At 45.2% G+C, this 63,835-nt stretch overlaps 2 long non-coding RNA genes across 4 annotated transcripts; both read right to left on the bottom strand.

Moving 5' to 3' along the window:
• Nucleotides 1-34,057: 34,057 nt before the first annotated feature.
• On the bottom strand, nt 34,058-46,692 carry LOC123034679. 3 transcript variants are annotated; one of them, XR_006416822.1, is made up of 3 exons: nt 46,518-46,692; nt 45,880-46,017; nt 34,058-34,946 (listed from the first exon to the last, which is right to left on the bottom strand). It is a non-coding gene; the product is annotated as an uncharacterized LOC123034679 (long non-coding RNA). The 3 variants fall into 3 exon arrangements; XR_006416820.1 differs by lacking the exon at nt 45,880-46,017; XR_006416821.1 differs by lacking the exon at nt 45,880-46,017 and having other exon boundaries at nt 46,512-46,692.
• Nucleotides 46,693-47,888: 1,196 nt separating this feature from the next.
• LOC123034664 lies at nt 47,889-50,525 on the bottom strand. Its single transcript, XR_006416819.1, has 2 exons — nt 50,277-50,525; nt 47,889-49,288 (listed from the first exon to the last, which is right to left on the bottom strand). It is a non-coding gene; the product is annotated as an uncharacterized LOC123034664 (long non-coding RNA).
• Between the last annotated feature and the right edge of the window lie 13,310 nt (nt 50,526-63,835).

Here is a 63,835-nt window from a genome sequence, read left to right on the forward strand (position 1 = left end):
CACTGGCACTTTTGCACTTTTTAAAAATATGCACTTTAAATGCAAAGACCACATCTGGTTAGGCATCACATCTGGTTTGACCTTTCTGGGGCCAGCTTCCTCACTGTCTAACTAACTGCCCATGGTGGTCCATCGCACTGCATCGGGCAAAGGAGGTGGGTGGGAGCTGCTCCGTTTCACAGGAAAAGTCAGAGAGGGGGACTGAGGGAAGCAGGAAAGCAAGAGAAGGCTGATCAGCTTTTCTTGGGAAGGATCCTGACAGGGAAATGTTTCCCGTCCCCGACACATTGGGAGCATGAGTCTCCCTCCACAGAACAGAACTGCGACAGTTCCACATTCCAAAATATTTTCTGCTGGGAAAACACAACATATAAACAAGTTGTCACAAAGCTGCACTGAAGAAATCAGATATAGCACACGGGGGACAGTGTGGCGTGATTGTCCCTGTGGGGTGCCAGTAAGTCAGGCATTATAATCCCAGTAAAATCCTGGCAAACTGTAGATTCTCCCAGTGCCCATGAAAGCTGAACAAGACTAGTTGATACCGTCTAAAAAACAAAACAACACAACAAAGGAAAAGTCCTGTAACGGTGAGATGTTTGTCCAGAAAAAATGTTGTGAAACTCATGGGTATACCGCACACTAATCCATGTTGAACATGTTAAAAACTTAGGTTTAAATAGAGGAGATAACCTGATATCTCCTTTGAATGCATCATCATTTGAGTGCTTTTTGGTATTTCTTTCCTTTTCACAGCAGACAGCCAGCAACAGCGAACAATTCCAAGACAAACATGCTTCAGATTGGCAGATGGTAGCTGCAAAGTCTTTCCTTATAAAAGAAAAAATCTATAGGAAGAAACATTGAACAGCCCTTTAGGAAACAGTCTTAGAAAAGACTGCTTCCTAAAGAATCGTACAGAAAAGGCTTCAAAATGCTTCCAGCTATTGGCAATTTCACAAAGGAAAATAAAAGGGATTTCAATATATTACTTAAAGTGCACCATGAATGTAACTGATATGGATAAGACCAAGCAGTCTATGTAAATCGTTTTAAGATATTGCTACAAAGATGGCCACTTTTTGCCTAAACAGTGAAATATTTCTCTGCCTTGCACTAAGAGAAGGCAAGCCTCACATGTTTTGAACTGTATATTATCAAAAAAACGGAGTCACTGAAGATGGCAGCCTCACATGTATGGCATCGTCCTTTAAACACTGCAATACACAGTTCAACTTACTTGCATTTTGAAAGCGTTATGTGACATTTTTACCTTACAGTTCAGGCCAGAGAGAAAGCCAGACCTGGAAGCTTTTATGGGGATTAGAAATGAGCACCGGAGACTCATAGTCATTCTTAGCTTGTCTAGCTGATTATTTGTACTCACCATTCACATTAAACAGACCTAGACTGGAAGCACACTGTCTAAATCCCCATCTTATATTCTTCAGTCTGACATTAGTATAGATGTGAGCTTTGACAACCTTGCATAATTCACGCTGCCAGTTACAGGAGAAAGTCAAGATTTGCAAACTATTACTGTGTCGGAACTGGCTTGACGGGATGCGGAGTTGAGGAAGTTTTAAAAGATGCGCTGAAAAAAACCTGCAATTGCTGTTTGGTCTCTGGGCTTCCTATTACAACTACTGCTGCTTCTGGTGCTTTGCTGTTGAACGGAGCTCTTTTACATTACAACTCGGCTCGTGTTTTCTCTTGGGAAGGAATGGGGCCTACAAATGTTCCATTAGTCTAAAAGAGAAACATCTGCTTGGACTAGAAATCTGTGTAGTGGCTAAATTCAGCCACGGCAGCCGATCAGCCCTCTCTTGTCCAGTGTCCTTACGAAAGCCAAGGTTTTGCTTCCAGAGCTTTCCTGTTTTGAAAGGCAGATAATGTGAATTTATAGGAACATGCTTGCTTTCATACCAAAGTATCATTAAGTGGAGATGGCACGGCACACCGTGCTGAGGCCGGGCTGGCATAGGGCCATCTCTGCCAGCTCCCCTGGAGTGGGCGGCATTCCAGCTCGGTAGCAGAACCCACGTCTCGCTTGCGCAATGCCCTGCACTGCTCCAGCGAAAAGGATCTCGGGTTGCCTGGCTGGAACAGAGCTTGCTGCGCTGCTGCCATTCGGAGAAGGCAGTTCTGGATCCGCTGCCCTTCAGATCTATCGGACAACACCCCCCATCACCCCAACCACTGGGACTGCTGGCTGGGGATAATGGGAGTTGTAGTCCAGCACACCTGGAGGCTATCAGTTGGAAAAGACTGAGCTAGATGGACTGCTAAGGCAGATTCTGGTAGTTGTATGAGTATAGCTAATGAACTGGGGTGAGCTTGATCCAAATATTTGTTCAGCCATAAAACTCACTGAGCTGTAACTTATTCTGCGCCCATGTGTTATCAATGCAGTGAACATGCAGTATTGTGTGCAGTGCAAGATTATGTCTACAGCGTTTGGCCTCATAACACATCCTTAAGGCAGGTCTGCTCCTTGCTTCAATTTTCACAACGGATTAGCGTCTGGCCCAAGAGCCAATCAACAGATGGAGCTCAGCACTCAGAAGGCATTCAAACACCCCCCACTGGAGAGCAACAAGGATCTCAAACGAGGGTCTGTGGGTTCATCTGAATCACTCTACCAGCACACCAAGTTGCACGAGAAGGGACTGTTGGTCCAATGGGCAGAGCGCAGCAGCAACACGGTGACAGACGACTGGATGCCACATTGCAGTCGTCAGCCCAACAGGCATCAGGTGACTTGCAAGCCAACAGGCTCCTCTCATCTGGTCGTCTAGAACTGTTGCCTATGGTGAGCTCATACGTTCGACCACCTTGTTCACTGCAGACTGAACTACTCACAGATTGCGGGAAAATGCTTGCCATGATGGCTTCACTAACAAAAAAACGTTCCTGTTCTTCATGAAGGAGGGAATGTTGTTAAACTCAAAATGGACCTAGAAAATGAGAAACATGGGGCATGAAGGAATTGTTAAAGATTACCTTCTTTCCACTTGTCTCCAGATCATCCAGGGAAGCCCAGCTTTGAATATACTCCCACCTTCTGAAAGCTATCAGACATAGGTTATAGTTATCGCCTTGTAGAACCATCTTCCTGGAGATGCTTGCCAACCTCTCATCTCATGGAGTTTTGGGACAATGACGAAAACCTGGTTCTCTTGGCTGCAGATGTCACTGAGTAGATCCTTACCTTATTTAATATTTCCATCTGAGGATTTCAAAGGATGTAAGAAGCGTTTTGTTACAACCAATAAATTGTATTCACAGGGGTGTCCACATTTCCCTACAGTGACTCTACAAAATGGATTTTTTTGTATCTCAGGGACTATTTGAGTGTCCCAAAACCATCCAAATGCAGAGATCAGAGAAGGCAAATCCCAAATTTCCATTGTGTTGACTAAGCTGGAGATCAGTCCACAGAAACAGAAGGTCCTGTGCTTTAAGGTCACCTGTCTAAAATCAAGTTCAGTAGAATGCTAAGATGGACCCTTTCAAGTCAAAGGTTTATTTTTGGCTGTGCAGCAGGCAAACTGTCAATAGTCACAGAACACAGAGTGCATTGCCAGGTAGTTAAGTGGCATTCTCTGTGTGAGCTGGAAACTATCAGTATCACAAGGTCATTCAGAAATGGTTCCAAGCATTCCATTTCATGGAAATACATGGCCAATGCCCCAGCTACCCAGGAATACACAAGAGTCCTTGATAAATGAAATGAACAATGTATTACAAGTCTACATGTCAACACATCGTGCATGTTTGGTTGGATGTCTTCTGCTTTTAAATTGTTTATACTGTTTCTTGGTAAGGTCTACCAAACTTAAGGTAAGTTCTGTGACATTGGTCCTGCAAGCCAAAAGCCTTCATGTCTGCTCAGAGGTATGTAGAACTGGCCTATTTACTAAGTAGGAGTTGTAAATGGTGCTGGTTATACTGATTTGTACAAATTATAGCCTTGCTTCAAATAGCTCACTGAGCCTGGCTTCTCCCATGCTATTAGCGTCACTGTTAAACCAAAGATATGATTAGTGTGGAACTAGAGGTATTATGATCATACATCTGTCTTAGGGCGTTTTGGCAAAGTTTCAAGGACAACCCCTTTTTCCTGCATGCAATTCATGTTGTGTTTTACTCATGTATGTTTTTCAGTTACACCATTGGTAAAGCTTCCTCACAACAATAGACTGAATGCTGCATACGATATACAGGAGACTATAAATGCAAATATTGCTCAACATCACTTTAAAGGAAAGAAAGATATGGAGAAATAAATAGGAGGAAAGTCAGACAGTCTGCTAATATTAACTTAAGGTTGGATCTGGATTTGGGTGTGTAAAATGGCAGGGGGAAGTGTGTAAAACTCTCCCATTCATCTTATGGCAGCCCCTCTGAACATGTTACACCTCACCTGTAGGGTCAGGTGAGCCTACCAGGTGTGGTAAGCTCTGGTTTGTGGGATTTCAGTGATCTCAAAATAGGGGACAGAGAACCTTTCCATACATGCAAGGTGGACCCTGGATTCAACCCAATATTTTCGAAGCTACATTCAGGTGAAAATGGTTGTTCCAATAAGTTACTAATATAGTCCAATTAACTAAGGAATTGCTGTATTTATTAAGCCTAGACGAAGTTAGAAGACTGACCTTCTGCTCCTGCCACAGAGATGACATGGGGCACACAAAGGTAGTGCAGAGCAGAGGACAAATGTGACTTGTTGCTGGCAGAAGATCAAGGGGGTGCCACTCCCCCCACCTCCAGCTTAATGGAAACTTATTATATAGGCATAATAATATGCCCATATGCAGTATATGCCCATATATATGCCCGTGTGCAAGAAGAACTTCAGAAGAGTCATGCTGGATCAAGCCAAGAGCCCATCCGGCCAGCTTCTGTTCACACGGGGCTAAACAGCTGCCCACAAGAAAACCACAGGGAGGAAACGAGCGCAACAGCACCATCGTGCCCGAGCTCTCCGGCAACTGGTGCGCATTGGTGTGCTCTCTCTGATACTGGAGGTAGCGGCAAGGCATCAGGACTAGCAGGCTTTGAGAATCCTAACCTCCATGGTCAAGGACGGGGGACATGTGGCTGGAGAGTAGCACTTATGAAAGGGATCTCGGAGGACTTGTTGACAGCAGGTTAACATGAGCCAGCAGTGTGATGCAGAGGTTAAGAAGGCGAACGCCACCCTTGGATGTATAGCCAGAAGCGTGGCTTCCAGATCGAGAGAGGTGTTGGGATCACTGCATAAGACTCTGGTGCACCCACTACTGGAGTACCGTGTCCAATTCTGGGCTCCACATTGTAAGAGAGACATAGCTAGGCTAGAATCAGTTCAGCGCAGGGTCACACGGATGGTAGCCAGATTGAGGGGGATGCCATAGGAAGTGAGATTGTGGAAGCTGGTCTATTCAGCATAGAGAAGAGGAGACTCAGAAGGAATGTTATAGCAACATACAGGTATGTGAAGGGGTATCACATGGTAAAAGGTCAGGACATGTTCTCCCCTGAGGTGGAGGGCAGGATGCGATCCAGTGGGGCAAAGCTCAAGGAACCGGGTTTCAGGTTGGATGTCAGGAAATACTTCCTGATGGTTAGGACTCCTAGGATATGGGATGGGCTTCCACGGAAGGTGGTGGAGGCCCCATCAGTGAGGGTGTTCATAGAAGGATTGGACAACCACAGGTTGGGGATTACATGAGCAGAGCCAGCTGGGGGTCAGATTAGACGGCTGGGAGACCCCTAGTAATTCACTATGTTTCAATGTTTCTGTGATTTGTCCAATCCCTTTTTAAAGCCAGCCAAATCAGTGGTCATCACTACGTCATGTGATGGTGAATTCCATCCAACCGAAGCCATGCTAAAGTAGGCAAGGGGATGTAAGAAGATGTGAACATTCAGAAAAGATGTAAGGTTCACTACAAAGTGCTTCGTTTAGATCATATTCTGTGGTAGGACGAATCATTGTTTCCAGAGAGGATTAGTTCAAATCTTATAGAAAGCAGGTCTGCTATTGCCAAGATAATATTATTTTTGTTGATATTACTTATTGGAATATAATATTATTTAGATCTCTCCTTTTGATATTTACTTACATTCTGTCTGGTCTCAAATAAAAGCCAGACCATCTGATTCTGGTGAAGGAGCAAAATGTATAAACCTCATTCTTTTTAAATCGATTTGGTAGCACAAATTCAATTGATGGTGCACTCTGACTTTTCATTTCTCCCCCCCCCCCACCCGCCCCCACTTTGCCTGCTTTAGTACAGTGTCCAGTGGCAAACTGAATCTTCACATTAGGCTTCTAACCCACTTGGCTTTGCTTTGGCAAAAATGGGAAATCCGTATCCATAGATGAAAGAAAGATGAATATCCAGAAAAACTGAGATTCTGCAGGAGGTATTTATTTGTATACAGCACCATCCTATGCATGTTGAATCAGAAGTGAGACCCACTGAATTTTACAGAGCTCTTGTGCTGTAGTAGAAGGGCTGAGTTTCAGACCTCCTTCCCTCATCTAGGGACCTTGGGTCATCACTAGCTTTCGCCCTAACCGACGAGTACCTTACAAGGTTGTTGTGCAAATAAAATGGGAGGAGGGAAAGGAACCATGTAGGTCACCCAGAGCTCTTTGGAGGAAGGCTGGACTAAACATTTAATGCATGAACACACTGTTCAAAGTGACTGCAGGTGGCGCAGTGGTCTAAACCGCTGTGCTGCTGGGCTGGTAGATCAAAAGTTCGCCGGTTCGAATCTGCACAACAGGGTGAGTTCCCATTGCTTCGTCCCAGCTCCTGCCAACCTTGCAGTTCGAAAGCATGCAAATGCAAGTAGATGAAAAGGTACCACTTCGGTGGGCAGGTAACAGCATTCCGTGCACTTCGGTGTTTAGTCATGCCGGCCACATGGCCACGGAGACTGTCTGCGGACAAGCGCTGGCTCCCTCGGCCAGGAAATGGAGATGAGCACCGCCCCCTAGAGTCAGGCATGACTGGACATAACGTCAAGGGGAAACCTTTACCTTTACCTTACGCTGTTCAAATACACTGCTATCCACAGCCCTGCTCATCCGCAAACACTAGGCTGTGGCTTCCTCCATGGAACAAGTCCGTCTTCCTCATCTTCTCCTGCCTCTGTCTTTCCCTATCATTAATTATAAAAGAGATCCCTATCATTATTGTAGATGATTATAATTGCGCATTCTCTCGTTTCTCTTCAGCATCCCATGCCTCTTCTTCTGGTTAGGTGTGGGATTGCCCCAGGTTGCACTGCCTAGGGGAGGGGTCCTTGCAGAGCTGGGCGGGATCCTGGAACTTGAGGTGTGTGGCTGGACGGGGGACTGACAGGCAGAGGTAGCTTCCAGGAATGGGAAGCTGGCTGAGGGTGATGGTGTGTTTGAACCCAGGAGTGCCTCCCTGGCAGTTGACTGTCTCATGGAGGCCTCAGGCCATCTTCTTGTGGACATGATGGTCTCCTTCCCACTTGTTATATGTTAGTTGATTAATCCCTGTAAAATAAACACAAGTCGAGGCCTAGTTAGAGTGGCCAGGTGTCCTACTAGGCCAGGGCTGTCTCCTATTTAGAAACATAGAAACAGAGCAAGTCAGAAGGGGTCTCCCGGGCCATCTAGTCTGACCCCTGGCTCCAGCTGGCTCCACTCATGACATGCCCAGGGCTGTCCACTCTAAATCCCACCTTAAAAATAGAGGCCCCTAAGATGGTGGAGTGAGCAGCAGCATGGAAGTTGCCCAACCACAGTTTGCCCTGAGAAAGCAGACACCTTGTTCCTGTCTTTGCATCTTTCTATATCTGTGTCAGTGGATGCAAATCAGCATATGCAACTGTTATGTAAGTCACTCCTCTCTTTGGACCTCTGGGGATTTGGAAGTGGCTCCACCTTCTAGTTTTTATTGTTGCTCAGGGCACCTTAAGAGACTGCCGGGACAAAGTCCGCCTTGTTTATCCTTCCCTTTGTGTTTAGCTTGGCCTGATGCTGAGGCTTTCTGGGTATGTTGGCCTGCCCCCTCCACCATCTCCAGCTAGCATGGTCATGTGCTCACTAGCTGGGGATGATGGGGGTTCTAGGCCAAACTATCTGGAGGACATCAGCTCAGAGAAGGTTTTGCCAGGTTGAAAACAAGGCTGGGCAACTTTAAATCTCGCTGCTGAAGAATCTGTACAGCCCCACATCTGTAATACTGAAGGGCAGGAGAGGTTGTTTATCACCCTGGTGGCAAATAAAGAGAGGCTGGAGCAAAAGAAGCGGGTAACCGTGGGGCTTTTCACTCCGCAGGCGCTGAAAGGGTGAGAACCTGTGAGGCTGATAAAAGGCAAGTTCACATGTGTGACTTGTGTGACGCAAAGATTTCCCCTGGACGCCATCCACTACCCAGATTGGTTTGTGGGAATATCTTATCAAGCGGGTGTTATCTTGTTGGTATTGCAGATGCCAGAAGTGAAAGGCCAGGCATGTCTGGGCCCTAAAAGCCTATGATCTCACTTCGCTTTCAGAAGACTCAGTATAAATCTCCACGGATTCCCACATCTATCACAGTGTACACATTGCAATGAGCTACTTCAGTTCTCACACTTGGGTTGCCCCTCCTCTTCTCTCCCTTGCTGTGAATAACACTTCTCTAGGAGCCAATCTACACATCGGAGGGTGGGAAGAGAAGCAGGGAAGGACAGAGCAATGCCCCGTGACTCATCCATGAGGAACTGCGTATTTCAGTATTTCCCCCATGCAACTCAAGAAGCAGGCAAGCCAAAAGGAAGGAACCAGCCATGCCCAGCTCTTCAGGCTGAGGTGGTACCCTTCTTCTTCAGACGTTCTTCTTCCATGCACAGGGAGTTTTGCCCCAGCAAAGCATTCAGATATACAGTCCTCCAAATGATGCAGTACTGGCCAACTCCAGAAACATAGTTTGGGAGCAGAGCCCTCATGCATCAGCTACCTTCTGCTACCTCCTTGGGTCTTCTCCTTCCCAGCTGGGTGGAGAGGAGGCAATTATCCAGTCCATACATCATGCCTGAGCAGGAGGGAGCAGGCCCACTGCCTGTGGTACACCCACCACTCCTAGTTTACTCAACCACCCACAAGACGCTCTTTGGAAGTGCTGAGCATGCTGCTGAAGCCCGACCACTGGGTCATGCAGGGATGAATCCACCCAGTGCTCAAGCCAAGGTTTGCAGGTGGCCTCGCCACTGCATTGGTGAGTCCCTAAATGTCACACTCAGCGGCCTACCAGGGAGCCACTCATGGCTGCCACAGCGTGTGACAGAGGCGGTCCACTCACTTTCTCCCGTTTATCCCACACAGCTCATGGGCTGCCCCTGTATGTGCAGAAGAGCTGTTGTGCACCGCTTCCTCCACTCATGTCATTTCTGGGATTTGTGGGGCAACAACATTCGAAAGCCCGCGTTTGACCATTTTGTCAAGCTCCAGGCATCATCTCCCTGGCATGAAACAGCTTTGGGAGGGGTCTGTTTGCAAGGCCACCAATAAGCGTGATTGCTTTGTCCTGCAGCTTATGGCACAGAGTCCTGTTTCTCTGGAATTTTCCATCCTGACTTCCTCTGTAGAAAAGAGAAGTGGAGACCTTTCTGCAGTGTTGCAAAGGCAAACAAGGTGAATCGGTAAACCAGTAAGAACATAAGGCTGGAATCCTAGGCATTGTTAAGTACCTGGGAGTAAGCCCCAACGTAATGAGATTTACTTCTGAGTAGGCATAGTAAGATGGTATGTTTTAAGGTGATCATTTTTATGAGGGAGGAAAAAAAACAGCCACATGACAAATTCCATACCTTTTTCACCCCCACCATGAAGGTGAGGGAATCATTCTTGATTTTGCTGGGGAAGAAACATTGCTCAATGGAGATCTCATTTTGGCAACAGTTTTGGTGGGCAACTCAGCCATTTTGGGAAGAGGTGGAGTGAATGTCTTCCAGCCAGGCTGAACGACCTGCTTGTAGGGAATGAAGATGGGGCCAGTGCCAAGGGTAGACATGACTGGGGAACTGCTGAGGTCCACCACCCACCACCACACATTCCTTATTTGCCTGCCTCTTGCCAGCTTAGCTATTTTATTTATTTATTAAATTTATAGCCCACCATTTCCCTTCCAAGGAAGTCAACACAGCTTACACAATTCTCCTCCTCCTCTCAATCTTATCCTCATAGCAACAACCCTGCAAGGTAGGTTGGGCTGAGACCCTGTGACCAGAGTCACCCATGGCCAAGTGGGGATTAGAACCTGATCGCCTGAGTCCCAGCCCATGTTCTTAACCACTACACCACCCTGGCTCTCCATGTTGACGTGCTCCCTGGCTGTCTGCACATCATGGAGGGAGGGCGCCATTGAAGGAGTCTTGCCCAGGAGCCCCAGGACCTGGAGCCAGCCCTGCTTGGGGGGCAGAAATGCTGGACCAGATGGAGAAAACCTCGGGAAGCCTGCTTCCTATGAAATGTGGGGAGAAACCCGAGGAAAGAAAACATTACTTCACCACAGCCTGGATTGGCCTTCTGGGCCAATGGCATTACTTTAAATTCACTCGATTGATTGAGTAGAACATTCTGTGAAGGAAGTGTATTTTTGCAGAGCTGCAACACATGATAGAGCGATTTCGCCAGCTCATAAATCTCTTGACTTTGGGGAAGGCTTTAGCACAATGATCAGACATGGGTAATTGTTTCAGCTTGCTGAAAAATGCCTGATTGCTATCGCCAGAGGTCTTGTTGACTTAAACAGGGGGGCCTGTTCAGGCTTGGGGGTTCTGTAAGTAGATGTGTCCATGCCTGAGGCAGGTTCCCAAATCTATGGCAGTTGCTGCTCCATTGGGACTTCACGATGGAGAAACCCAGACCAGTCATATTATGATAATGTACGATAGTAACAGAACTGTAAAACAGGAGCACTTCCTTAACTGACTCCTTATCTGCATGAGATAAGCTTTTGATGTTACAGTTTTTCAGGACAGTGCTAGCTAAAACAGGGCTTTTATTGCCGGAGAATTCCCAGGTTTTCTCTCTCCCTTCCAGCAGTGGCTGAATTGCTTAATGATGTAAGTTTGCAGTCCCAAGACCATTACGATACAGTGGAGACATTCTGCCTGGCCAGCTGCCCACACTAAACCTCTGATCAAGCTGCTACCTGAGGAAAAATAAAACCTACAGTCATTGCCGATTTTGTGCGTGTGACACTCCTGCTCATTGCCGGATGATCAGCACTGTTGATTAGGAGTGTCACTGTAAACTGTGAAATGCAGGCATTTACCACAGCAATCCCATGGCCATGCCCCCCAAAATACTCCAAAAATTCATGCAGCCCTGCTGAGGGAGCAGTTTTTAGCTTCATAAGAAACTTATGGGACATAATTCTCCACTGAGAACCAAGCCATTTCAACCTGCTCAACAATTACAGTGAAGCATAACAATTCATTGCAGGATGTTTAATTCTGACAATACTTCCTTTACTCTTAAGTTTAGGGTGATTTGTCTCTTTCTGAGAAGAAGGTATAAAACACATAAAGGTTGTAGTGGAATATTTATTAGTATTTTCTGATGCACACATTCTTTTAGATGACGTACCTGTTTCTTGAAAGATAAACATGGTCAACACGAATGGATGCTATGCATCCTTTTGACAGCTGAAAGATGGATAATAGAATACTGGAAATATGCAGTCTCATCTTCCGTAGTGCAATGGATCGAAGACCTCCCAGTATTTAAGCAGATGACATACTTAAATGGCTCTGCCTTTGTTGAAGTTTCTTTGCAAAGCATAGTTACTTGTGTGCAGTTATGTGGAGAAAGGGAGAGAGAGAGACTGAGAGAGTTTCTCTCTTATTTAGAGAAAAATTCGCAATAACAAATATATGAAAAAACTAAAAAGGGACACAATTCTTTGAAAAGAAAAAAGGTAGGATATAAACCTGACAAATAAGCAAATAATTACATTGTTACTGAGTGAATGCATTCCTTCCATCACCATTAGAAGCTACTGTGAGGTCTGCAGCCCAGCTCAGGGAGAGCAGGGGGCAGGGGGGCAAATGAGGACAGCGTCTCTGGCCGGCTAACGAGCTTTGGCCGGCACTGTCTTCCTCTGAGCCCACCCCATCCCCCGCCCCGTGAGGCTCTGTCACTTCTGGAAGCTCCCACCTGTGCTGGCCACCCGACTGAGCCTGTGGCACTGTCCAAGCCACACTGCAAAGCCAGCCCTGCCGCTCTCAGTGGCAGCCACGGGTCCCTTGCAGGCGGGCAAAGGAATTTTCCTGCCAGGTGCAGTGTGGAATGGCACCAGCCCTGCCTTCAGCCAAGCTGAGGGGCCCGGCGCCCAAGGAGAGTCAAGCCATTTCGCCCTCGAGACAACAGTCTCCACTCGCTCCCGTCCCCTGCTCTGGTAAGAAGACAATAATCAGCCAAACAGCCGTTTGTTCGCTGCCCAACCCAGCTGCCTGAGATGCTCCTTCCCATGGAATCGGAGCTGGAAGGGGCCCGGGAGGAGCCAGCGGATCTAAGCCTGGCTCAGCGCAGGACTCCAGGTCAAACCATCCCTCTCCGATGGGTGTCCAGCTGCATCTTGACTGCCTCCAGTGACCTCTGAAGGTCATGGGTTCCATTGTCCATTTTAACTGGCCCAAGGCAGGGGTGGGTAAGCCCTTGACCCTGCAGATATTGTGGGACTCCAGATCCCATCGGCAACATCTGGAAGGCCTCTGGTTCCAGAGGTGGGACAGGTCCCCCTTGAAATCTCTACTTGGAACCCAAAAGAAATCCCACGGTGCACAAGCATGGCCAAATGTTTAACCAAAATCTTACAGCTTCTATAACATTTATACAAGAAAAAGGCTTTTAAAACCTGCCAGTCCCAAAAATCTGCTGGCATTGCCCGAAACAATGGGGCTTCCACATGTCCTGCAGGAGACATCATTCCCACAAGATCATGAAGAATTTACCTTGTTTTTCCCAGAGCTGAGCATAAATTCTTCTGTGACTTCTACAGAACTCTGTTTGTTTGGAGACTGCTTCGAGCCAGTGATAAATTGTTTAGCCTCCTGAAGTCCACAAATAATAGAAGGAAGTTCTCATTTGCTCCCTACAATAGCCATTTTCCTAAACCTGTTCAGAAATGTCAGCTGAACCCTGAGCAGTTTCCATGATTTGCTCTTTCAGTCGTGTGCACCAGGAGCGGGCAGGCTCCCGGCTGGTGGGATCGACTCTGCTTTCAGCTGGACCCCAGGCTCCTACATCCAGGGCCAAATGCAGAAGAGTGCTGGGTGGGCAGAGACAGGCGTGAAAACGGTGAGCTGCCCCAGGATCCCTGCCAGGCCTGAACCTCCGGGAACCTGGCTTGTACCTAATCCACAGAGCCCTGAGTGACTCTTGGAGCAAAGAGAAGCTTTTTCTCAGGTTTAGTGCCAGACCGGGGCAACGTCAGCGGGGACTGGACCTAGGGAGGGAAGGATTAACTCTTGCCTCCCTGTACTGCAATCCCCTCTCCCCATTGCCCCTCCAGAGCAACTATGATTAGAAGACAAAGGCGCTTTTTGCATTGCATGGGATGATCTGATGGAGGACGCAATTTAATGGAAGACTGCATTTTATCTGTGACAATAGGAAAGAGGATGTGGATTGGTTGGTTCTTTGGTCTAAGTCAACAAGACTCTGAAGGGGAGGTCAAAGCAAGTCAAATGGAATTTGTTCAAGTCAATCAACCTTTATCACCTCGGCCCATAACTTTTCTCACTTCCCCTTTATCCACTTCATCTTTCCTCATCTCTTCCCACAGCTGTGGAAATTCAGATGGGAAGCTCCTTGGGGCAGGGGCATCTCTCTCTTTTTGCTGCTGCTGATGTGAAACATGCCATACAGTGATGCTGCGAGCACAGGATATGTTTGTGCTGGGGAAAAATTCCTGGTGAAAACATTCCATGGGCAGTTTTCCATTTCGCCTCAGACCTGGACTAAATGGCTAGCAAAAGAGTTTTGCTGGGAGCAGAGCTTAACACGTCTGATCACTGGAATTCCAGCTTCACTGAACCCAGATTAAGGATACAATCTGACACAAGTTGAGAGAGCAAAAAGTCATTCTGGCTGAGGCTTGCTGGGAGTTGGAGGCCCTTTAGCTGTCTAAACTTGCACCAAAATTTTTCTGGTGCCCCTGTTCATTTTCCCTGACTGGTTGCTAACCTCGCTTTCACATCACCATCGGTCACTTGATGTAAAAAAGAAATCATTGTTATCATCAAGCCATAGTGAGATAAAAACTTTCCCAGGATATTGCAGCAATAAAGAATTAGAGAAATGATGTAGGCAAGGCCATAAATCTTGTCAGGGATTAACAATGTGCCCCCTCCCCTCCCCTGTGACTACAGACTATCTGGAAGAAACTGTCAAAAGCAAATACAGAGAATATCTGGCTGAGTCACACGTATTTGTGAGATGTGCCCTGCGGTCATAGAAGGGTATGGGCATGTTTCCCCTGCAGCTGAGGCCGAAAGGTTAATGGTGAGGCCAGCCCAGTGTGGAGGAGCATGAAACAGTCATACGAGGGGAAGGCTGGAAGCGAACCCCCTGCGTCTACTGAAGCAGCTTCATTTTATTGGGTAAAAAGATGGCCAGGTGAAAGACTGCTGAGAAAGACGGATGAACAGCGCCACCTTCTTCAGAGTAAATTGAGAGATTCTGTACCCCGCACCGTGGCCATCTTTAACCTAGAGGTATCATTTCACAGTGAAGTAGTTTGAAAGAAATCCCTTGGCTCAGTCCAGAATCAGCAGAGGATTTACAATTTTCTGAGATGCTTCTCTTTACCAAAAAAGGAACAGAAGCAGCCACTCACTTCCCTCTTCTAGTTCTTAGCATGAGCCACGAAGGGTGTGGTGGACAAGGGCTCACAGGACCAAAGTGCCTGATTAGGAAGGAAGTGGACGCCATCTCCCATGCCCCAGGTGCGTTCCCTCTGAGTGAGCTCCAGTCCTTGCAGCAGTAGGGCTGGTCGGCTGGGGAGAGCGTGGATGTGGGTTCAGTTTGCACTATAGCCCACGCTCAGCGGTCGAACATTGTTTGTTGCTGAACCATAGATTATTGTGCTCTGTGAACCCTGCTGGAATAACAAACCATGGTGAACAACCCTCTATTCACAAACTATCAATAAACCATGGGTAGTCTTTGTGGGTTGTCTGTGTGCTTAACAAGCCCTGACTTGCTAGCACAGCTGGGTTCTGACAATACAATAACCCATGCTTCAACAACTGGCTATGTTCAATTCATGTTCAGATGTTTAGTGTGGATTGTCCTGCTGTCTTAACCAATGTGGTTGTGACTGTCCCTGTTGTAATGCAAAGTATTTGCGGATGGTCAGATCACGAATGGACCATTAAGGCCCTCTAGCTTTACAAAAGACCTGCCTTTAGTGTACATAAAAAGCCAGTACCAGTATGTTTTGCAGGTCAATGCAACTGGGTGATTTTTTTTTAATTCTTGGGACTGTGGTTGTGGGGACTCACATGGAGCACATCCTCACTCAAGAATTTACCACTGAGCTACACATGTTCTTCTTGCATTGCCAATAATGCAGGTTTGGAAAAACCAATAATGTAGGTTTTCTGGAAGCTTTTCACAGGGAATGTTCCCTTTATGATCATAAAATACCCTGATGTCCTAGAGAAATTCCAATTGTTTCACTTGTGTTTAGTAAACCAAGTTTTTAAAAAATACCTCATGTTATTTAACCTGAAATATTTGAGCGGGGTAATTAAAGCACACATCAACGTATGTGGATTGCTGGATTCCCAAATCTGAGAGCAGAGAATCTGCACCTCCCACACAGAAATGGGGTGGAAAAGCCACACTGGCTGCCTCTCTGGAGTACTGAGAACAACCCCAGAGGAGGGACTGGGGGGCATTTCCAGGGACAGGGAGGGGGGAGAGTGGCAGTTACTGTTCGATGCATGCAATCAGAAGCTCCACTGCTTTGCAGAGCTGGTGGGAACACAGAAGTGGCCTTCACCTCTGTGCTGCTCCTGTCCTGTGCTGGGGTGTCTTGATAGCAGCTGCAAGACAGGATAACCAGGTTCGGAAAGGAAAGGCCCCTTTCACCTGTACCTCAGCACTTTATTGAAAGATCACCCAGGCACCTTCTGCAGAGAACCCATGCTTACAGCAGCACTATCGGGTAGAGGCCAGAACAGCTACGGGCTTCCAGAACATATACAGAGTGTTTTATGGGTTCTGAGTCACATGCCATAGCACTGGGCAAGTGATAATAAAATAAGGGGAACACAGTGAAAAGAATGTGAGAGCTCCCCAGAGGGGACAATAGTGTTGATTACAGGAAATAGACTTAATGATTCAGGGAAGCAAGAATTGAGGCTTAGCTGCAAGTTTTAATCATGCAAATTAGGGAAGTTGCAATGCTGCAAAAAAAAAAAAAAAACTTCTCTGAAAAAAAACTTCATTGCTGATCAGCAAGAGAATGGCCGCTTCCTTCAAAGGAACCACAATGCTAATCAGTAACCTGGCTTGGAATTCTGCTACTTTCTGAGGAAAGGGTGAAAGTTTGATTGTATAACACAAAGCCCCATATAGGCAACCTGTTTCTACTAGGATTTATTCTGAATCCCCCAAAACCTGCATAGGATGTCCATTGTCTTCCTGGTTTAGAGGGCTATAGGCAGCCTCGCTGGATCAGGGTCTTTGCATAAGGAAAGGGGTGTAGTGTGAATGCAACGGGAGGAGGAGGAGAAAAAACACCAAGGAACAAAACACTATATACTATAAAAGTTGAGAATGGCATTAAAATTAAGAAATGAACTCAGTTTGACAAAATGGACTACAGACTGAAAATCCCGATGGAGCAGAGGAGTCTTTACTGCTCATCTAAAGCAAATTAAGGAAGGAACCCAACCCACCTGCTTTGGTAGGGAGTGCTACAATTGGACCCTTGCTACGAAAAAGCTCTTGTCTTGGGTACTTCTATGAACCTTCATCTCTAGGTGGTGGGACATAGAAGGCCTCTGATTATCATTATATGAAGCAATTTTCTACTTTCCTATTAGGTTTATGCTGGGCTAACTTACAAAGAAAACACAAAACACAATGTGTTTTGGAAAGCTACATCATCCTACCATTCATGGGTATAAATATCGTCATCAGTGTAAAACTTCACCATAGTCTCAGACAGGAAAAGAATAAAGATCTGGACTGGAACACAGAACTGAACTGGAGCCCAATCAATACAATACTTTTCACAAGGGGTCATGGATTTGAAGCTACATTTAATTCAGCAACCAGGAATAGTTTGCTTGTATTGAACACCACAATGTCTGTTTGATTAAGGCTTAATTAAATCGGCTACTTGTTGGAGGTGAAACTGCTGGTTTTCATATGTCTTGGCAAAGCCCAATGGCAGCTTTCTTTTGGGTGGAGGTAATACTGAGGATAAATCATGGATACACATGTTCTTTTGAACAGCTAGATATTGGGGATGTCTTTCTTGACGTATATAAATAATTATTTTAATAGCAGTAGTTTTTGCATCACACAATAAAAATGTTCAATTTATTAGAGCCTGTAAAATATCAAATCAGATGGGAGGAGGGCAGGAATGATTTAGTACAGCCACTGAAATTTTTGTAGATGGAATAACTGGTTTGGAAATGTAAATTCTCTGCTGCCTATCACTGCTGTACATCGAGCCACAGTTTCCTTCAAGAGCCAGCTGCAAGTAGAAAGCCACTGAAATCTCTTGACAGCTATGAACGTTGACCCTTGGCAGGTAGATTAGGACTGCCTGTCAAGAAAAAGTGAGGAGTTATAAAATCACAAAAGAAGAATTTTGTAATCTCCAACTCATGTTTTCCAAAGCTTCTAATACCCAAAGCCACAACAGCTGCCCTTAGACAACCTATTCATGATCCCAACTTATAGCCAAGAACTTGAGCTGGAACTGATTTGATTCCAGCAACATCACCAGGTGGGGGCAGCAGGATTTGCTCATTCAGAACCAGTGTGGAGTAGTGGATAGAGTGCTGGAGCGGAACATAGGAGACCCGGGTTCTAGGTCTGCCTGCTCAGTCCTGGTGCTTGCTGGGTATCTTTGGGCCAGACATGGACTCTCAGCCTAAACTATCTCATAGGGTTGTTGTAGAGAGGAGAAGAACCTTGAAAGCCTTGGATTCTGTGCAAGAGGAGGAAAGGTGGGGTATACATGTAACCAGAATAATTCATTTAATGAATGAATTAACCTACCACCCAATGGCTGCAGCTCTCTGTGGTTTACAACACTTGGCATATGGAAGATAACAGCCCAACCCAATATGGGTAATCCAGAGACAATGGCAAGATGGTACCTCCCTGCCCCATTCCATGAGCAGATGTTGGTGGCACCAACAGGTGAATGCGGATGTTGGAGTAGCTGAGGGCACCAGCCTAGTTTAGGAGCCACTGGACTGGTCACATGTACAGCTCTGCCCTCCAACTGTCAGGAGAAACAGCCTCACTCTGTCCCTGCAACTCTCCAGTAATTGCTGCCCTGGTGGTGAAATGGTTGTCTGGCCTGCTTCTGGTTTTATGCCGTGGATCCAACGCCAGCTGCTCCTCAGCTCTTCCTCCTCCCAGAATTATCAATGGCCCCCAAATTCACAGAGAGCAAGGCTATCAATGACCACTCTCCCTAGTGGCTCCCTCCAGCATCAGACGTGGCATGCCTTGTATAGCAGTGGCTGGAGAACATGGCCAGGAAGGTATTCCTGTACTCCTGCAACACTTGTGAGTTTCCTGAAGGCAATTCATTCAAGTGGGACTGGGCGTTGTTCTCATATAACCCCAGTTCTCCGTCAGCTCCACTGGCTCCCGATTGAAGTCTGGGCCCAATTCAAGGTGCTGGTTATGACCTATAAAGCCCTAAACAGCTTGGGACCTGGATATCTAAAGGCACACTCGCACCCATATATGTCCGCCTGCCCCTTGAGATCAGCAACGGATGCCCTTCTCCGGGAACCCTCTGTGAATGATATTAGGAGGGTGAGTACTCGGAGGAGGGCTTTCTCTGTGGTGTTGCTCCATCTATGGAATGCGCTCCCCAGAGAGGTCCGCCTGGCACTGTCGTTATTTGTTTTTCGGCGCCAGGCTAAGACCTTTTTATTTAAAACTTATTTTAATTGTTAAATTATTTGGATTAATAGGATTTAAAATTTTTAGCCGAGAATGCACCGGGGGTTTTTAAACAATTTTTTTTAATTGTTACACTGTTATTATTCATGTATTTATGTACCCTTTGTGAGCCGCCCGGAAGCTTTGTTGCGATGGGGGCGGCATAGAAATGTTTTAAATAAATAAATCAGTGTTCGAGGGGTGTTGAGTAAGGAGCCTGAGTGGGCTGGCCTCCTCCACTGAGCCCACCTTCCCAGTGCGACTGTGAGCAGCGGTTACTCCTCCTCACTATTTCTCCTCATTCCTGCTGCTTGTTTAGTAGGCCGAGGCAAGTAGGCCGTGGCATCTACGGCTCTTGCGCCTCACCACCATGATTGCTGGGGCTACACCAAGAGGTCCAGAATGCAGGGCCCTTGGTCTGATTCAACTTCTCCTTCCTGTGTTTTTCAAAGGTCAATCCAAACAGGATGCGCATGTACAGCCCTGACTGATGCACGAATTGAACATACTCGTTGGCCTGAGGTCTCCTGAGGCAGGAGGGATGGTGGCCCTGGGCAGGCTTTCTGAACGGATGTCGATCAGTCCCATGGGACCTCCAACTATTATCCTGGTGCTCAATGGACAGACCATACCAGTTGTGGCCACTTTTCTTCTTTTCTTTTCTTTTCTTTTCTTTTCTTTTCTTTTCAACTTTTCTTTTATAATTTCTTTTATATCGTTTATATTTCTTATTTATTTTATGTTATTAATTTTAATTTTATATTGTTATTTTTGTATTGTATTGTATTGTATTGTATGCCACCCCGAGGCTTCGGCAAGGGGCAGCATAGAAATGTTCAAATAATAATAATAATAATAATAATAATAATAATAATAATAATAAATGTCAGAGAGCCGAGAACTCATTTCTTGGAGGCCCCTTCTGCATCAAACAATAGTATTGAAGGGGGTGCTTTTAATTCTGCATTGGTCAGAAGTCATCTAGGATTTTATTTTTTAAACAGAAAGAGATGGAGAATGTTATTACATTCCTACAATAGGTTTCACAAAAAATCGTAAAAATGGAAAATGCTCTATTAACCTGTTCTTTTTTTGTATCCTACAGCAAAGCATGGAGAATGGAGCACGGGTTCCAGTCATTCATCTTTGTCTGGGTGGAAAACAGATTAATAAGTGGCATTTTTCTTGTTGAAAGGAACACTTAATTGTACCCTTGATGGTACACCCACTTTTTTGAAGGGAAAAAAATACAGAGATTGTTTTGGGCTCTAACAAGAAGTAAAGAACATAATGGCACGGTCAGGCGAAGACTTCATGCAGACCTTCAACGAGTGCTGATTGCAACAGAACATCAAGGAATTAAGGGTGTGAAGAGAGGAACAGCTCCTTCAGAGAAACAGAACATACAAAAATGCCTGTTTGTGTAGCAGTGGAGGATGTCAGCTTGATCCAGAACTTCATTGAGTCAGAATGGCTGGAATATTGGATACTGGAACAGAGAGCCAGTGTGGTGTAGTGGTTAAGAGCATGGGACTGGGACTCAGACGATCTGGGTTCTAGTCCCCGCTCGGCCATGGAGCCAACTGGGTGACTTTGGGCCTGTCACAGACTCTCAGCCCAGCCTACCTCACAGGGTTGTTGTTGTGGGGATAAGATGGAGGAGGAGATGTAAGCTGCCTTGAGCCCTTTGTAGGAAAAAGGCAGGATTCAACTCGATAAATAAATAAATAAATAAATAAATAAAAATATGGTGGTGGGCAGCCAGTGATACCCCTGAGTGTGACCACAGCAACAGCAACATAGACACTGCCGTGCTGAATTAAAGCAACTGTCTCACCATTCTGCATCCAGATATTCCTAGGTGCTCATAGATGCACTCAATAGAGATGGACACCCCATATGGTCCACCCCAGATCATCTGGGAACTTTGCTGCTTCTGAACATTGACTTTTGCTAGACAGATATTTCTTTGTTTTCCACCAACTTTTCCACCAAGCAGTGCTCAAAGCAGCAAACAGCAATGGTACAAAAGCAATAAAATATGGTTTCTTTGTTCTTTGGTTTTTTGTTCTTTGTTAGCTGTCCAGAGACTTTTAGTAATAGGATGGCATAGAAAAATTTTAAACTAACTAAATAAAGTAAAATATAAGAAAGCATACGGAAGCAACAATAACATGCCAACATAAAGAAAACATTAAAAAGTTAGGTAAAACATTGAGCAAAACAACCTGTTCAGCCAAATTACACCATATTTTCAGGTCAGATTATGAGCCAAAGAGATGTGCTTATGCCTGCTGTTAGGAATTTGTTAAGGACGGAACTTATTCAAATGGTATTTTAATAATGTTTACTATTTATAGATTTTAATTGTGCAGCCAGTGTGTTTCCGGGTTTAAATTGTAATAGTTATTATTTTGTATTTATTTATTTTTGTGAGCCGTCCCGAGGCTATGTAGCAAGGGGACGGCATATAAAAACTTTAAATAAATAAATGAACAAAGAAACAAAAAAACCAGCTGTCCACAGGATCTTTCACACAGGATGAGTAAAACAGCCTCCTTCTGCCCAAGCTCCCCAGTAAATGGTATCCTCTCTCTCTCAAAGCCATCAAGATCAGGAGCCACTGATTACCTTCTTCTCCATGAATTGGCCCGATCTTTGCATAGAACAATTCCCCAGCTCAGGGTTTCATTTTACTCAGACCTAAAGATTCGTTTCCTGCTAATTAGGGAGTGATACAATGGATCATCTGGAGAATATTTCAGACTCAGGAAGTCCTTGTTTATGTGGTTAGACCACAAGTAGCAATCTAAAGCCCTTTCAAGAAATAGATTGTCGCTCCCTTTCTTGCCGCTCTACTTTCTTCCAATATCCACCTCTGGGCCAAAACCTCGCTGCCAATTTGCCATGCAGCTCTACTTTACAGACTGTGAGTATTTACCAGTGCGAGGTTGCCTAGACAGCTGCCTCATTGTGGCCCTGAGAATCTAAGAGCCAGGCAATTCTACTTTGGTATTCTTCTGGTATCTCTAATGCTTGCCCTTTTATGTGGATCATGCTGTTAACACATTCTCTAGAAGTAAACATAAGAAGCCCTTTCCCCCAAAAAAAGTTTAGTGAGTACAATGAAGATCTTCTTTATAGCTTTTTTCTAGGACAGGTATGGGGAAATGTGTGATCCTCCAAGTGTGGGTGGACTTCAACTCTCATCATCCCTAATCAGTATAACCAACGATAAAGGATGATGGGAGTTGTACTCCAAGAACATCTGGATTGCTGCTTCCTAGGACCATCAACCAAAACAGAATTTAGCTGAATATTCACCTGCTTAATTGATCAGGTGCATCTCAATCTATTTGCATCACACACACACACACACACACACGCAGACTCACACACTTCGTTTCTGTACCATCCGCTAGCTGAAGCTCTCTTAGCATATGAACTACATCTTTGCAAATGTGCTTTTCTGAAATTCCCGAGGAAGCAAGCCAGTTAACAAACCAAGCGGTGCCCTGCCTGTGTGGGATTCTAGATTGCATGGAAGCCATTCAATACACGGTAAGAAGGCCTCCCTGTGCAGTTCTGAGCGTACCCTGTGCACTAATGCCATGCAGAATGAGCTAGATCAGAACAACCGCCCTTTCCACATGTGGTGCTAATTAGTTAATCAATATATACGTGCATTGTGGTGCAGTGGTTAAGAGCGTGAGACTGGGGCTCAGGAGATCTGGGTTCTAGTCCCCTCTCAGCCATGGAGCCCACTGGGTGACTTTGGGCCAGTCACAGCCTCTCAGCCCAACCTACTTCACAGGGCTGTTGTGAGGAGGAGGAGGAGGAGGAGGAGGAGGAGGAGGAGGAGGATTATGTGAGCCATCTTGAAAGGAAAAAAAGAGGGATATGAATGCAATCAATGATTAACAATTAATTAATATAGACTTTTTCTGTACCTAAATGATATCACAGAGTGCTTTACTACATAAACATTTCAGATACAAAATATTCACAGTTAAAACTTTTAGAAGAGAAATACAAAATGTCTCACTGGAAACAATTAGAACTTTTAAAATCGGAGGTTTAGCCGTCAACAAATTGAACAGCACAACCGGTCAGGGACAACATGGGTGAAGAGGTGGGTCCAGTTGGCTGCAGTTGGCACCTCCTACAAACCAGCTGGGAGTGTGTGCCACAAAATGGGTGTCCCCACTGAGAAGGCTCCCATTCCCAGTTGCTCCTTGGTGGCCAACTACTGGTTATGGTCCAACTAGCAAGACTTCTTCCAATGATCATGATTAAAGAACAGAGCTATATCAGGGAAGGTGATCTGCCAGGTAATCTAGTCCTAAATTGCACAGAGCTTTATACACCATAAATAAAACCTTGCACTTGGCTTCAGAGATGATGGTGCAGTTACTTAGATACTTGAATAACATCTGCATGGCCGCATGTCCCTGTCTAGAAACATAGAAACAGAGCGAGTCAGAAGGGGTCTCCCGGGCCATCTAGTCTGACCCCTGGCTCCAGCCAGCTCCGCCCATGACATGCCCACCATCATCTACATCCGCTTCAGATCCTGGCTATTCCATGCTGTCCCAGGTGCAGCTTCTACACCAAAAGCAAAGGTACTAAATGCATTTCAAAGGCAAAGGTACAAAGTGTATTACAACAGAAGCTGGGATACCAGCAGTACCCAGAGAGAATGAACCTCTCTAGGCTGGGCTACCAAAAAGTCCTGCAGGTGGGACTGCCTTTGAAGATAGTTCAGAAAGTGTAGTGAGCTGGTTAGAGAGTTGGGAGATCCACGTTCTAGTGCCCACTTGGCCATGGAGCCACCTGGGTGACTTTGGGCCAGCCACTTACTCCCAACCCTACCCACCTCACAAAGTTGTGGTTGCAAGGATAACATGGAGTTTTGCAAGCCACCTTGGGTTCTTCACAAGAGGAAAAAAGTGGGATATAAATGTTTTGGGGTGATGATGATGATGATGATGATGATGATGATGATAGTGGTGAGGCTACCCTGGTGGTGGGACAAAACTTATCCTGCCTATACTGTGCAAGGTGCACTAATTACTAATAAGTTTCTGAGCCCAATTTTGATTTTGAAATGTAGAGCCTTGAAGAGCTTGGGACCGAAAGAACTGAACGGCTGCCTCCAGCCATAATGGTCTGCCCACACCTTCAGATCAGTAGCAGAGGCTCTTCCCTCTTGCCCAGGACGATTAAGTGGCCAAATGCACAACACTTTTCCATAGTAGCACAGCCGTGGCGGGGGGGTGCACTGCCATCGAGGGCCCATCCAGCCCTTTCTAGGTTTTTAAGAAGGCCGAGGAGACCACTGTGTTTACTCTGGTCTCCCCCTGACTATGCTTTCCCACACTGGTAGTTGTGTTGTAGGTGTTCAGTATTGTTTGGGCCAGAAGTTTTATGCTGCAGGGTTTTTGATGAATATTTGGTGTTTTATTGCTGTATTCATGTTTATTATATGAATTTTATGGCTTCCCGAGGTATTGTGGCCTCGCTGTCCCCAGGCCAATGGGACTAATGAGCTCATCAGAGAATGCCCTGAATATCTGAGGGCCTCCGTCACCCAAAAGGGTCACTGGCTACCAAGGTTTTGGGACCAGGGGCCAGTTTTGCTTTTTGGCCTGAAAGAGAGAGCAACAGAACAGCCGTGTGGGTCCAGACTGAGAATAGCTGGAGCCTATTATGCATGTCTAGGTAGCCATGAGACCCCCCCCCACCGCCCCCACCCAGCTGATTGCCATATGGGTAAGTCAAGTCAGCGATGCAGGAAGAGCATGGCTAAGACAATGAACTCCTCAGGCCTCATTAGCTTTATTTTTGTTTCCTTCCAGGCCCTGCTGAGTGCTGACAACAGTACAATAATATTTTCCACATTTCCAAGGATTTCGTTGGAGTGCTGCAGCAGCTGGTATGGATTATTGCTTTTAGTATAGGTCAGAAAGACAAAAGGGGCAACTTTGCTTTAAAAATATTGTGCCTCAAGAACTGGCTAGCTGATTCTGAACAATAGTTGTTTTCCCTAAAGCCCATTCATGGCTTCTTGGCCAATTCGAATACTCCATAGCCATATTTCTCTGCAGGGTAGGAGCTGAAACAAACACTTTGTGCAGTTTGAGCAAGAAAGGAAGAAGAAATTTGAGTTTCAGAGCTGGATGAGGCAGGTTGCTAAGTTGTTTCAAACTTTCCTTTAATATTATGTGGATATAGGAGAGGTTATGCTTTGGGGTTATGTCACTTGCCTCCTACCTGCTTAGCCTGAATACTTTAGAGGAAAAACTACACAACTCCATCTCCAGTTCTCTCTTGCCACTAGCAAATGAATGGCACAATGGCTTCCTTCCTTCTCTCTTTCTCTCTTCCCCCCTCCCCTGTCTCTGTCTCCATTGATCAGATTTGCATCCTATTCTGCTTCAGAAGAACACCAGGTAGAACACGTGATTCCTCACTTTTATCCTCACAGAAAACCCTTAATGGATTTGAGGTCCCATAGTGAGCTTCGTGGTTGAGTGGAGATTCCAACCCAGGTCTCCCTGGTTTAATTCCAGACTCCCCAAATCTCTTACTGCAACAGTCACAACTGCCACACCACAGCGCAACAGGGCAACTGGTATTCAGGATGTACATTTTGGTTGGATCAAGACAAAAAAGTGAGATGATCTCCATTCCGGTTCCAAAACTCTGTCTGCCAGCCACCACCAAACAGACACAGCAGTACTGTCTGAAACCACAACCCATCCTACCTCTGGCTCTTTCTTCCAATGCTTCCTAACTTGCTTGCCAGCCACCATAGTTTTTAAAAGATGGCTGCTCTGTCCTTTTAAAGGCGTGTAAAATCTGCACCAATAGGAAGAGAGAAGCAGGGGAAGAGAATGGCTGATGCCTGTCCTGGAAAAAGAAATGTCTTCCATTCATGTTGGGAAGCCATGTTTTCCGCAGAATTGAATCTGTTGTCGTCACGTGCCATCAAGTCACCTCTGACTCATGGTGACCTTATGGATGAAAGCCCTTCGAAATGCCCTGTCCATGACAGCTCCATTCAGCTCTTCCAGGTTTGAGGCAGTGGCTTCCTTTGTGAATTCAATCCATCTCATATTTGGTGTTCATTTTCTTCTTCTTCCTTCAAATGTCCCTAGCTTTACAGTCTTCACCGGGGAGTCTTCCCTTTCTGTCATGATGTACTGGAAATAAAACAGCCACAGTGTAACCATTTTTGCTTCCAGGGCAAGTTCTGGCTTCATTTCATCCAGGACCACTGGATCATCTTTCTGTTGGTCCAGGGTATTCACAAAGCTCTCCTCCTGCACCATGTTTCATACATAACAATTTCCTTCCTGGCAGCTTTCTTCGCTGTCCAACTTTCTCATCCATATATATGTAAGCCATCCCGAGGCATTAAGCAATGGGACAACATATAAGAACTCCAAATAAATAAATAAAATAATTAATAAATATAGTGATTGGGAATGAAGTAGTTGAGATGAACTTGGCCTTGGTCTCCTGTGAAATGTCCTTACATTTGATGATCTTTTCTAGCGGCTTCCTAACAATTAAACTGGTCAAGGCAGCAAGTAGTGGCACCTCTGCCTGTGAGAAACTACCCTGTTTCACCATTCTCTGTTCTGACCGTAGCTTCTTGGCCATGATACAGTCCGTGCAGAAGGACAGTCAAGTGCAGAGGCACCCCCGTTTCTTGGGGGACCACCCATAGCTTCTAGTGAGCCACACAGTCAAAGGCTCTGTTGTAGTCTATAAAGCAGAGACTGATCTTCTGAAATTCTCTGGTGTGCTTCAGTAGCCAACATATATTTCCAATAAGATCTATAGTGCCTCTTCCTTTTCAGAATCTAGCTTGGACACCCGGCATTTCCTGCTTCACAGAGGGTAATATTCTTTGTTGAAACACTCTGAGCATCTCGTTTCTTGCATGGGAGATTAATGCAATGGTCTCATGGGTGCTGCATTCTTTCACCTCTCCTTTCTTGTGGAATGAGATGTTTGTTAAATCATAAATCATACTAATTGATTCATTCCTTTCATTTATATCCCACCTTTCCATGAAAAAGTGGCTAACCACAAAAGAATATAATCAGCCCACATAACATAAGCAGACATCATAAGCAGTACATTAATAAATTCATAGTAAAATCGGACGGTATGCAGCTCCAAAGCATTGGACAACCCACCTCTGCAGCGTTATGGAGATATAAAATAGCGTGGGCAGAAGAGCACTCTGTGGAATTCCCCCTGTACCACCTTCTGAAACTGTTCCCCTGGAATATGTTCCACAAAAGGCTGTGGATCACGTGTAACAGCTGACATCCCAAATTCAAAATGGTGGACGATACCTTAAAATTAGCATCTTCTACCTCTGAACACTTCAAAGTTTCCTAACAGTCAATGTGACTTATTCAAGAGAAGAAAGCAAAGTACAAACAGATGTATTTCACTTTTAACCACTGCCACCAACTGGATTTGCTTTGGGGAGTCCCCATTCATTTACTGCTCTTTTCCACATATGGTACATCCATTAAAAATGGATTTTCAACCAAAATAGATTTTTTACTACATTTTGCAAACCTCGTAAACCTTTGTAGCCCTCTAAGCATGATGAGATGGGAAGGAAACCAAAAACCAAGTCCAACACTCAAGCAGTTCACAAATAATTTCACCCTCTGCCCCACGACAAAATTAACCCATATACTCTTAACCACTGTATGCCATAAGGAGAAAGCAGGGGTGGAAAGATAGCCTTGTTTGTGGACATGATATGGATACAAATTCGTGGACAGGGCCAGTATGATGGTGCCAACCTCCATACATCACAAATATGATATATGAGAAGTTGCCTTACACCCTTGGTCCTTATAACTTGCTACCGCCTACACCACAAATGCTGAACCACTTTGAGCCCAAAGCCCAAATTCCATTTCATAGTAGCCTTGGAGGCTGCATTCAAGTGGTATATGGAGCCAAGGCCAGAGGGAGAGGCCAAAACTACCATTATGAGAGCATAAGCTCATACCAAGGGTCCATCCAATCCAGCATTTTGTTCACACACTGGCCAACCAGCTGCCCACAGGAAACCTATCAATATGACACAAGTGCAGCATCACTCTCCCACACGTGTTCTCCAGATACTGGTGTACATAGCCATATTGCTTCTGATGCTGGAGCGTAAAGCTTTCACTACTGAAAACTCTTGCTGCACGTAACAAAGCCTCAGAAGAGGCATTTCAACTTCGAATGAGGTTTCCACAACAGCTTACCAAACAATCAGAGGTTGGGGAAAAGAATATGTGAGCACGGCTATCTTGGAACCATGGACAGCCAGACAAGGACCTCAGATTGGACAGATTTGTTCCCCAGGCCAGATGTTCTGCAAACCTGAACTGCACTGACTGGCAGCAACTCTTCAGGTTGTCAGACTACAGTCTTTTCCAACCCTACCAAGAGATGTCATAAATTGAACTTGGGACCTTTTCAACACAAAGCATACACTTTGCCACTGAATTATGGTCTTGAGATCTGAGCAGGCTCCTCGATATCACATATAGAACCTACACCTGTACAGGGTCATGCATGTATGAGAGCTTGTTTAGAATTTACTCTGAATGCATGAAGGTTGGAATTGGGGACATTGACCAAGACCTGCATACCTCTTTTTACACATTCATGCCCATGGATATGCCATATCAGCATGCCTAACCTCCAAAGAAAAGGAAGGAAGAACCTCAGCTCTTCTATAAGAGTGCAAGAATGCCTCCGGTCTAAAAAGCACTCTGAAATTGCAAGGATTGGGAAAAGCTTCTGGCTAAGCCCTCGGAAGTCAATGCCACTAGATTTAACAACACACAAACTGATTGGTCTAACCTAGTCAAAGATGATCCTTTAAGTGCCTTCGGGTTCAAGCAAACCCGTCTGAGGAAGACCAAACTCCTTCTGTTAGGCATTGTCCCATCTGACGTAGCTGGAAAAAATTGCCTTGACCCCAAATGGAGCAAATCTTTGGCCCTAGGATGTGAAGCAGAATCCAGCCTTTTCTAGGAAAAACACTGCTAACAGGGTTCAGACTGGATTAGGAATCCGGCTGCCGTGTCTCAAAAAGGACAAGGAAAGCTCAGATGTAGAGCAGGAAAGGGCAAGGTTGGCCATATTTCCTTGTGAGGAAAGCGTACGACATCTGGAGCTTTTTAGTTCAGAAAAAAAGTGACATGAAGGTTGCATAAAATGATGCATGCTGGGAAAGAAAGTGGACAAGGAGACATTTTTCTCTTGCTCATAATTCTAGAATTTGGGGTCTTCAGATGAAGCAAGTTGGTGGGAGATTCAGGAATCCACCAAACAAAACAAAAAACCTTTTTCACTTAATGTATATACTGATGGCAAGTCTCTTAGATAGCTTTTCAATGTATTAGGCAGAGGGACAGAAACTGTTCAGCCCCGAGGATGAGGAAGAGGCTAAAAGTCATCCCTCGTCACTCCATCCCGCAATCCTGTACAAGAGCATGAAAGCTCAAGTTCTTAATCTTACTCCAAGATCTCCGTGAGGGTTCAAATGCTGAGAAGTCTCCTGTTCCTTAAAGAGTGCACAGAGAATGCTGCCGCTGGCCTCCGCTGTCCTGCAATGAGTAAAACTGCCTCTGGTGAAGTTTCTCTCTTCCACGCTGTCCTTGAAGGCCCAGGAACCCCGAGTTCAGAGCCTGAACTTGGCAAACTTAAATAATAACACTGTGCTGATGGCTTCCTTCAATCCATCCCCTGCCCCCCCCCACCAACACACACACTTCATAACATACAAAGACAAGTTTCTTCCAGAAAGTTCTTTCCATTTCAAAATGCTTTTCTCTTTGGTTTGAGATAAGGAAGCCCATATATGTATTGAGAGCATTTTTACAGTAACAGAAAAACCAAATATATCCAGAGACCAACATAATAATTTGATAGATTCCAGATGCTTCAGAAAGCCAGGGTCAAACGTTCTATATTACTTAACTGAAACAGGCCTTCCTTTTTATATTGTTGGGTAAATTTAGGCCCCCGAGATCAGCCTCTGCCATAAAATATGCTATCCAAAATATGGTTTACCTCAGAAGGCAAATCACTGTTGTTGAACTTCTGCACCAGACATTCTCCACTTTTGAGGAAACTTTTCTTACTAGGTGCAAGATTTTCAGCTGAAAATTCTCAGAAATGCCAGAGCTAACCAAGGAAATAACATTTAAAAATTCCCCAGGAAACCCAATATCCAAAGACAGATTTGATTAAAACTGAAAATTATTCAGTGCATATTGGAGGCTATGTTATGAGCCCATACAATGGTATGAGACTATAGAACATTGTCACTGCAAGTCAAGGAAAGCAAGGCATGAGTCTTAAATGTTTGTGGTTTTTGGTGCAGGAGTGAAATTGTAAATCCTTCTGCTCTTGTTACACTGCAGGGGGTTTCTTTATCCTAGAATATCTGTCTATCAGTGTAATTGTATGGCTGTGAAAGCTGGACCATAAGGAATGCTGGGCACCGAAGGACTGAGGCCTTTGAATTGTGGTGCTGGAAGAGACTCCTGCGAGTCCCTTGGACCGCAAGGCGATCAAACCAGTCAGTCCTAGAGGAGATCAACCCTGACAGCTCTTTAGAGGGCCAGATACTGAAGATGAAACTCAAATACTTGGCCACCTAATGAGAAGGAAGGACCCACTGGACAAGACCCTAATGCTGGGAACAATTGATGGCAAAAGGAGAAGGGGACGGCAGAGATTGAGGTGGCTAGATGGAGTCACTGAAGCAGTCAGTGTGAGCTAAAGTAGACTCCAGGGGATGGTGGAGGTCAGGAAGGCCTGGAAGAATGTTGTCCATGGGGTCACGATAGGTCGGACGTGACTTTGCAACTAACAACATCATACTCAGGAAAATGTGGTATTGAGTTCAAAGAGGCTTATTGTCCAGGAGAAGGGGGCTTCCTTGAGATAAGAAGGGTTGTCATTTGTAGCAGAACACATGCTTTTCCTGCAAGAATTTTCAGGCACAATCTGCAATTTCTCCAGGTAGGGCTAGGAAACAGTCCTGCTTGAATCCCTGAAGAATTGCATGGAACCCACTCAAGTTTCAACAATACTGGGCTAGGAAGACCAGTGGTCAGGCTTAGTATAACGTGGGTTCCTATGCACCTAAATATGCATTAGGTCATGCCCTAAAATGAGGAATTGGAATTTGCATTGTACAAGCACAAGCCGGGTAGCTAAGCTCATCTCTTAAAATCTAATCTCTTTTTTTGCGATCATCTTGCATTGGATGAAGTTGACACAAAGGAAGGCACTACAATAAATATGCAAGCAGCCACCTCTCATGGCCAACTCTGTTCTCCATATTGGTACTTGTGTATTATTGTGATTACTTGACATTGCACAAGACAGGCAAAAAAAAAAATTAACATGAATTTTTGCACATATTTGTGGAAACTAATGTGGGTAAATGTAAAATGTATTATATACATTATATATTTAGTCACCTAGGCAGCCCTGGCAAGGCACCACTGGTGATCAATTCTCAGTAACAAGGTGCAAAATAAAACCACAACATGACAAAAATGGTTCCCAAAGACAGGGAGACAGGAAAAGCCCAGGACTCCTGTGGAATTCCTGGGTAACCAAGGTGGGGGGCTTGGCACAGCCGCCCAGTGCACCCCATGGAATGGTCTGTTGAGTGGTCAGCTCAGGTTGCTCAACTTGTGTCATTGTTGTGTCATGCAAACCCTCCCAAAAAATCTTAAGCGCACTTCTCTGGGAGTAGGCTGAACAGAAGGGCATTTACATCTAAGTAAGCATATAAGTTTATTCTATGCCTTCTTTCTCTCAGCTCCCTTTTTAGGTATGTTGACCAAGAAAGTGAATGAAGGCATTTCTTTTGGCAACCTGATAGTTCTTAAAGGTGCTCCCCTCCTGCAAGTTGGAATCCATTTCCCCTCACAGAAATAATTTTGGATTCTTTCTGTTAAAGCTCCCAGCAGGAGAAAACAAAACACTTGCATGCTCTAATCTATTTTCACAGATTTTTTTTCTTGCCGTGAAATACAAGATCTCCTTAAATTCAATCACTGCAGTGGCATTTGGCTTACCCTGTGGTTCAGTCCATCCAAAAATCTATGGATGGATTTATGGATGAAGTGCAACGTACCATTTAGAATGTAAGCCACCCTAATGCAGTTTAGTGCCAGTTCATCTTGTGGCGCTGGCACGGATGGTGAAGGTGGGAGGGTCCTCCGAGAACCAGCAGAATTGCGTGGCAAAGCTTTCCCCTTTGAGCTGGGTCGCAGTTGTTCTGGTGCAGGCAGATGAGGCCCAGAGGCAAGACACAAGGCAAGAGATGTGTTCAAATCAGGGTGGAGATGGGGACACGAGACATCTCTCTGTACTCAAAAGAACACTTGCAGATGCTAATTAGCTGTCCTGGCCATTTCATCATTTATGCATGCAAATATTTGAAAGGTTGAACATGCACCCTTCAGCAGAGTGGTTTATAAACAAAAAACAAGTTAAAATACACCACTAAGAATGTGTGAATCAGACCAGGGGTCCATTTGGGCAGGAATTTTGATCACACAGTGGACGGCAGATGCCTGCAGGTACCCCTAAACAGTGCAGCACCCTCCTGGCCATGTTCCCCAGCAACTGGTATAAAACGGCATGGTGCATAGTCTGGTAACTGTATGCTACCCCCAGTAATAGCCAAGAAGAATGGTCCCCTACAGCCAATCCTAATGCATTAGCCAATCCTGAAGGAGCACTTACATCCATATATGCCCTCCCTCCCCCTGAGATCGGCGGGAGAGGCCCTTCTCTGGGAACCCTCCGTGAAAGAAATTAGGAGGGTAAGCACCAGGAGGAGGGCTTTCTCTGCGGTGGCGCCTAAGTTATGGAACGCACTCCCCAGAGAGGTCCGCCTGGTGCCGTCGTTATTTGTTTTTCGGCGCCAGGCGGAGACCTTTTTATTTAAGCAGCATTTTAACTGTTAATATTATTGGATTTTATCTGGCCAGGGCAGCTTATTTTATATTGGTATTTTTGTATTTTTAATTTAATGTTTATATTTTTCAATTTAATATTATAATTATTTTTAACTTATTGTTGTAAGCCGCCCTGAGGCTTCAGCGAATGGGGTGGCATAAAAATGTTTTAATAAATAAATAAATAAATAAATTTTAAATGCTGTGTGAATTTGCCCCTGAGCATCACAGCAAACCTCTCCGCACATTCTTCTCTATTTAAAAAAACCCTTTTATGACCACATCTGCAAAGCTGTAGCTGTAAATTGGATTTCAGATGATGCTTTCACAGTTCTGGTCTAGAAGGACCTGCAGCTTGGGTTGATTCATGTCGCAGCAATTAAGTAAGAACAGGATCTGCTGGTGCTCAGGAATGGAAGAATCTATTTTTGGTACTTTTCATGTTCCTGTCGTTGTTGTTGTTGTACTCGTTCCATTCTTTTTCCTTTTCTTCCTGATCCACAATTTAAAATGACATATTTTAATAGTACTTGAAAGCATGCTTTCTACCAACCCTAACCCTATCTTATGCCCCTCAAGAAAGTTGATAGGCCCTAGAATTACACCTTCATTTTCTTCTTTTTGCCATTTTAAATTTAGCTTTTCTTGAGCTTTGAGAATTTCTCCAGTCTTGAGTTCAGTGAGTCCCACAATTTGTGGGTTTTTTTAAAGTGGGCATGAACATTCTTTAACATTGTTCTGCTAACACATACAATTCTGCTAACACAAACAATTTGTGTGCCTTTCACCTAAAATACACAGATTTGCAAGCTGTTGTCCTCATTTAACAATCTTTTAGCAATATTTTCTCTCATATATACATTTGTGTGTGCATTTTTAATCAGAAACCGCCATTTAAAAATTTGGAAAAGGGTGCATTGAGAGGATAACTGAGTTTGAGTCACATATTGGTTTAACAATGCAAATTAAGTTCTTGTGAGATGATTACATTCCCTCCTCCAACTCTGTTTCCCATTGGCTGTTGGTGGATCATTGTGTGAACAGAATGCTCAGCTTGATGCACTTGAAGTCTCATCCAGCAGTATTCTTCTGCTGTTCTGTATCTTTTTTTCACCTGAAAACTATCTGGTGAACATTTTGGCAGCCTTGCACCAATTCTGCTCCCCCTCCACATTCTGCTTAACAATAGCAATACCAAGCTTACCCTGCCCCCAGATCAACCCAGATTGGATTCTTGTAGAAAGCTTGTAAAATGCATCCCAATTCTGGGCTCAGAATTCTTTCCTTCGAGGAGCGTGTCTTTTCCACCATGCTTCTTTTGGGAGATCTTGGTTTTCATGACAGTAGAGGGGGTGGTGGTGATGATGACAGTGTACAAGCCTGAAGTCTGCCCACCCTGGTCCAGAAAAAATAAATAAGACGCACGAACCATTCTGTGTCACTTAGTGTGCAATGCATTACCAATTGAGCTTCCATACCAGCTGCTCATACAAAGATGTGTTGAATCATTGAAAGATGCATGGTGAAAATCAACAGGAGCGGTGATTCTAAGGAAACATCCAGAGAGGGAGCGATTAAGCACGTTATCCCTACCCTGGCACTGCTCTTCTTCTCCCGGCCTCTTCCTGTTTTTTATTTGAACCATCAGGAGGAAAAGAGCCCTTAACTTGATGTCATGCCTTGTTTGGCTGCAAAGTTGCATTCCTTCTACCACTTCCTCCAAAATCGTCACAGTGAAACCAGTGAGGCTGAAACATAAGATGAACATGGGGCAATTTTTAGTGAAAATAGAAATCTTTTACGTTGGCAATTGTTCTTAAAAGCTTCATAGGGTGCATTGTTAAATTAGGAGGGTTACTAGCAAAACAGGCAGTGATGGCACAAAACTGGACAGCCTGAGAAGGCGATTAAGACAAATTTCTGGGGAAATTGGGATGCACTGATCTGTTCCATCTGTTTTTCAGTGTTTGTCAGGCCATCTGTTTTTACTTGGTCTACTCTTTGATGGAATCAGATTTTTTAACATAATTTTGTTCTACTGGCGCTAATTTATTACAATTTCAATTGCAATTGCAATTGCAATTAGTTGATTAACAAATGCATATTACAACTAATGCATGCTTGTACAATTTAAGGCATATGCTTCCAAAAAAGTAAAAAGTCAGCCTGCAACTCCACAGAAATTGTGTGACTAAGAAAAAGCTGCCCACTGTAGAATTCACAGACATCAAATTCACAGAAATCCAAGCTCATTTGGATCCACTGCAGTTTTCTCTGACACCCATGTGGACAATATGACTATCAGGAACTACAGGTTGCAATGACTATGTGCTTTCTTCAGTAGGGGGTACTAGTTGCTGGAAAATGCAAGCAATAATGCACTAGGAAATCCTTTTTGTGGGCTTCCTGGGGGTTTCTGGTCAGCCACTGCAGGAGCAGAACACTGCCTTGGATGGACTTTCAGTGTGGTCCAACATGGCTCACATTTCCTTACACAATTTACACACATGTATGCACAAAGGCACAGAGACACCTCAAAGCAATGGCGATCCAAAATGACAGTACCAAGTGTTCATATAACCAAACTTTCCCATGTAAACAAATGACTGTGCTTGAGAAGCATTGAGGATCATCACCTTGCAGTCACAGTTAGTCTCCAGTCAAGATGTCATAGTGATACCTTGGCTCAGCTACAGGTCCTGAAGGCACAATTCAGAGGTTTACTGTATCTACTGTATGGGAGAGGAAAAGGTAGGGAGTCCCACTGTGCAAGCACGGCATTGGATGTTGCCCTGTATCTTTAGATACAAAAACACATTCAAATACTTTCTCTCTTTCCCAGAAAGAGAGGGAAATATGCCTATTTTCTTGCAGCTAAGAGTCAATGAAACCCATGAGATAACAGAATCAAATGCACTGTCCAAGTTCTTAGCTTTCTTAGAATCATCAATACACAATCTGAATTGTATCATGATCATTTTCACAGAATTCAGCAGAGTGTACTTCTGAGCAAAAGTGCCACACTTTGCCTCTTTTAAAAAAGCTGTATGCATCCCAGTAAACTTGTTTATAGCAGAAAGTTCACACAAAAACACTTCTCTTTCTTTTAGATAAAGGATTTGGAAGTGGATCAGACCAATTATCTTCTAGATTCATCTGTTTCATGCTAGGTTGTAAGGACTGCCAGGGACGTATTTAACACCCATCTGAAAAGTTCAACATGTGTCAGAGAAACTTCTCCGGTCATACTGATAGTCACAATAAAAATTCTGATGGCAGCCATCTGCCCATTCCAGACAGCTGAATAACTTCCAGGGCTCCCCGAGAGGACAACAATGACATGGATTTTTCTACAGTATATCACAGATGGTTTGCGCAGCCAGGACCTTTGGGGGAATGACGTCAAAGGGGTTGCATGGATAGCTTTTAAAACTGCTCCAGGCTTGTCCTAAATGACATTAGGCCTTAATGAATGAAAGATGGGAGATACATAGATTGCTGTTAAATAATGACGCAAGGACAGTGTCTCACTACGCAGTGCACTTGAGTCTGTCCTCGCCTGTGCCGCATCCTTTGTGAGGGTTGCATCCAAAAAAAGGAGGTGAATCCTCACAAGCAAGCCATGCGTCCCATGCCTTGGTGGAGAGCTTTCGAAACCCCACCTGCACATACTGAAAGATGAATTGTTCAAAAGAGAACTGTACTTTAAAAAAAAAAACCTGTAGCAGCAGCAGAGGAGCAGGCAACCCGGCACCCGCCAGATGCAGTGAATGCCAACTCCCATAAACCCCAGCCAGCATGCTCCAGCCAGGGACCATGGGAGATGTAGTCCAGTACATCTGGAGAGCACCAAGCTGCCTAACACAAACATTGACTCAGGTTATTCATCCACGTAGGTAGGTGCTGCTGTCCATTTCAGGGGTGAGAATTTCAACCCTAAGGTCAAATTCTGTTTTGGAGAAGCCCTTGAGGGCCGCATGCCAGGGTTGGATGTGGTCAGTGGTGAAAGTATAGGACTGAATGCAAAACGGGTGGAGTCAAAAGTATTAAAAACCCTACTTACTCTCAGCAATTAAGCCTTAGGTGAAACTTTTCAAACTTCTAGAATGAGGGAGAACCTCACAACCTGACTGGTGGGGACAGAAAGGTGATTGGATCAGGAGGAGCAGGTGAACCAGAGGAGGGCGAAATGGGGAGCTCTGGAGGGTCAGAGGTACCTCCGGGCTTGAGGTTCCCCACCCCTGCTCTACTGCAATGGCTGGCTCTCCAGCACCTCTGCTAGCCAGATTCTTTAGCAAAGGATGGCAGATTTCAGCCCAGAGATCTTGCGAGCACACCAGGCTCCTCAGCCAAACATCCTCCACGTTCCCACAGCACGCAGTTGCGTTGCTCTGCAGACTGCCCCATCCCCTGCCGCCCTTGGAGGCACATTCTTTCTTCTGGCAGTTCACTGGAAATCACGATGCGTGAAAGGTGGCACGTCTGGCTGGTCTCAGTTACCTTGCGCCTCCTCCTCTTGAATCCATGGGCCACTGCAGGCATTCCGTCCGGGGCGAAGGTGGGAGAAGCCCGGATCGCAGGAACAGCACACAGCCAGAGAGGAGTGCATGCACAAGCCAAAGTGTCCATGCGCCTCAAATTTGGTTGCAATGGACCTGTTGTGACCTGCGCAAACTGAATGCTTCTTGCATGTGCAGACGTGTAGCGCTCACACAGGATCGGTTATGCAGTAGCAGACGCACATTTTCCCGTGGGCCAAGCCCACTCCCTCCATATGCAGGCTCTTTGCCCTTGCCAAAATGTTTTAACTGCTAAACGATTCTGTGCTAAAGCAGTTGCACCTGTTCCTCCTAAATCGAAGACATTCCTTTTTGTGGCTGCCTCATTCAAATGTGTGCTGGGTGGTAATGGCCTTTGCACCCTTGACTATCTCAATCGGTTAAGCTTTGGGAATTGTTTTGCTCCCTCCTGTCTTCAAGCTATGAAATGGCCTACAGGTTTGCTGGGTGAGTTTCCTTTTGAAGATAGCACTACCTATGGCACTTATACTTCTGAATATTGAAAATGAAAATAAATCTGCCAATAGCATGTTTCCATTATACAACTCCATGGTGTGCCCATGCTTGGAATATTTACTTATTTATAACATCTTTATGCCGCACCCATCGCAGAAAGCCTTGGGGCAGCTTACAAAGCAGGATAAAACAAACATAGAATAAACATTAAAAATTCGGAGCATCTCGGCTGTATCATAAAACCAATAAATAAAAACAACAGTTAACAATTAAAAATATCATTTAAATAAAAAGGTCTTGGCCTGGCACCGAAAAACAAATAAGGACGGCGCCAGGCGAACCTCTCTGGGGAGTGCATTCCATTGGTGGGGCGCCACCACAGAGAAGGCCCTCCTCCAGGTACTCACCCTCCTAAGATCCCTCACAGAGGGCTCCCGGAGAAGGGCCTCCCCCGCCGATCTCAGGGGGCGGGAGGGCATATATGGACTAAGCGCTCCTTTAGATAACCATTAATATTATGTACAGTTCTTTAAAAGGCATCAAAAGTGGATACTATAGAGTTGGGGAAAGTGTAGAAAAGAACAACTGATGAATTCAAGGTGCTGAAGCATCTCCCTTTGAGGAAGGGTTACAATATCTTAGAAAAAAGATATGGTGGGTGATGGAGAGACAATGTAAAGGCATGGAGTAAGTGGATACGGAGACCTTTTCCTCCATCACCCATAATTCTTGAATCCAGAGCCATCCAATGGAGATGACTGGTGAGAACGTCAGGACAGATAACAAGACAGATGTCTTCACACCACTGAGTATCACAGGATGCAATGATGGCTCCGCTTTCTGAATGGTTCTGAAAGAAAAGGGTGTGCTTGGTTGCCTCGATGCACAATGCGTATCATGGCCCAGAACCTTCTGTTAGGACAGAATATGGAGACACAGAATGGTTGCCCATAGGCATCAGATAAGGGTGCATTTCATCCCCTCACCTGTTCAAACTGTACACAGAACACATTCTAAGGAAAGCTGCACGAGGACCAGAGGAAACAGGAGTGAAAATTGGTGGGAGATAAACCCATAATTTAAGGCATGCAGATGATGCAATATCACTGGCAGGTAGCAGCACTGAACTGAAATTAGTTGTGATGGAAGTGAGCGAGGTGCAAAAGAAGGGAGGCTGCAGCCAAGAAATTTGGAGAAGACTGAAACTTTGAAAAGCAGCAATGAAGGAACTAAAAAAGATGATCAAGTATAAGGCCATTTCATCAGAAACCTCAGTCTTCTCTTCTCAAGGCTAAACACACCCAGTTCTTTCCATCTCTCCCCATAGAGCTTTGTTTCCAGGCCCCATATCCTTAAACTTGCCTTCTCTGAACTTTTCCTAGTTCGCATCTTTCTTGAAGGGTAGTGCTAAGAGCTGGACACAATACTCAAGATGGAGACTAACATGTACCAAATCATAAAGAACCAGCACTTTGTGTGACTTGGAAGCTATACTTCTACCCACATGGTGCTGGAAGAAAACTTTCTGAATACCCTGGAATAACTCAAAGATAAACAAGTGGGTCCCAGATCAAATCAAGCCAGAAGTTGCCCTGGAAGCAAAAATAACAAAGCTGAGGCTGTGGGACTTTGGGCACATCATGAGAAGGCAAGACTCCCTGGAGAAGAAAATCACGCTGGGGAAAGTCCAAGACAGAGGAAGAAGAGAAAGACCAAACATGAGATGGGTGGACTCTATCAAGGAAACCACAGCCTTGAGTTCACAAGAGCTGAGCAGGGCTGTCAAGGGCAGGTGATTTTGGAGGGCATGAATTCGACAATTCAGTGTTGTTCGTTGCAACAACAATGAAGAGATTAAAGAAATTCATGGAAAATACAGCCTTTTGTTGCCGATAGTCCTGATGGCTTTTTATACGGCTTATTTTATACTGTATTTTTGTATTTTTAATTTAATGTTTATATTTTTGATTTATAGTATAATTATTTTAACTTAGTGTTGTAAGCCGCCCCGAGGCTTCGGCGAATGGGGTGGCATAAAAATGTTTTAATAAAATAAATAAATAAATAAATGGCTCTATGCTGCCTTCAGTATTATAGGCAATATGTCTATATAGGCCATTTGCTAGGGAACATGGCCAGGAAATTGCTTTATGACGTAAGGTTTTCCCCAGGGCAGCTGTTTGGCCCCTGTGTGAACAGAATTCTGGACATGACGGACCTTGATTTGATCCTTTTATAAAATATTCTGTTTATTCTCAGATCTAAAATTGAAGCAAGCAAACAGCAGATGTTACCAGCCCCAAAGTAATGTCTGCATTCTGAAATCACAAAAAGCTGAATTCCCAGAACTTCTTAGCAGTCTTGCCGCTAACTCCAAAATTCTTCTTCCCCTTTTTCTCAAGCTATTTTTATTCCCAAGTAAACCAGTTTTTGAGGTTTTTAATAAGGCCAGGTGAACTGGTTTTGCAGCTGTCTCACAGAGATCCCTGGCCATCCAGTGGCTGATGCAATCTGTTGCATTCACTGCACATCTGTTCTTTTCCATTGCCTGGGTCCAGGATGTATCAAAGCCAAATAGATCCTTGGAATAACAGGACCTGCCATTCATTAGCATTTCTCTCACTGAGATATGGCTGTCCGCTAGCAGCCTCTCAAGTAGAGGACTCTTTTACAGCCTTTTCAGTCTTGCACACTATTTTACAAAGCAGGCGTATTGGTACCCCAGCTCAGAACTCAGGGGGACCTCAATGCTTAAGCAAGGCCCAGCTGGAAAGAAATCCGTCCGTCTTCCTTCCTTCCTTCCTTCCTTCCTTCCTTCCTTCCTTCCTTCCTTCCTTCCTTCCTTCCCTCCCTCCTTCCATATCCCACCTTTTCTCCCATTGTGGAACTCAAAGTAGCTGCATGCGCTTCCCACGTGGTCTCCTCTCCAAGTTCAGGCTTACCTCCTACATGGTGGATGCCTTCAGGCCCTTCCTGCCCAGAAGGATCCAGTGACCAGCCTGGGTGGATGGTGTCACTTTAGGGCCTAAATGTCCAGGGTCTCTTTAAGAAGCTGTCACTTGCAATTCAGCAGCTCCACACATCTGCACAAGGACCAAGCATTTCCCGGCAAAGACAAAATGTCTTTCAGGACAGCTTGACCATTGCTACCAGTAATCTCACAGAAGAACCCTTGCTAAGCCCATGAGGAACTTTGAACACAGTTTGGAATGACAGACCTGGGTGATTCAAAGTTCTGATAAATTCTCAGAAAATGGACTTTGTTTTGAGCAACTGTGTTCTTGGTCATCAAAGTGGCTCCCTCTCAACGTCAGGAATGAACTTTCTTGAACCCTCCCATAAACTTCCCTTTATGACAGCAAAATATGATGAATGGTTTAATCATGACATTGCTCTCATTATTTTCCATAGAAGAAAATCCTTTTTTCATAAGCCTTAAGTTTCATAAGACAACGAATACTACATTCCAGGACTTTGGATGTAATCAGCTCATCAATTGCAGCATCCAATGCTCTCGTCAGGGTTTCCATGATGTTCACCACCATGACTGATGGTTTTAATCCAGTGTTGCCTAAGACTGTGAGGGCCTCCATATTTCCTCAATCAAGAAACAAAACTCTGCACATTGGGAACATATGTTAGCAACTTTTTAAACGTAATGAAAATTCAGGTTCCTTGTGTGATTCAGTGGAATTTCGTATGGGCTGGTCCTTAGCTCATGTTAGAACAAAGCAAGTATCTTACGTTGGTGTGCAGATTGGGTCCATTAATTCTGCAAAGGAGCTTCAGAAGGAGGTGGGAGTAGATTCCAATTCAGACAAAAAGGATAAAGGGGAAGTGGAGGGGAGGGGAGGGGAGGTGGAGATAAGGGAGGTGGGAGAGGAGAAAGCCAATCTATTTCTAAAAGTTTGGGAAACCTGGGCTTTTCTGAGGAAGAGGAAGAGCAGGAGGGAAGGAGAATGACAGATGCAAGGCTGAGACATCAATTAAGAGGAGAAGGAGTGGGAGGCAGAGGGGAAGGGGGATGGGAGGGGAGGGGAAGAATTGAGTGGCTCTGCAAAACCAAGAACCGCCCTGAAGGCATGGGTTTGAGATATCATGCGCTGGGAAGGAGAGGGCATTAGTCAGTCCTAATCAACTTTCAGCCTGGTCATGTTGATGTACTGAGTCTATTGAATCTAACATAGCCTCACGCCCTGGAGGAATCCTCTCCTAGTGCAACCCTCCTTGCCACCCACTGATCTCAGGTGGAAGACAGCATTAAAGGTATGAGGAGCAAAGGTGCTGAGACTCACTCATGCAACGAAAACAGCTGCTGTCTGCTCACACACGTGACTCCCTGTCTTCACCTGCCCTGACTCCCTCTTGCAATGGGAGAGGAGGTGGAGTGGCCTATCCCATAATGACGAAGGAGATGGAACGCACGAAAGAGAAGCGGCTTGGTTCCCTCTGCTTCCCTGTGCAGGCAGGGCATTTGAGGATGGCGTGGTGCTGAACTTGTCTCTGGAGGAAAGATGAATATAATAACCAGGAAAGCCCATGCACAGTGGCGCCTGGAAGATCCACCAAGTCCTTGGCCAGGGAGCAAATGACATCAATGGATCTGATGTCACAGAGCCCATACAGGGCTTGGTGGAGGGGCCCTCAGCCCTGAATCATCTACCCTCCATAACCACCTCCAAGTCTTCACTGGATTCGGGGATCCACATTTGCCTCACATTTTCCCAAGACTAAGGTTTTTAATCAAGCCAGAGTTGTGGTGCTTTCCCAGAGATCACAACTGTTGGGGGTTGAAAAGCTAGTGAAGTCTTTATCTTGTGTTCCTTTTCAAGGTTAGAAAAAGTAAACGCAGCCAAGCCTGAGTCTCAGGCATCTGATCTAAATGAGGGGTGGGCAGCATCAGGTCTGCAGCGTTCCCACAACCAACTAGTGGAGATCCCCTCAAAGACCAGTGCAAGGAGAAGAAAACCTGCTCTATTCACTGATCCCTGAACAAACATAAGAATGAGGATTCCAGTGGCCCTAGCAGAGATGCCTTAAGAATAATGTTGGTTACCCATCTGGAGCATGGGATTTAGGCTTAGGCTATGAACTAAAAAAAAGTGACATGCTTTGAATGGGCTAATGGGATGATAAAAGGAGGTTCCATAAAGTACATTTCAAAAATACAGGCTGTGAATCACATCCCACAACTTTACAAGATGCAGTTAGGTGCATGTTGAGACAAGAAAAAGCCTACAACTCTAGCATACCAATGGAATCTTGCTTGGAGTTGTATGCCGTTTTTCCTGCCTGAAGTTGTATAGGATTGTGTCTTACTGAAGTTCTGTTGAAAGTGGGATGGAAGTGCACTAAAACAACTCAGAGAGCTGAACGTAGTTTTCCTGAGAGTTGAGTAGCCTTCGGTTTTGTTTTTACCTTCCCAGAGTGAGGGATCATTAATGTGGATATGATGTTTTGCAAGAAACGCACACAGAGATATTAGAAATCATTTTATGTCTCTGCATTGTCTGTTGCTGATTAACTTACACTGATGCAATAGCAATAAATTACTATTTTCTGGGAATGAACTGTCAAGAAGGAAGCTGTAGGGGGGCTTTTGTTTTGATACCAGCTTTAATTGCAAGCATTTAAGGGCAAAATTACTGCCTAATCTTTCCGATATATAGCCCTGTTGAATGACAAACGGTGTGTACCCTGTTTCATAGCTGATGGCATTCATCAAATGTTACAGCAATTCATTTTTAATAGTTTAATGGACTGTTCTAAGAGTTTGGTTTTCTTGGAGTAGAACTACATACTGCGGGGGGGGGGGGTCTGTCGCTGCCTCCTATAGTAAAACTCACAGTAGTGTAGTGTTACATTTTGAAATGTAGGTACTTGTTATAAGACTGTGAATATACACAAAAATAGATCCAGGAGCTGTTCTGTATTGCATAGTAGAACTGGGCATGTTTAGCCTGGAGAAGAGAGGAGATATGATAGCATCCTTCAAGTACTTGAAAGGTTGTCACCCAGAGGAAGGATGGGAACTCTTCTGGATCATTCCAGAGTGCAGAATACAGAAAAACGGGCTCTAGTTCTGGCTTGAACATCAAGTTCTGGCTGAACATCGGGAAGAAGTTCCTCACTGTTAGAGCAGTACAACGGTGGAACCATGAACTAGGGAGGTTGTGGGCTCCCCCACTCTGGAGGCATTTAGGATGCAGCTGGACAGCCACCTGAGTTGGTTTAACTTGGAGTCCTGCTTGAGCAGGGATTGCACCCAATGGCCCTCTGGCCCCCTTCCAACTCTATTGTTCTATGATTCTGTGATTCTAATGCCCAGTTTATTGGGATTGGCAGGGTTTTGATCCCATGCATTGTGACTGCTGAAGTGGGTTCGGATAACATGAGAACTACACTCAAGGGATGATTTTATTGAAACATGAGTTACCATGTTGTCTGAACTAGGGTACATAAGAAATCTGGGCATGAGAATCCATCAGATTCCCTGAGCCAGGGCTTCTTGGACCATTTTCTTGCCATGGAGAGTCTGACTTCCTGGTGAGCACACCAAGCATCTGTGCTGCCCACGTGACCCCTGCGCAAGCAGGGTCCCTCTTCTGCGCGCATGATTTGCAGCCTGTTTTTGTGCGGCACGTGAAAGGAAGAAGGTTGCCAGCTGCACCACTGGGGTTCTACAAGCATTTGTGGACTTCCTCTTGGCTCTGTGCACTTTCTTAGACAGGGCCAAGCACGAAGACCTGAACTGAAGAGGGATGGATTCCTCAAAGCTTCATTGCAATACTCAACTAAACCCAGGCGTGCCAACAAGCTGTTGCTTGTTAACCATGAACAGCCTATGCAGAGAACCCATGGTTTGTTGTTGGGTTTTGAAGTGTGGCTTGTTCACTATGGTTTCATATCTTGGCTGGATTCAGATAATACCATTTCAGCAACAGCCTATTGTGAAACCACAACCCACACTCAACCCATGTTCAACATTTTAGTGTGGGTTAACATGCTATCACAGACCAGCCAGTAGCTCCTGCTCCTGACTGCAGCAGTTCAGCTTCTAAAGCACATCAGACTTTAACAAACTTCTAAAGTACATTGGGCTTTATCAAAAGATCTTCATCCCACTGAAAAGCAACCACTAGCTTTTTATTTATTTATTTATTTTTATTTATTTAAACCGTTTTTACACCATCCCTTACCTTGGTCTCAGGATGGTTTAACAATAAGACAAAATTGTTAAAATAGAATAAAACAGAGTATCCTAGTCAAATTTTTAACCAGTAAACAATAAAACCCATATTAAAACAGTCAAATCTTAAAACATTGGGAAAAATAAAAAGGTTTTACCCTGGCACTGAAAAGAATGAAGTGACAGCAGCAGGCAAACCTCTCTGGCAAGCGTATTCCACAATCGGGGTGCCACCACAGAGAAGGCCCTTATCTGGGTATCACCCCCCCAATCTCCTTCAGGGAGGGCTTCCGGAAAAGGACGTCTGCCCCAGATCTTAAGGGGCAAGCAGGCACATGTGGAAGGAGATGCACCTTCCAGTAACCAGGCCCTAAGCCTTTTAGGGCTTTATAGGTCATCACCAGCATCTTAAATTGGGCCTGGACTTCAACTGGTAGCCACTGTAGGTGGTAAGGGACCGGCATTGTGTGTTCATACCTGCCAGTCCCTGTTAACAACCTGGTAGCTCTGAACCAACTGAAGTATCTGGACCGTCTTCAAGGGCAGTCCCACGTAGCGTGCGTCACAGAAGTCCAGTTAGGAAGTTACCAGCACATGGGTCACCGTTGCCAGGCACTGCAAGCATGGAGGAGCCTCATCAGAGAAATGGAAGGAAACCTTCCGCTGCTGCTTGAGTACAGCAGGACCCCCTATCCACTGGGATAGGTTCCAGCCCCCCAGTGGATGCCTGAACCACGGATACTCTATTGTACATATAAATTTCTTTTTCCACAGTTTCACAGACAGAAGATTTGGTCATACCATACATCCTAGCAACCTCAGCATTCATTTGTTGGTTTGTTTCCTTATTAAAGCAAGACTTTTTCCCTAAAGGAAGCACTTCGTAACTTCTCTTTGGCACTTTACAACTTCTCTTTCAGACCGAAGTCAACCATGAAAGTGTTAAGTGAAACCGTGGTAACTGAAGCAGCAGAATTGGGGTCCTGCTACATTTTTCACATACTCTGATTTTCTCTGGGCTGATTTGTACAAATAACAGCAAGAGCATAGAAGTCGGCATAGAAGTCTCCTAAATAAATAAATAAATAAATAAGATCTGAAAGCCTTACTATCACCTCTTCCACTTTCCAGTGCAAGGAAGGACCATCAGTCAGCATGGATAAGGCATCAGCTTGATGCAGAATACCCAGAAATGGACTGTCAAGGAAGCCCACCAGACCGGTACCCAGAGAACTGAAATGACTTTGCTGGCAGCGCTGCCATGATCAGAGGATTTCAGTTCAGTAAAGAACAGCAAGCAGAGGGCGGGCAGAGTTTGCCCTCTCTGTCCCAGCTAAAAATAGTTGTTTCAGTTGCTAAATCTGCTCCAGTTAATCCATTATCTAATTACAGGTGTCAGTTCAGCTGTGAAAGAGCCTCATTTAAACACCATCCCAGAAACTACAATTAAAAAACACACATCATGTGTAACAAAACACAACCAATTATAATCATCACTGTCAGGCTGCTATTTAGGCATTAGGTATAATTAGCTGTGTTAGAAAGCTCCGGGGTGTAGGCAGGAGGAAAGCCGGAGAGCAAAAGGGGTTTGCCACGGTCTTCTACTTTGTAGGAGGTTGTGCTGGTGTTTCCAAAGTCCTTGGTGGTCATTGTGACAGAAACAGTATTACTGGGCTTTTAGATCCCCACTCCTAAGACCTGTTGGAGTGGACAATTTACCTTGCTCCAACAGCAACTCTATTTCATTTCATTTTCACCCAAAGAAAGGTTTTAAGAATTTGGGGGCAACCTCTGTGGAGTGCTTCGAACAGACAAACTTAACCCATTTCCAAGCTAAAGTTGATCGGCATAACCCTTCATAGGAGCACAATTTCTCTGCTCCACATTTTTGATGGCATGGCTACGGCATGTGGCTTACCTCTGCTTTAGGTAGACCATGTAAGATCATATTCACTGGCTGAATTTTTACCTTGATGCTGCAGGGTGGAATCGACATTTTGGGAAACACTGAAAACTGTGCAATAAGTATTTACTATCACACTGTATTCTTGTTACTTTATAAACATAAAAGGTATGACGTATAATTTGGTTTGCTCGTGAAATAATCCTGTTTAAATTTAATATAGCAAAATACAATTAATAGTGAAAAGAATTTGTTTTGTTAAACAGAATACACGCTGCTGAGCATTACAGAATCTAGTGTCCGTTGGTTTTTACCAGTCTATGAGAAGCAGGCAAAGAGTGGAAGTGGAAAAGAGAAGAAACTACATAACGTTGAAAAATCCAGTGTGTTGTGGCTGTTGGAGTATTGGACCAGGACTTGGAAATTCAGGTTCCAGTCCATATTCAGCCATGAAACTTCCTGCTTGACTCGGCCAATCACTGATTCTCAACCTAACCCACCTCATAGGATCTTTTCTGAGCAGGTGACCCTATATATTACTTAAGGTTCCTTGCAAGAAGAAAAAAAGACAGGATGCCTGTAATAATTATTATGATTGTTTTACTGTGATTGTTATTACAGTGAACCAAAGAACATTGTGGTTGTTATCTGCCATTAAGCCATCTCTGACTCATGGCAATGCTATGAATGAATGGCTTCCAAATTCCCTGTCCTTGATAACCCTGCTCAGCTCTTGTCATTTCAAGGCTGTGGCTTCTTTTACAGAATCAGTCCATCTCTTCGCTGATCTTCCTTTTCTTCCTCTGCCTTTGACTTTTCCTAGCATGATTGTCTCCTCCAGTGAGTCTTGTCTTCTCATGAAGTGCACATGATTGTCTCTTCCATTTCTTCATGTCTGCTTCAAGGTCAGATTCTAGCTTGATCTTTGACCAAGGACTCACTGGTTCCTCTTATGCCTCTTTAAAAAGCAGAACCTCAAAGAACCCTTGGGAAGAGAGTTTTCTTTGTCTTTTTTCTTATTTCATACTTCTTTGCGCCTTATTAAGAATACTTGTGAAATACTTATTCTGATAAGGCAATCAGGATGCAGCTAATCAGAATCACCCCAACACCACCCCAAAAATGTGATCTACACTTTTGACTTGCTCACTCCCAAACTGGTGATGATGCAATGCCCCTGTTTTCTCCCCCTCCTCCTCATGGGCCAAACTGATCCAGATACTCCTTTCAATGACAGAGAATGAAGCAGATACGAAATCCACACTGAATGTGTACAAAGCTAAATTGTTTAATAGCTCTCGGCTCCCTGCTTTTTGCTCCTAGCCTAGGCTGCTTCGCTAAAGAAACGAAGTAGACAGAAAATCAATTCGGATAACAAGGGCATTAGAAAAGATAAAGCAAGGGCAGCTGAGCCTGTGCCATCGCTTTAAAGTGCTGTCAAAAAGGCAATGCTGGATACATTTGCGTGCTCACCCGCTCCAACAATAAGCGCTGTGGGTGCATTCTGTGTGAAATATGGGGCTGGCCCCTGGCCCGTCCTTCCACATCAGTCTTCCGCTGCTATCGCAGGGAACAGTGCAGGAGGGATGAGATATTCCCCCCACTCCCCTCCACAGGCTGTTTCAGGCTCACCATAGCTTTGTTTTTCTTCAACCTCTATTTATTTCTTTGCAGATTTTGAGATACAGCTGTCAAGCCAGCTTTCATGATCCGCATTTTGACAGCTACAAGCAGCCTCTCTGAATTATCTTGGTGGCATGTTGGACAGGCTGCCTGTGATTGCCCAGGCTTTTATTATTTTTGTGCAGAAGCTGAGCAAAACAAAATTTGATATATTTATTTTTTTTTTCTAGCCACAGTTGTGCAGGTGTGGGAATCTGAAACCTGAGCTGGGACAATAGATGTAGGGCTGCCCTGGACATTGTCCAGACGAGCCTCCAAATTTCCCCTCTTTGGATTTCTTGACAGCTGTTTGAAGGTGATCTGTCATGAAAAACAAATGATTGTTAGTTGTGAAATGGGCATTTTGGGGGATTTACATCTCCTACACAGTAAGATCCTCATTTTTCTCCCTCTCTGAAGTTCCTGCCAGCCTCTAGGCATTTGGGGAAATACAAAAGTGTATCCCACCCCACCCTTTTTCTAGGGAAAAAGGTGCTTTGACAGCTCGCTGACAAAACTCTGGGCCCTTTTGAAAAGAGCAGTTGAAATTAGAAATGAGATGTTTGGACATGCACATTGTTTCATGCTGTTTAAAACATATGCATGATTTTAAATGGCACTGTTAATTATATTGACTAGCAATGAATCTAAGTATGGCTAAGTTCGGATCCAACCCCCTGTGCTTCTTATTCATGAAGAAGACAGTTTCCTTATAAATTGAGAGTACTGGAAACTTGTACTATTTTTGTAGTATCTGATTATTTACAAATATACAAGGGGTAGTGAGCTGGCACCAAGATGGACATCAGATCCTCCAAATCCAGACCAAATTATTCAAGAAAAAATTGATAAGAGGAGCCCCAACAGTTCAGAACAAGTATTCTGCTTCCTGCTGTAGCCACGCAAGTGACTCTGGGAAACTCATAAGCAGGAAATGAAGTGATGGGTTCCCTTATTGTTCTTCTCCATAATCCCTGATCATTGACCATATTGATTGGGTTTGATGGCATGCAAAACATCTGGATGAGCCGGGGGGGGGGTTGCGGGGGGGGATATAATGCTTTTAGGACAACCTTCCACAAACTGAGATGCTCCAGGTGTTTTGGCTTCCAACACACATCTGTCCAAACCAGTTCCATATTCTGCTTAGAAGGACTGCCCATTTTATTTGTATTTTATAAGCTTGTCTGGCCAAACCCAAATCCCAGACCCATTTCCTTCACCCCAAAGCTGGCAAAAGAGCATATTGAGGTATCTTCTGAGCCCCTGGCCCCCTCAGCCCAGAGGATTGGACTCCCTCCTGACTCACATAGTTCTCCAGTTGTTTCTTCAATCCTTAACGTACATGCCGTCGACAGTAGCTCTACCGCAGACTATTGTGCAGAGAAGATAAGCTTGACAGATGATTTATTCATGGATCCTGAATGACCAACTACAGCAAGAATTCCTGGTGGGAGACAAGTGATTACCAGGCAGAGAGCCGGACTGCGTCAGAGGCAACATTCATTGAGCTAGCTTCAGCATTTCCAGAGGCTCTTCTGTCCCCTGAAGGCAAACAGCGTGTGCATCACATGAGTAAAGCTTTAGCAAATATACAAATGTGCAAGAATGCATTGCGTATGGCTGACCTATCATGCTTCTATAGCCCCTCTCCTGAGTCTCGGTTTCACATGCCTGTCCGCATTCCAGTTTTTGAGATCACCTTACAAGCACTGACTGCAGTTCATTAGCTGACTAATAAGGCAGTCCACATACACAGACCTAGTAAGCATTTTCCAGTGATGTTAGGAATTCCCATCACACTGTTGTGTGGTGGCTGAAAGTGCAGGAACGGGACCCAGGAGATCTGGGTTCTACTCCCCAGGAGATCTGGGTTCTAGCCCCACTCAGCCATGGAGCTCACTAGGCAACTTTGGGTCAATCACAGACTTGCAACCTAACCTACTTCACAGGGTTGTTGTGAGGATGAGGTTGAGAGGAAGAGGAGAATTATGGAAACCTCCTTGAATTCCTTGAAAGAAAAAAGGCAGAATATAACTATAATAAATGAATAAATATAGAAAATCAGCAGGAAACCTGCTTCAGTTCCATTTACCAAGACTCAGAGACTTGTGGACAATTGATATGCCCATTCAGATTTAAGTTCGTCCTAGCAATCACTTAAATCCAGTTTAAGTGTTTGTCCTAGCAAACAGTTAATATTCTTAATTAACTTCATTAAAGAGCCCAGTGTTTTTTTACCAGGAGATATTTCTGAAAGGCAGAATGCACCATGGGATTTCCAGTTTTAGGGCTGCATAAACACCTAATATGCTTGTTAAGTAGCATGCAGGTGAGCCAAGAAAACATGTGAGACCCTGACCTGGATCAGGAGCACCCTGGACCAGTTAAAATCTACCAGCAGCTCTTCCTGCCCCTAAATTCTACACTCACGTGTGGTGACTTTCAAAAGAATGTATGTGGAGGGGAAGAATATCCATGAAGGCTTCCATGGAATTGCATAGATAAATGCGTGCACAAGAGTGCAATACCAGGAACTGGAGTTCTTTGCCTGCCTCCGCACATCACCATCCAGCTCTCCTCTTCCCCTGCAGAGCTTGGCCAAGAAACGAAGGGGCCTGGAGGGGATTTCTGAAATGCACAGACCTCCTGTTCCCCATAATGGCCTCTTATGAGGCCAGCAAGTACAAGATCCTGTGGTGAAGCAGAGCACCGGTGAACCTGATGGGGCACCTTTCCGATGGAGATGCTGCACCTTTATGCTAGGGAGAACCACGCCAGAGCTGCATTAATGTACATTTTCCTAAATGTGTGTTTTCCTAATTTTCCTATTTATGCACAAATTCAGTGCACTTGTGCCCCTCCTTTATTTCAAGGCTGTCAGGGTGGCATGAATGGAGTTTATCCTCCACTTCTGAGCCTAGAGCCAAATCCGGATCTCACTGGCTTAAGTCTAGTACAAATACCCACTGAACCCTAGTTTTCCTCAAGGTTATACTGCGTCATGGGATTCACAGTGTTAAAGTCGAGTGGGCCCTGTTCTTTCTCCTTCGATGCCCAATTCATAGCAGCATAAGCAATAGCACAGAATTAAGAATGCCATAATTCAGCTTGCCCCACATTTGGTTTACTCAGCTATTAAAACTGATTACTTCTTCAGCCAGAGCGACCTCCCTAAAGGCACCTTGCTGACCTGAAGCAAGCAGAGTTGCCTTCTGACGAATGGAATCCGGTTGCCTAAACACTGTCCCTCATCTCACCCCTTTTTAGTGCACTTACTGTTTGGTAAAAGCTAGCCTGCAATCCCAAAGTGTTGAGTTGAACATTATCTTGCTTTATTGCCATTATTGTGCAACTTCTATGCAGCAGAGAATTACATAAATTAGTTCTCAAAGAAACAGAATTCTGAAGGCATTTCGCAGATGCTAACGGCCTTTGCTCCTGTGCCATCTCCCCTCCCCCATGTGAACCAGTTGCTGGACCAGCCAAAGTTGTGTTTTACAGACCATAAATGTTGCATTTGGACTAGTAAAATATGATCATTCTGCCCATGTACACAATGACTTGTCATTCTCCTCAGGACTAAGTTCACTGAGTTCAGTTATGTAGTCAAGGGTTGTATAAGGAAAAGACCTTTTTGTGGCCCTCTGCATCTTGCTTTCCTCCCAGTTGTGACCACATACCTCCTTCACCCCCTCTGCTCCATGTTCACTGCCCAAGAACTCCTCCTTGGCCAGGTTTACAACAACTTCTGCACCTGGATGGAAGGAGAGCCCAAACCTCCTGCCTAAATATGTGCCTACATGAAAGAAAAACTGTGAGGAAATGAATATCACTTTGCCCCATTCTCCAGCCAGCTGATTTCCATAAGCCCATTGTGGTGCAGCTGTAGATACAATGGCCATTGTGTGAGGTGGTCCACTAATTGACAAAGGAAACGCTGGGTTTGTGTAAGAAGGCTCGACAGTTGTGCCTGCTGCTTTTCGTGCTCAGTGACATTGGGAACATCATGTACTTAGGTGTAAGACTTCACCCCTTAAGATCCTTTCTACCCCCTCACCTGTCTCACACATGCACTTCCACTTAAATGGGCAACTAGAAAACTGCAACAAAATTTTGCTGTATCGAATGCTGCTGGTTTTCAACAGATGGAAACACAAGTTCTGCATCCAAGTGCTAGAAATTACATTGTCACAGATATGTGCAACTTGAGCCTCGGAAGTCAAACTACAAGGAAGTAAACTTTGGCTTGGCAATGTTGAACCAGTGCAGTTGAACGAGTGTGGAGTTCAGGGTCCATTCTCAGCTCCTGTGGAGTTCAGTGGTTAGCGTCATGTGTTCCCTCTGTACTAGAGTAGAGTTCCATGTTGGAACTTGAACAAGTGCAGAGTTTAATGTTCAAAGTTAACTCAGAACTAGCTCAGAATTCAGTGATCCATGTTTAGATTTGAACTAGTGCAGAGTTCAAGGTTCAGCATTAGGAGCTGACTCTGACCTAGTTCAGCACTGAGAGAGCTAGTACAGACTGAACCAGTGTGGAGCTGAACTAGTTCAGAGTCCCTTGTTCAGAGTTGCCTCTTACCTACCGCGGAGTCCACTCTGAAGTAGTGCAGAGTTCAGTGTGGAATGGTGAATTGGGAGACCCACTGAGTGCCCTTGAGTTGGTCACTACCTCTCAGCCTTGCCTGCCTCACAGGGTTGTTGTGAAAGCTCCCCCATGCGCAGATCACAGTTTGTTTCTATGTCACCTTAAGCTCAATACGCAGGAAAGGCAGGACAGAAGTGAAATAAATAAATTCAAGTCTTCCTTAATACTAATAAAGAATTGCTGTGGATCTGCATTAAACCTCTGCATCTGTGGAACGCAAGATTTTTCTACTTGTAATAAGCCATTCTAAATGATTATCCTGGCAGAAGCACAAACTGATTAGGCAATTTACAGTCCTAATAAGCAGAGGATAATCCTAGAGAACCATCAATTTTTATGGGTGCATTTAAGTGCTAATGTTTAATATTTTACTTGATCTGCAATATAATTTATCCTTTTGGTTTCTAGGAATTAATCAAATGTTTGCAGTATATACCTATAGACGTGCACAGATCCAAACAGATGGATGAATGTATGGCTGCCACCAGGAAGAATTATTTGGTGGAATTTGGGTTCTCTAAGCCAGGGTATCGAATCCCATTCTGCCTGACGGCTAAATTTAAGGGGGTCTCTCCAGAGGCCACACTGAAGAGGTATGTGGGGCCAAAGGCAAAATGGACCCAAATGGGAGGAGACTTTTGCAAATTCCTGGACTGGCAGAAACATCCTAGATCAAACCCTAGATCCTAGATCAAATCCTGTGTCCTAGTTCAAATACGCCGGCGCTTTCCCTAGAAGCATAAATGGCAAGAGTGAAAATGTCATTCTTTGGATACAACATGAGAAGGCAAGACTCCCTGGAGAAGACCATCATGCTAGGAAAAGCCAAAAGTCATATAGAGTGGCAGCAGTACCGCTCTCGACCTGGAAGCCATGCTTCTGGCTATGCAACCAAGGGTGGTGTTCGTCCTCTTGACCTTCGCATCACACAGCTGACTCATGTCTGGCCTGTGGTCAACCAGCACCCCGAGGTCCCTTTCACAAGGGCTGCTCTCCAGCCATGGTCCCCTAACCTGTACTTACGACACCCATTCCCGTGCCCCAAGTGCAGGTCCTTGCACTCATCCGCCTTGAACGCCATCCTGCTGTCCCCTGCCCACTTCCATACTCCGTCCAGTTCCTTCTGGGTCTGGAGTACCTGCTGCAGATGCATGCGGGCCCCCAGTTGTGCAAGCAGTAGCCCCCACATCCCCAAAAGAGCAGCTGCAGGACATGGAAGAGGGACGCTGATTGTGCAGAGGGTGGGACTCAGCTCCTTCCAGGTGGCCTGTGAATGCTGCCACGTGGGCCAGAGTCCAGGAAGCAAAGCCCAGGGCATTCCCAGCCCAGATTCTTTATCCTTCCCTAGCCCTGGACCCTCTGTACATGGAACAGAATGCCTCCGTATGAGGCCGCCATCCTAGCTTCCTCATTCCTCATAGAAGCTGCACTGCAGGCTGTTTGTTTCCTGAGCAAAGAGAAGGATCCAACGCTAAGGCTGTCCTTCTGCAGACACAGCAGGAGAAAGCAAGGGAAAGTGACAACAAAGCTAGGAAAATCGGAAGGCATGAGAAGATCAATTCCATAAAGGAAGCCACAGCCTTGAGTTGACAAGAGCTGAGCAGGGCTGCCAAGGACTGTTCACTGTTTCTGTTGGTTGGTTGTCATGTCATGTGAACCCATTGTAGTTACCCATTATTTGTCCTGCTGTAGAGTTGTTTCACACACAATGAGTTTTTGTGACTTCTGAGCAGAGCGTACAAGTGACAAAAGCCAGAAAATTCCCTTGCCAAGCAGCGAGCTGGTGGCCATCATTATTCACCCCCCCCCAACGTGCCCAATGAGCATTTGAGGGCGCCTGGCAAGGGCTTATTCCCTCCCTTCCACAGCATGGAGCTGTTTCAGCTCACCATAACTATTTTTACTCTCCCCCAACACACACTTCTTGGACAATGCAAGAGCCAGCTGGCTTTTGTGAGAGCTTTGAGCGGAACCCCCAGCCCTGCCCTTGTGAGCAGCTTTCAACTTTCACCCAAGTGTCCCAAAGGCCCCTGGGAGGAGCTGCCATGGGCAGCCCTCCCCTTTTAATTCCTTCGGGGAAATCATGTGCATGAATAGCTATGCTCATCCTTTTCCCCTTGAACCTGACCTGCCTGATTTGCAAGCGTTGCGCAGGGAGGGTTTGATGCAGGGGGAATTGGGGTCAGTAGCAGGTTGTGGGGTGGATGCTGACCAGCCCCAGCAAGTATTCCCCACTCAGCAGAGCTTACCCCAGCTGTAGAAATCTACTCCCACCCTTTTTTAAGACTTTCACAGATCATCTCCGATCACAATCTTCCTGGGACTTGCAAAGGTGATTTGTGAATGGATCCTCGAGTTTGTAGGTCAAGAGCAGGCATTCCTAGGGCCCTCCCAGGTTTGCCAGTATGCCCCAAATTCTACCAAGGTCAACCAAAGAGGATTGCTGCTTGAAAGACAGACCTCTCAGTTTGACAGCTCCAGAGCACTTTAATTGCTCATTGATTGCCACTTTTGAAGTGCATCTTCAAAGGAGGTAAAAATCAGGGCACAGAAGTGCACAGGAATATCACTTCTGTGAACCTGTGCACTTTCCTGCCCCATTTCCTGTCAAAGCAGAAATAATTCACCTCTTCCAGGATCCCAGCTGCCATAACCAGATATGGGAGTCCTTGCAAGGTTTGCAGCACCCTGAGGTATCCTCACCTTGGGCCAGTTGCAATATCAGAGGGGCCCCGGGGCATGAGAGCACCCCACAACACCCTGAGGTCCCAGGAAAGAAGGAGGTGGCCCAGCAGGATCACGGAGCTTGGGGGACTCATGTGCCCTTGGGTTTTCCACACTTGCAAAAGTGAGAGCAACCCAGGAGCCCATGGGACACCCCGCCCAAATCCCAAATTTCCAGCTGCCCTTCTCAAATGCCTCTAAAGTGGGGTTCCCAGTATGCTACTAACTTTCTTTTCCTCGTGTGCACTGGCACCAGGCACCAACAGGGCATGCTGGGAGATTTGGGGGATTTACGAGGAATTTCAAAGCATCTTGCGATCAGTCTTTCATGATGTCTCACAGCATTGCCATTTCTGCTCATCATCGGAAGATCTTGGCCATCCCCATGGAAGCATCTGGCATCAGCTGGTATTTCTCACAGGAACCTAGCTTTTGTAAATAAAACCTGATATATATATACATATTCCGTGATTTTTTGGCATCTGAGTTGAAACTCTTTGGGGATTAGATCTGAAAGTTTCCAAGGGAATGTGCAGTTGGAAATATTTCTTTCCATCTGATATGTGAAATGATGATCTTTTCCTAGATTCAAAGGTTAGTTCTAATACTAAAAATCCTAGTGTGAAGATACAGTAACTCAGGCCAGATCTATGACAGGTTCGTCTGACCTTTATTTAAAGTCTGACAGCAGTTGCAGGTGGTCAGGGAAGAGAGGCCTGCTCAGCATTGGCCCTACACCTTTAGGATCAGCTTCTATCAGGAACTTGTCAGGCCCTTCATTGGAAGTGGGTCTTGCAAGCTTCCCACAGCAGCTGTGGACCACTCTTTGAGCTGAATGTGGGACTCAATGGACCTTTGGTCTGATGTAGCAGGATCTGCTGCTGTGTGTGTGTGAATTGGAAAATTCTCAGTGGCTTTCAGCCTCAACTGGGGACTGGAGGTCCCAAAGATCAAATCCGTAGGATCCACACTTACAGCACCATCAACACAGATAGACCAGGCTTACAAACTGGGAGAGAGCTCTCCTAAAACAGACCATGTTTTCTGAATTCTCTCCATGGCAGCATGCAAGCACTCAGCCAATTCCAAACTGAGCCACAGGGAGCTGGCCCATCACTTCAAAAGGAGTGTTCTGAGAGTACTGGCAAAAATAAAGCAAATTTCTGCTCTAGAACGTGACGTTTTAATTATGATAACTGAACTGCTCCTTACCTAGTATAAATAAAGGAGCTTAGTGACATTTCAGGATGTTCCATTGTGCACCAGGAAAACCAAAAATAGTAAAGAGGGCCATGCATCACATTTGCCCAATGGAAACTTCCTGGTGTTAAATCTTTCCCAAGTGAAACTCTTAACAGCGAGATTAGCTTCAGAGCAAATAACCAGGGTCTGTGACAGTTGTTTGGACGAGGTTCCCAGCACCCTAGTAAAGTCAAAACCTATTTTAAAGCTGGAGGTTTACAATACAATGAGCCAGCTTGGACTCTTCTCATCTATCAGAAAGGCTGTCTCCTTGCATGGGATCCGTTGTGCAGCAGCGCTTTCTTGCAAAAACATCGTCATCACGTCCCGGATAAATAATTTACTTGTTTTCAGGGGAAAGAGCAGTTAGCGAAAAGACATCACAGCTGCCCTTGAGCAATTGTGTATTATTCACCTTCTTTGAAGATTCATGGGTGGAAAAATCATACATCTAGAAGGCACTGTTCAGCTGCTGAATCTGTATCACCGCATCAACTTTGGTGTCCTTTCAGATTCTGCCTAAGAGAAATGTGGGATTCTGCTAAAAGAGAAAAGGAGTCCTGGCTGGTCTAATTCCACTGGATCTGCTTCCCCAAAACAACTACAAACTGTTATCTCAATCCAGACAAGACAGAGGTCCTGTTGGTTGGCGGATCGGGCTTTGGAGAGGGTGGATTTGACCTGGTCCTGAATAGGGTTGCACTCCCTCTTAGGGACAAGGTCCACAGCTTAGGAGTGCTCCTCGACCCGGAGCTTTCATTGGAAGCTCAGGTGACAGCGGTGGCGAGGAGCGCCTTCCTTCAGCTTCGGCTGATGAATCAGCTGCGCCCCTACCTGGAGTACGACTGCCTGGCAACAGTGACACACGCATTGGTGACTTCCTGCCTTGACTTCTGTAACGCGTTTTACATGGGGCTTCCCTTGAAGACGGTCCGGATACTTCAATTGGTTCAAAATAGAGCTGCCAGGTTGCTGACGGGGACGGGGCGTTATGTTCACATGACTCCAGTCCTCCATCAGATTCACTGGCTTCCCATTGAAGTCCAGGCCCAATTCAAGGTGTTGGTGATGACCTATAAAGCCCTAAACGGCTTGGGTCCTGGTTACCTGAAGGAGCGCTTACGTCCATATATGCCCGGCCGCCCCTTGAGATCGGCGGGAGAGGCCCTTCTCCGGGAACCATCCTCGAAGGAAATTAGGAGGGTGAGCACCTGGAGGAGGGCTTTCTCTGCGGTGGCGCCCAGTCTATGGAATGCGCTCCCCAGAGAGGTCCGCCTGGTGCCGTCGTTATTTGTTTTTTGGCACCAGGTGAAGACCTTTTTATTTAAATGTCATTTTAATTGTTAAAAATATTTGCTTATTTATCTGGCCAGGATGACTTCTTTTATATTGTTATTTATTTTATATTGTTAATTTTATATTGTTATTTTTGTATTTTATTGTATTTTATTGTGTTGTAAGCCGCCCCGAGTCTTCGGCAAGGGACGGCATAGAAATGTTTTAATAAATAAATAAATATACAGTGACACTGGACCATAGGTTTGGTATTATTAAGGCTCTGTAAGCTAGGCCAAGATGGCAAGGTAAGAACTAACAAAAGAAGAAGTCAACAAACACACCATGATAGCTGGTGCAGAAAACTGGAATACAGTGTATAATTTGAACTTGGAATTTGCATCACATCATTCCCAAAATTCCACTTCAGGCATATAACATTTCCATGAGGAGCTATCACTGCCAGAATATTCCCCGGATAATTAAGTGTTTCAGAAAATAGATGCATTCAAAGCATGATGCTGGAGCAGAGCTTTGCACTACAGAAAGGCTAACAAGCAGATCCCAGATCAAATCAAACCAGAGCTTTCCCTGGAAGCCGAAATGGGGAAGCTGAAGTAGTCACATCATGAGAAAGCAGGACTTGCTAGAGAAGACAATTATGCTAGGGAAATTCGAAGGCAGAAGACAAACAGAAAGACCAAATATGAGATGGATGGACTCCGTAAAGAAAGCCACAGCCATGAATTTACAGGAGTTGAGTAGGGCTGTCATGGATAGGATATTTTGGAGGGTGCTCTTCATCGGGTCACCTTAAGTTGGAGATGACCTTGATGGCAGATCACAACAGCAATTGATTAGTTTAGGTGTTATAATCTGTAGTTCCTGGCACCTTTCACCAGAAAGAACTCCAAACGCTTCCTACAAAAACTGAGACTTTGCATGGGTTCTTATTCAGGTTCTTCCTTGTCTTGGCCTCAGTCTTGCCTTATCCAGGATGCTATTAGCTACCAGCACCCAGTCAATACCTTTTAGTTCCTAGCCAGTCTCACAGCTCAGTTCTCCCATGCTCATAGTTTTAGGGTACCTCTGGGTTCTCTGGGAATATCAAACACTCTGATGGCAAAGTGTGTGTATTTACTGCAAACAAGAAAATGGGTTTCTCTACGAAGTATCAAAGTGTTCTCATTTTACGAATGATTCAAAATGCATTTTTGACATGTGCTATGTACTAAGCCTGGAGGGCCAATAGTGGCAGATGTCCAGGCCTCCACCCTCAACACTTCGGTCCATGAATTTGCACTTGCCAGATGGCCCAGTGGAGCAAAAGAGGATTTCCTTGGGCATGTCAGCAAAATGTGCTCTTGGCCCGCCTGCCGCTTTTCTTCTGGGCTCCAACTTTTGCTCCCATAGCAGATCACTGGAAAAGTAACTAGAGCAGCTTGTCTCCTGGGTGCCACGTGATCGGCCTCCTCTGCCTGCAGGCTGCTTCATCTCATCCTCAGCTCAGCCGGTAAGAAGCCACCGCAGAGTGATCAGGGAGAACCCGGCTTTGCGGCCATGACGATGGTGGAGCCTGGACCACTCAGTCTGTGGGGCCACATGGAACTGCAGTCCAGCACGTGATTTACCCCAGTGGGGTGATAGAATGCCCCAAGAACCCACAATGAGCTTCACTGACAATCAAGCTCACTGTGGAGGCTTCGTTCCTCCCCACTTCTCCCTCATTCTTCCAGGCAGTGTCCCAAGGGACACCACAGGGAAGAATAGGTCTCCTCTGCCTCACAGCTCCAGTGGCAGGCCAGTTTGGGCTCCCATCTTGCCCTTGTTGCACAAACAGGGATCATGGGGAGACAGGGGAACATTCACCAGTCCAGCTGGCAGTCAAGCCAGTGGGCAAAGGTCCACACTGTACCACATCTGTAGGCCAGAAGGTCTCACAGCAGTGGAGCCAGGCAGGAGAACCAGGATTGGATCAGCCGGCTCGCAAGACAGCTGAGCCCCTTTCCCCCCATGTCACCGATGTGAGACCTTCCAGCTTTCAGCGGCGGACCTGCCTGCAAGAGACCAGGGAGCAAGGTAGCCAGATCTGTTCCACATCGCTGCCCCAAGCGCAGGGCAGTGGGGCTGAGTGGATTCCTGCCTCCCACCTGCTGCCGGAGAGGTCTCCTCTCACACGGGAGATGGGGAAGCCAAGGCTGCTCCAAACTGCCTCTGACAGCCACCACAAAGTACTGCTTGGACACTGGTGGCAGTGCTCAGCTGACTCTCTATCTAAGGCAAATACTTGCCTTTCTTGTCCACTAGCGTGTGTGTGTTTTTATTTTATTTTCATTTATTTTTCATTTCTGTACTGCCCCATAGATCTCTGGAAGGTATACCTCCTCCTCCTCCTCCTCCTCCTCCTCCTCCTCCTCTCATTTCTGTGCCACCCATAGCCAAAGCTCTCAGGAGGTGTACCACAAAATATAAAGAAAGGGTTACAGAGCTTGACCCCTGATGAATCATAATAACTGGGCTTGGATGCTGTGACAGTCAGCCATGAGTCAAACCAACCCTACAATAAAAAGTTCTTGTGGATGCCCACCAGGATATGAACCAACAGTTGCTAACCACAGCTGGGTTCAACCGGACACACAACCAATGATAACACACCAAGGTTGGTTTTGTGTCTTGCTGGCCCAGTTAGCATCCCTCGGCCCTTGCTAACCACACTAGGCCATTAGAGAGTGGAAGCAGGAAAGCTCTAGGTGTGGTTTTGGAGATCTTTGGAAGGGTCTGTGTAGCACTCTAAGGACACTGAGACATGGCCTAGAGAAGGGATCTAGTCTAAAGTTTGACATAGGCTTCCTGACGCCCATGTGCCTCCAATCCATACATGGGAACTCCATAAGTCATGAAATGGAAGTTTCTACTTCAGTTCTGAGGTTACATTTCCTACAGTTCTGAAATTATGCCAGAGCCAACGCTGGGACTTGGCAAACTCGACTCAGACACAGCTGTGTGAACTCTGTGTGTGCCAACCCCAGCTTTTTAGGAGCCCTGGAGGGTAAAATGCTCAATGGATTCCCCTGCCAGTAAGTCTACTTCTAACTGCCGGGGTTGCCAGCTTCTTCCGTTCCTTGGCCTCTTTTCCATCATTTCTGCTTCTTGTTTGCTTGACAGACAAAGAGCCAGGGGCAAGAAGGCTGGGCATCTCCTCTGCTTCCTTCTCACCAGGGCAGTTTTCTGGACCAGAGGCAGGTGAGCAAACAGACTGCAGTGCTGAGGAAGTGGAACAGCTCCCAGGTGTTCCAGCCAGCAGGTCTTACCCAGCAAACTCTGCCCTTGGCTGGTACCCAACCAACCCTACTTTTGACACTGGCCCTGTGCTTGCGTCTGTGGACTAGACACTTGCGCGTGTATATTTTCGGCACCAGGTAAAAACCTTTTTATTTAACCATCATTTTAAGAATTAAGGATTTTAGACTTTTTAAGATTACAGTTGCATTTTCTTTCTTTAGTTTTGCTGAATTATGAATCTTATTTATTTATTGTTTTGTCATTTATTGTTTTAATTATTGTATTATTATTGTTGAATGTAATTTTATTATTATTACTGGTTTTTTTTATTATTGTAAGCCATCCTGAGACGTTTTATCAGGAAGGATGGGGTAAAAATGTTTTAAATAAATAATTAAAACATATTGTGAGTCGGTGAATTCTGCTAGAGGCACTAGATCCCACTGCCCCTGGAATGAAGATGGCTAACCCCCTAAAAATGGTTAGAATGGAGAGCCAGTGCAGCATAATGTTGAAGAGCAGAGGACTGGGATGCAGGCAATCTGGGTTTTAGTTCCTGCTCAGCCTGGGAACCCACAGGGTGACTTTGGGCCAGTCACAGACTCTCAGCCTGGCCTACCTCACAGGGTTGTTGTGCAGAAAATATTGAGAGCAGAAGGTGGAGAATGACGCTGCTTTGAGTTCACTGGAAGACGAAACCAAGATATGAATCTAATAAATAAATAGAATTGGTGACATCCAACTTAGCTGGAAAGATTTGAATGCCACTATGGTTGTGCAGTTTTCTATATGTGTTGGTGTTTGTGGTGTAGATGGGATTCCCAGAAGGCAGGAGAGAAGCATGGGTTGTCCGGATATCTATTCACAGGGGCAGACACATGGCAGAACTGTACAAAATTGTTCATGGTGTGAAGAATGTGGATAGTGCTTGCATAATCCTAGAGCAGTGATGGTGAACCTTTTAGAGACCGAGTGCCCACACTGCAACTCAAAACCCGCGTATTTATCGCAAAGTGCCAACACTGCAATAAAACCTGAAAACTGAGGTTTTAGTATTAAAAAAACCTCACAGCCTGTCCAAGTAAATATATATCTATCCTTGGCAGCGCACTGATGGGCCATGCGAAAGCTCCGATGCCTGGCGGCTAATGAGTCACGGCACGTGACGTCATTGCCTGGCGCCGCTACTCCCTTCCAAGCATGCGCATCGCCCCCATGTACGTTGTTATCCGATACTCGGCTTCTGGTGCGATGCAGGGGCGAATGGGATCGCATGCCAATGCAGAGAGCTCTGCATGCCCGCTGCGGCACGCATGCCATGGGTTTGCCACCAGTGGCCTAACCCTACCCTGCTGCACTCCCCTAACCCTAATATAGGAGTAAAATACCATTGAAAGGGGCAATTTTGAAGAAGCCTTCCTTGAGTAGCTTTTTCTGCTCAGTTCATCCTTTCTGCCCATTCTAAACACATTCTGACCATCAAAATCATGCCAGGACACCTCATTTTTCTAACCCTAACCCAGTGATAGCGAACCTTTTAGAGACCGAGAACCCAAACCGAAACCCAAAACCCACTTATTTATCGCAAAGTGCCAACACTGCAATAGAACCTGAAAGCAGCCAGTCCATGCAAATCTCTCTCTCTCTCTCTGTCTCTCTCTCTCTCTCTCTCTCTCTCTCTCTCTCTCTCTCTCTCT

Source organism: Varanus komodoensis, unplaced genomic scaffold (genome assembly GCF_004798865.1).
Source record: "Varanus komodoensis strain SLA01 unplaced genomic scaffold, ASM479886v1 scaffold70, whole genome shotgun sequence".
Classification (NCBI taxonomy): domain Eukaryota; kingdom Metazoa; phylum Chordata; class Lepidosauria; order Squamata; family Varanidae; genus Varanus; species Varanus komodoensis.